The sequence below is a fragment of the Argentina silus genome, assembly GCF_951799395.1.
Source record: "Argentina silus genome assembly, chromosome: 16".
NCBI classification, from domain to species: domain Eukaryota; kingdom Metazoa; phylum Chordata; class Actinopteri; order Argentiniformes; family Argentinidae; genus Argentina; species Argentina silus.
Genome location: NC_139670.1, coordinates 14,766,327 through 14,838,415, shown reverse-complemented (window position 1 = coordinate 14,838,415; position 72,089 = coordinate 14,766,327). Strand labels below are relative to the sequence as shown.

The window sequence follows — 72,089 nt, the reverse complement described above, 5'->3', positions numbered from 1 at the left end:
CCTTGGTAGTCCAACTATTAAAAGACACTACTTCAGATCAGACAAGGAAAATATAGATGGTACAAAGTCCCAAGAGAATGTCCATGTTGGCACAGATATGGAAGCAGAAAAAGATCAGGAATTCTCAAAGACAGAGGAATATTCCATTGTCCACCAGGAAACTGATAAAAGGACAGAACTGGAAAATTCTTGCAGCAGTGATTTAATCCCGCCTTCAAAATCACCCAACCATATTTTACAAGATACAACACAGAGGAATCATAGAAGGCTCAGGAGGTCTATTGTTACTAGACCAACTCAAGAAGTGGTGGAATCTTCAAACCCTGATGGCAGTGGAGAGACTCAGGAAAGGGTTCTTGGCAGGCTCTCAGGCATCAGTGTCAGTAGTGCTCTCAGTCCCAACAAAGTGGCCAAAAGCCAGATGGAAAGTCTCCATTCTTCTGTTAACCTCCAAGCTGTAGATTCTGGACTGCTTTTTCCAGCTTTCGGCATCTCTCAGGAAGATTTAGCTTGCTCGCTCCCTATAGCTCCAAATCAACTTCGATGCCCTGATAATCAGCTGCCATATGAACTGGCCAGCACCATGAGGAAAACCCCAAAGGAGCTGACGAGTAGTCACAGTGTTAGAACAGAGGCTGCAGTGGACCCAGATAAAGGTTGCACTGAGAACTGCATTGGAAATGTGGCCAATTCAGAGTCATCCTTGACTCCAGATGGCCTTCTACCACCAATAGTCCAAATGGTGGCCAGCCATGAGGTAGAGAGTGGTAAAGGAAGTGGTGAGGTCAGCGCCCACTCCATGAGCAGCCTCAAGCAGAGGAAGAAGAGGAGAGCCCAGAGGCTGCAATCTTCCTCTGAGTCTGACTGCAGTGATGAGGAAGATGAGTTGCCTCCCCTTGCACACATTTTCAGACCCCCTGCTTGTCCACCTGCAGTGGAGGAGGAATCAGCCTGTCTGCTAGAAGACCATGATCAGGACCAGGGAAGTTCCAGGGAGGCTGGTGGTTGTGAGGGTGCCTTTACTGCAGCCAGAGAGGCAGGACAAGAAGGAAGTCCTCCTGTTTCTCCCAGCCCTGAATGGGCTAATACTAGCCAGGCATCTGTGGATCTGTTCAGCACACCAGAAGAATGTGAGTCAATGTTCATTGAACTGAGCTCATTGTTTATTTTTGATCTGAGACGAAAATATTATGTCAAACATATTTTGAATACTTTAATTTGTTTCAGGTGCAGTAGGTGACACAGGTCTTTCTATGGAATCATCACAATTTTCAAATGACATTATTACCACTCAGGTAAGAATATTTATTCCCAGCTCCTTTGCTTAATGGGACAACTATACATTTACATCTAGTGATGCTTACTTTGAATGAGTGCAAGCTTCAGTGCATACATCTTACACCCAGTAGATTGATGAAGATGTATGTCATTTAGCTAAACAAATCTCTTTTCACTATATTTTCCTGTGCTGTGATTTGATCTCCAGCAGTATTTATCTGCACTTTTTATTGCATTGGCATGTCATGTCCAATAGATGGCAGACATTGCATCCTTTCTTTCTCCAAGCTGTCACTGCCAGTAAGACAGAAAATTGCATTTCATTTATGTTGGAGGAAATAGGGCCAGGGAGATGATTGTTGTTTTATGCCCCATCTTTGTGCACTCCTACATTTACAGTATCTGTCTGCTGTATTTGACTGGGAGGTGGGTTCATGGCGTAGGGTAGATGGGAGTCAGGCGCAGGTTTATTCACAACTGCATACACAGTTGACACGTCTTCTCCGAAAAAGGGTTATTTTGTGTGTGTGTGTGTGAGAGAGATAGTATAGTCTCACTAAGTCAGACTATATTTAAATGGAGAGTCTGACAGCGCACCCATCGGAAAGTGCTGATGGAAGGTGGTGCATCCTGTGAATTTCTCCAGTGACACACAGATTCTACTGACGAATAGAGAGGAGTGCTTCAAATGGAAATACGGATTTCAACCGGATGTTTAAAAAATACTGCAGATAATTGAGTGCACCTTGCTCACCTGTGAAACTGCTGGCATCAAAAACTTATTCAGCTAACTCCATGTTGTTTGTAAACAATAGCATGGCCGGATGAGGAAGGTCATCGCATGCAATTCAGGTGAAGCCTACAGCAAACATTTTGAGGGTTGTGGACTTGCTTCCAACTTCCAACAGCACTTTTTATGTCTTGCGCCCCCAGAATCTCAATCAAGAGATGAGATTCTGGGATCCGATGTTATTGATGGTATGGATGCTGGGTCTGTGAAAGAAATCAGACAAACAGCAAATTCTCTACCCTTGGTAAGAGCACACAAACACACACACACACACACACACACACAAAAACACACACACACCCATGGAGAGTTTACTCACCAGTCGTCACTTGCTCTGTCTGGTTCTGGCCCAATGCTCAGTCATGCCGAGTGAATAATGAGCTTAGCCAAAGCCCTGACACATCTGGCGGGCTCTGGCTGCAGGCTGGCTGTTCGGGGTTGGTGGTCTACCAAGTCTGCCCCGAAAGAGATAACCCTCGGTCCACTCTGAGACAGACGACTGCATCCCAGCTAACTCTTTCTTTCTCTCTCTCTCTCTCTCTTTCTCTCTCTGTTTGGGGATTTGCTTGGAACAAGCAGGTTCATTGCAATTTTTACCAAGAAATGCTGTCTGACATAAAATGCATCCTTAATGTTTCTCTCTCTCTCTCATCTCAAGTAGCTGAGCACTATACTCTCCCTGATGATAGATGTCTGCTACTGTTTTCTCATATCATGGGGTTGGCACTCACTGTTTCTCAGCAGGCACTCAGTGAAAATTCTCAGTCCGTCTCTTTCAAATAACTGATCTATAATTACTTCATGTGTTTTTCCTCATCTTCCACCCTCTGTCTCTTCTCACTCTGCTCCATACAACTCGTCTATAATTATGTATCTCTCCCTTCTTCAGCAAAAGGTTGCGATGCATGAGGAGTTGCGTAGGCTGGAGAGGATGATGGCTCTCGTGTCCGAGGCCCTCCACGAGAAGGAGGGCGGCCATGGGGCCAACAGTGACTCAGGGGCCCAAGATGCCCCACTCTTGCCTCAGCCAGGAGGACCCTCTGGTACAGACCTGAAAACAGCCATTTACAACACCCAGTGCTCCTTTTTATTTGTGTCTGAATGAAGTCTGTTTTTTTAGTGTGACCTGACTTGAATTTGATAGTTGTTTTGTCTTCTCAGGTCACAACCTCCATAGGACCTCACCATGTGGACAGGGCACAAGCGTGAGCTCTGCCAAGTAAGCAAAGTCTAGCAGCTGAAGTTTTACAGGGAACCTCTTAAAAATGTACTTTAGGGTTCTATCTAAGATTTTTTTAACAGTGTGGCGCTGGATTGCATTCTCAAAACCTGACTTGCGTTTATTCATGTCAAAAGGCACAACAAATACAGCTAAAACACTGAATTCACTGAGGAGCATCATAACGCTTTCGCTTTCATTTTTAACAACAATGTTGTTGGCGATCAAAGATAGTTACTCTATCATTACTAAATATATAGTTTAATTTGCCTTGAAATGTTTACATAGTGTACACAACGTGGCGTAACACCACTCTTACATTCTTTGGGGAGAACTCTGCACTTCATGTTATGATAGATGATTAAATGCTTCACAATATTTATTATCCTCAGTAGGCAAGATACACTATTAATACAACATTAATTGAGCTATATTTCAGCTACGCAACCATTTTCATTTACTGTGTGGGTTTCAACAGACCAATAACTTGAGTGTTTGCCATGTGATTGACCTCCCAGTCTGCGGAAAGTTAGCTGGTGTTAGCTAGCATCTGTGTTAGCTAGCATCTGTGGTATTTGTATAGGGTGATGCATCTCAGAGGACAGGCGGATAATCTCCCTAATGAAGCTGGAATCTGCCTATGCTGCAGAGAATAAAAAAGTCATTAGTGACTGCATCTTATTTGTCATTTAGAGCACTTAGAGGGAAACTTATGTTGCTACGGTAATTTATCTCTCCCGCTTGACTGCATTCCCCCCCAACTCCTCTTGATTCGCAGGGTTCTAAGTGCTGTCCTCTGGGGGAGAAAGGGAGGGAATGAGAGATGATGGAAAAGAGGAGAGACTGGGATTATACAAGACACAAGTTTGCTCTCCACTCTGTCTCTGCAGAGCCGGGAGAAATTATAAAGAATGGGTTGCATTGTCATTTTTTGACTTCTCACTGTGCTATTAACATCTGGGTGCAGGTAATTTGAATGTAGACTGGAGAGATCAGTTTCTATTTCAGACCACAGAGAATTTGATGTGCCCCAGGGAGAACACAGGAAGGAATGTATCCTCACTCCATAATCCCTTTTCAATCAGAGGAGAACATTTTATACAGTCCTGTCGACCATTCACCTACTCATCAAATGTTTTCATTCTACCTTCATGCTCTGCAATATTTCACCTCCAGTTTTCACACAGGCTGATTCTCTCCCTTCTCCTCCCCAGGGAAGGAGCCCCAGACAGGGGGAGAGACGTTGCTTCACTGGCCCCTGGTCTTGGAGACTGTGGCAGCCTTGGGCCCACCCAGCCCCACCTCAACAAGCATGAGGAGACTCCAGGGATGGGTAAGACCACTGCACCAATGGGTCTAGAAATGAGTGTTACTAACCCATTGAAATAGAGTAGCTACATGCATAAAACGTTTTAAGTATGAAATTATAACTTATTCTTTGGCTCTGCTTTAGTCTGAGGCTCACCTGTCCCATGCTCATCACTTCACAGATCCTTCAGTGTTCCTTCACAGTTCTTGATTCTCATCTTTATGTGTGACTTATTGTGTGTTACTAAGCTTCTGCAATGCTGTTATTTGTTAATTCATTGTTTGTATTGTTTGGTTTTGATTTGTCTGGTACTTCATGTCTGAATTTTGGTGCATTTTCTTAGTATTCTCTGCAGGTCAGTGCTGCAGACAGTCAGGGCGGAGCCTAAGGGGCAGTGGTGCGACTGAGATACCCACCAAGGTGGGGTCAGGGGTCAAAGCAGGCGACAAAAGTCAAAAGAGAACAAGCTCTCCATTATCAGCAAGGCAGGAGGCCAAGGAGACCGGGAGGGATATCCATCCTGCTAACACACACCTGATACACACTCCTCAAAGGGATAGCGCTGGGATGAAGTTGGTGCTGGTATCCTCAGGACTTAGCTCAGCTGAACAGGTTGGTGCATATTTTATTTATTTTTGTATATTTTTAAAATGTACAGAAGTCTGCAGAATTTTGCTCACTGATGTTACCTTCTTTCTTCTCTCTGGCTAGTCAATGGTGAAGAAGTTTGCCAAGAGGGCTGGAGGTAGTGTGTGTTCACAGGTGACATCTGAGACCACCCACATCATCATGAGCACAGGTAAATCTGACCCCTGTTACATTCAGTCTAAAGTGAACTCAGTGTAAAGTGGCTCAGATGACACATTGGAACTATCCTGTTGACAGCCAGGCTGAAGTACGACCAGATGAATATATACATACATAGTATACCTGATATAATAATTTTACCTGATAAGTGCAGTTTTTAAGTTCAGCGTCGTGCGGTTATTAGCTCTCCTCAATGAAAGCAGTTTTAACTTATGCAATAGCATAGGAAGGTCACAGTCTGTTTCAGGTTCTTCAAACAGAGAACTGTTAAAGTTCTCATCAAACAGAGACATTCACATACACACACTCCTCCGCTTACACACACACACACACACACACACACACATTCCTCCATTCTCGTCCTTAATTACGCTCTCTGATGGATTCTTTTTTATTCTAAACCTCTCTGCCTCCAAAGCACCACATTAACCGGCACCGTGAAGGAAGCCTCTTTAATGACGACCGTTTCCCTGGCAACCACCAAATGTACATTTTTAGGTTCTTGATCTTTCGAGGGCGGTGAAAGGTTTGAGAGGAGGAGGAGAGTTTGTTGGCGAAAGGAGATGTGACAATCACCATTATCATTAGAGTAACATTCTTTCAGTTCCACACCTGCGATTGCCATATGAGGGTAATCACGAGATAAAAGTAGGAAAAATATGCATATCCAATTAATTAGAAGCAAGACAGAATAACTCAAAGAAAAAAACAATATCCACAACACTGGTATGCTCCCATGGTGATTTAATTCAGACGCACAAAAACAGACTTTTCGATCCAAGTCGGATCTTCATCAGGTACCACACTTCCTTTCTACACACGGTTCTTTCTAGAATGGTAAAACAGGGAGGCTGCATGTCAACCACTACTCTTGACATTTAACGGTTTTGCATTAGATCTATCCAGCCATTTAGTCAATGACTCTCCTGCTGAAGTGTGCATTGACCAGCACATTGGTGATTAGCATTGTTGCTAACTGTTTCTTAATGTCATTTGATTCTGCATTGGTTCAGGGTGCAGTCTCCGAGTGCTCTTCACAAATTCATTGTCGATAATGGACTATGGAGTAGCTAAAGAACTACAAACATCAGGATATGTTTGTTACGTTGAGTAGAACGCTTCCAAGGAAATTCAAGTCTAACCGTGGTTGCTCAGATGTGGTTGGTGTTAATGTGTGGCGAGCTTGGATATTGGTTGTATGGGAAGGGGTCATTTCTCAATGGTAATGAAATGAAAGAACCACATCCATGTTTTGTGTGGACATAATTTCAGTTTGGACACGAGTGTGTGTGTCGCCTTCACGTTGCACCAGACAAAGGAAGCTCAAGGCAGTGGCCCGAAGATCACAGCAGGGTACCCGCCCACCCACACAGCCTCTGTGTGTGCGTGTGCGCACAAACCCCACTGGGTTTTCTGTCATTCTGTCTCATACCTCCCGGGTCTGCTCTGCGCCAAGCACCGCTCTGCTTAGTACACTATCAAATGCAACTTAACAAACCCCTCGTGAGAAGCACACTATGACAACTTGAGCAAGACAACACACAGATTTATGAAGTATTTAACAACCGATTACCAGACTTCATGAGAGTCTCTCTTACCTTGTCATGTTTCATGTGCTGTGGTGCGTCTATTTCAGAATGTTAAAGTAACTGATAGTGTAGTGGCTTACTCCTCTGTATCGAGACACAATTATTACGCTTTATCTGGTGTCGATGCAGATTGTACATGTCATGATGAAGATGATGGTAGATCACTGCAATGCAACTTTGATGCTTTGACATAATGTTTGAAGTAGCAGGGTTGTGATCTTCGCCGGTGCCTGTCTTGATGTGTTTGTCTTGTTTTTTCTCCCGTAAGTCCTGTCTCTCTTTCTGCCACAGATGGACAACTGGTGTGTGAGCGGACGCTAAAGTACTTCCTGGGCATCGCAGGGAGGAAGTGGGTGGTGAGCTTCCAGTGTGAGTCCCGTATTCATGTAATTAGTCCTTATTATAGACAGATTGGGGACAAAAACCACAGGGGGGAAGGTTTATTACGTAACACAACAACAAGGATTGTGTGTGAATATAATCATTGTTTTTGTTCCCGTATCCTCTGCAGGGATTTCTGAGTGCTTCAGACAAGGCAAAGTCTTAAATGAGGTTGGTTTGCTTTCATGTGCTGCCTAAATTCCAAGAAAGAGCAAATGTATGCATGTATTTGAAGAGCATGGATTGCCATTGGCAATTTGAATTCCTTGGTCTTTTTTTAATTTTTTTATTTTTTATTTTGAAATGATAGCATGATTTCTCTGCTTAGAGACTATTAACCCTTCACGCCCCATGCGACCTCCCACAGATGGCGTTCGAGGTGCAAGGTGACGTGGTGAACGGGCACAGTCACCAGGGCCCCCTGAGAGCACGCACCACAAAGGACAGCAGCGTGAGTCATGGCTATTACACTTGCACTATTTACAGACCACATTATGCATTCACTGGGTTTTTTTTTTGGGGGGGGGGATTATATATTTTTAGTGCATTTCTGCTTTATTGGGATAGAGATAGTAGAGATTGACAGGAAGGATGGGTGAGAGAGAGGAGGGATGACATGCAGGATATGTCGATGGCCGGAATCGAACCAGGGACCTTGCGATGATATGGTATGCGCCTTGGTGTGCTACGCCACTGAGCGTCCCCACTGGGTTTTTTTTAAGATTATTTGTATTTGGGGTTTTTTGACAATTGTTAAGACAGTGGAAAAGGACAGACAGGGAGACAGATGAGAGGGAGCCGGAGCAGGGCTGAACCAGGGCTGCGAACCCGGGACCTTGGGGTATCCCACACCCCCCTTATTGTCTGCCGCGTTACCGCTAAGCCACGAACTCGGCATCAATGTTTATTTGAAGTTTGTCTCATTGTGATGAGGCCTCTTTTACAGAGACACCTGAGGCCATGCTACACCTACACTAGTGTCGGGCATATTGCATCTGTATACCAACCCCTGACATCGTCATTTTATGTAGACCCACTATTGTCAAAGTAGGGTACGCGTACCCCCGGGGGTACGTGGATCGATCTAGGGGGTACGCAAAATAAATCTTCCCAAACAGTCCTGTTGAATAGCCGACTGCAGTCTCAGTACCAAAAATAAATGCATGCACCCTATCCTACAGAATAATATTATCACATTGTCTAATATGTAAGGGATAATGTTCATAGAATATCAATTAGGCTACAAAATAACCGACAGGGGGTACATGACTGTTAAAAGTTTGGGAACCACTACATTGGTACATTGTAGACATTAGAATTCCAAGGAAATGGTTACCTTACTGCGAAACTACACCAGCGCCGTTGTGACACTGTAACGTCTCTGAACCGTGAGCCACAGTTGAACAACTCACTGATAAATAAGGCATGCTACACCGCACGCAAAGCAGCATTTCTGCGAAGCGAGGCTCGCTGGATGCAGCATGTTTTTACACTTCAGGTCTATTTTCCTGGCCAGTGACAGTGTTGCAGAGGTGTACTGTGTAGATGCATAGAAGCCAGCACATAATGTCAAGTATAAATTCACAAATAATCTCAGTCATCCTTAAACTAATTGGGAAAATAGCAAAAAATCACCCAGCACACATAAAAAGGTTCCGCATTGCATTTTAAGCAATCTTTAAGAAGAAAAAAAAACTCTTGACGTAATTGTTGATGGCATGCAGGTGTAGGCTCCTCTAAATAATTGAATATCAATTTTATAGCAGATTTGTTGAGTTTGCAAGAATATAGCTTCCCGTTATGGGGTGTAGGCAACATTATTTTCAGATAGCCTCCTGTTATGAAATATAGCAGTTTTGTTTAAAAAAAATCAACTTTTGTGGCAGCACGTCTCGGTGCAGAACCCTGATAACTGTGTTAATGGAACTAGGATGGTACACTGTCGTTGCAGTATTGGTGTAGTTTTAGCTTTAGGCTTGTCAAACGAAGACAAAGCCGATTGAGCCAATACATAGAACTCTCTACCGTGTTCTCTACCTATGGCTGTGCCCCCTCTTAATACTGTGTTTAAAAAGGGTGAACAGCGCTTTCCTGTTGCCATTTGGCCAGAGCAAAACTTGACGCAGATCCTTTGTAACTGAAGTGGAAAATTAGAAATGGCTATATGTCATGTTTGTGTTATTGCCTCCTTTGAAAAGGGCCGTAATTGAAATACTCAGTAATTTCAGGCCTATTTGGAGGGCTCGATTATGGTCTTTCCACCTTCATGGATTCAGACAGACTGTCATGTTCATATTCAGTTTCTGTGGCAAGGCCTGTGTGTGTGTGTGTGTGTGTGTGTGTGTGTGTGTGTGTGTGTGTGTGTGTGTGTGTGTGTGTGTGTGTGTGTGTGTGTGTGTGTGTGTGTGTGTGTGTGTGTGTGTGTGCGCGCGTGCGCGTGCGCGCTTCTGTGTTATCAAGTCCTTGTTTTAATACCACCTGAAGGGCATTAGGTGTTGTCTAAATTAGAAATCTGTAAATGAGAAGTTTTTCATCTGACTGCCACCCCGGGCTCATGATCATTATGGATGGACACAGAGGTGTGAAGAATTAGCATTTCTCACTGAGATGGGTTGGACATTTTTCTTCCAAACACTAACATCCCAGTGTGAATATTAGGCTTTGATGTGCAGTTCTAGAATTGTTGTGATTTAGTTGCCTCGACTGGCTTTAAATGGCTTCTTTTGAGACCCATTTAGAATACAATTACTATTATAGATGCAGTATGTGTCTGACGCTGCACATTATATATCTTGACAAAACAAAAAACCTGTTCTTTTTAAGCTTTTTACATTTCTAATGTTTCTTTCTATGTTTCTTCAACCAAAGGCAGTAGTCTCTACTGTACCTTCTCAGAAACTACTTTCACTGCGGAGAACTTAACAAGGTTAAGGTTTATGAACGTTGAGGCACTGAGCTATGTTAAATTCTGTTTTCTATATAATATAAAGGAACAAGATGGCTGAATGAGAAACCTATGGTGGCACACAGGCCAGTGTTTTCCTCCTTGATTGGATTTAAATGGACTTTTTTTGTTTCTTTCTCCCCAGCTGCTCATGAAGGGCTATGAGATCTGCTTCCAAGGGCCTTTCACTGACATGACCACAGGTAAGTAACAGCAAGCTGAGCAAAACGCAACCTACTAGAATCCCCAGGCTCAAGAAGAACTCCCTAGTACTGCCCAGCGTTCCCAACCAAATTAACACCCTGTAATACCCAACATTTTGCTTCTATAATAGCTTTACTACTATAGACTATTAAGTTTAAAAAGGAATGGTTTTAAAAGCTAGTTTTAAAATGTACGCTTTCTCTGTTGAAAGCACAGATCTTCTATTCCAAATCATCAGGACATTTAAGGTCCTGAAGATACCCAAAACCAATCTGTGTTTTTATGTCACTTCTCGTCTGCTTTGTCCTCACCTGCCCTCACAGATATTGAATGTGTTGTGGGTTTATAAATCACAGCTACTGAAAACATTAGGATATCAACCAAGTCCCCAAGAGAACTGCTGAGTCCATGGTCTCGTCGTGGGACACAGCCTCTGTTCCGTAGCTCCATGGCTGTGTACTGGAGCTGACAGAGCACGGCTGCCAGGCAGGGAAACAGCCAAGCAGGATGCCCACCATGATGAAGTGAAGTGGAAAGAGGAGGAGAGGGCCCACAGATGGATCTCACTGGGTGGTCTCACACTGAATGCTCACACTGAATGTTCTTAACGAAGGGAAGGGGGTGTGAGGTATTATTCGTTGGTATCATTTGTTGCTATATGAGGCGCCTGCTGAGTGGTTCAATGGGCTGTTGGTCTGCAGTGCAGTATGGGTTGTTTGGTGGGTTGGGGCATCAGGGTTGAAACATGCGGGGCATCAGGCTTGTTTTCTCAAATGTGGCCTGATGTTACTGCATGTATTTCTTGCAGAGAGCCATCTCTCAGCGTGGCACAGGTGGCTCGAGTTTAGTTTTCTAGAGTTTAGTTTTGAGTAAGTTTGAATATTTGAAAGTATGCCTCAATCATACCTAGACATTGAGAATGTCATGAATGTATTTGTCAATTCACATTGGTGGCTTCTCTGTGAAACATTTTCGAAACAAAAATGGTACTTTCACATTCTTTTGAACTACAGTTTCAATCAGTAATCAGCAGTTCTCCCCCAAAGCCTCAGAGGCGACAGCCAGGCTGATTGAACACCACTCTACCTCCACGTCTACCTCAAGTCATCCTGTGCTCTGCCATTCTTTCACAATTCCTTTGATCTGCCTGCCCTCCCTCCGGTCCTATCTCCCCAATGTGCGCTGATTAGCCTCTGCTGGTTAGCATGCTACGCGTGTCGCCTCGGTGCTAGCACCGGAGGGATCCTGAACACCTGGATTGAACTTTCTGAACGGCCGGCAGTGAAACGAGAGATTGTGTGCTCCCTATTTGCATACATTTATAAAAAAAAGCTATTAAACGATGGCGGGGGGGGGGGGGCCTCCAGGCCTGCTGTTGGCAACATCGTCTCTTAAGAGCCTTTCTACCCACTCTCCATTGTGTCCTGCAGGACTTTGATTCACACCACTCTGGAGTTGATGGAGAGAACGAAAGAAAAGAAAAGAGATAACATAATTCATGCAAGTGTTGACGTACAATGAACTTGGAAGCCCGTGCTGTTTTGAAACACCTGTCATTTGTGAATGGCTGACAATAACGAGTTATGATCGTGTGGGAGGACTGGACTTTTAATTGTGGATGAGTCATCGATGAGTGACGTCATTCAATTATTCAGCAACACCCTGAAACCTTTGGGAAATGGCGGAAGTAAACTCTGTGGCACCTGCTTTTGGTTCTCGCCTGACAATCTCCTGCCTCTTCATCACAAAAAGGGAGCCTGACATCTTTTCCACCTGTATCTTGCTTTCACTGTCTGCCCTGTATTGTAAGAGCCTCAACATTGTTTCGAAGAGGTGGAGGAGAGTTCAATACCCTCCATGCAGAAAGCCCCTGTTGCTCTGCATTCCGCTTTCCTCAGCAGCATACATGGATAGGAGGTCAAGTGAAGGTCTTGAGGGATGTGTCTTTAAAACCCACCAGGACAAAGTGCTCCAACTGTATGTTCCTGAAGGCCAGATCAATGCAGGTTACCTAATGGACCTGTGTTTGCTAGCATGAGGCATTCCAAGGCTCCCTTCCACATGGAGTATGGGTAGTTTTCCTCAGCATCACGTCTCAACAGGATGTTCATCTATTATTTATAAGCCTGCTCCGAGTATGTGGAAGATATACAATTAGTGCCATCCATATCATATACCGTTCCTTGGCTTGGCAGTTTCCCAAATTCGTATGTCAAATGTGTAGAACAGGGAAGAATCAGTTGGCCATTTTGTTACATTAAGGTGATAAAAAAAGGAGATTGTTGGTACATTCGCACCTGTTAAGGGCAGACGCAGGCTTTAGTGCAATTACAGCAGTGCCAACCAACCAAAACATAGTAAATAATCCTCAATGATGTGGATTCATTACATTTCCTCTGCAGCTTGTAGATTTACACTATGATATATCTGGGGTTTTTTGCTATTTACTTTTTCAACCGCTCATTAGCCCATTTTCTGCTCCCGCTCTCATTCCTATGTGGCAGCATTCACACGGTTGGTCGGTTGGACCATGTGACTATGTTGATTAGATAGTACGGAGGGGTAATTGTGGGCAGGAGGTAAATTGTGTCCAAGCCAGGTGTCACCACCTGTAGACAAGATACATAAACAATGTGATATGCTTCAAAAACAATGCTGCAGAGAACTCGTCACGAAACGGCCAACCTGACCTCAAGGTGACCCCTTTGGTACTCTCTCTTGTATAAAAAAAAAAAAAAGATTTGAATTTAGGAGGAGGTGCAGTTACTTGGTGTGTCCACCAGAGGAGGCCGCATTTTTATGATGGCTAGTGCCCTCAGTGAGGTGTAGGACTGTCATGATTGAAGCCCCAGTTATGTCGTTTGGCATACGCAATTGTTTTGGCACTTTTCTGTTCCAATCATCTTTTGTCAATGTACTTCATCTTTGATATGAGACTTGATGTGGTCCTCTGTGGCTCAGTTGGTAGAGCATGGCGTTAACAACGCTACGGTTGTGGGTTTGATTCCCGCTGGGACCATATATACTGAAAAATGTATGCACTCACTGCAATGACGCTTTGGATAAAAGCGTCAGCTAAATAGCATATATTAATTTGATATGAGCGTTTGAATGGAAAACTGGGAATTTCCAATTGTAGATTCCAGAGGATGTGATGACCAGGGATTCCAGCGGCAGAAATATGTGCATTTACCCTCCACTACATTACTGGAGTCCAACAGTGGCGTATTTCTTTTAAAGGATAGGTAACGTTTGCTTTATGTCCCTTTCCCCCTCCTCTCCTTGTGCGCCAGAGGTCATGGTGATTGAGAAGAGTGTCTTAACACTCCACTTTATATTGACCTCGCTTGACAAGCTCACTGCCAGCCCTCAACCACCCTCTCTCCACCCACTTCTTCCTCTCATCTCTTGATCAGATAATCACTGTCATCAATCCATGCTTAAAACCCACCCCTAGGGAGGAAAGGGCAGGATAGGGGGGAGGAAAGGGCAGGATAGGCGGGAGAAAAAGGAAGTCTGATCATTCGGTGAAGAGTGGAGGAGAAAGGGGATTAATGAGCGATAGACACACTGTATCAGTTTGTGTGCGTGTGTGTTTGTTTTCCAGGTCAGATGGAGTGGATGGTGGAGCTGTGTGGGGCCACCGTGGTGAAGGACCCTCTCCTCTTCACTGGTAAACAGGTAAGAGTGTGTCCTCCTCCCTCTTACGTTACATTACAAGTCTGGAGCCTCACACACCATCTCGCTCCGGGCTTTAGAATCCCTGTCACGAAGGAGAAAACATAAGCTGACAAAGCTGACTGTCTTTTACATTTAATGGTAAACCACAGGAGTCCTTCTACCGCTGAATCTGCTTGAAGTTACTTTGGACTTCAGTGGGTTCCTATGCTAAATAGGGGGATTATTCGTGATTTTAGTTTCTTCCCACAGAAGTCCCATCAGCTAGTGGTGACACAGCCTGGTTCTGACCAATCACAAACCGACTACCAAGGTGAGTCATTGAGTAGCCTAAAGCATGTGTGTAGTGGATACAAACACACAAGTCACACACTCACGCTCCCCCCCCCCCCCCCCCCCCCCCTAAATGCTGTGATTACTCTGCTTACCCTGACAACGGAGTGGGGGTTACATAATTCATGCACGCATTGCCCAGAGGCTGGAGCACAGCACAAGGATGTGTGTGTGTGTGTGTGTGTGTGTGTGTGTGTGTGTGTGTGTATGCGTGCCAGAGGAAAAGGGGATGAAAGCAGAGACTAAGGGGGGGAAATGATAGAGGCAGAGGAAGTCAGAGAGACAAGGCATTATACGTTCTCTGGTATAAACAGCAGTGAGTGAATGAGGAGAGTGACTTACGCAAGGATGGAATGTGGGAGAAACTGTTGAGAATTGTCAGTGAGAAGTACGGACAGAGAAGGGAATACGAGGGGAGAAAGGGACTATCGTGGAGAGAGAAAGTGTCAGAGAGAGAGAGAGGGTGAATCTCCTTTCCTGGCATCTTCATTTGTGCTGTTGCATATTTAATGTGGCCTTTCCTCCCACAACCGCAGGCTCTCACACAGCTCAGGTAATGATGTAGGTCTACACCCTCCCCCCCCCCCCCCCTTTCTCTGCACGATCGATTTGAATCAAACACACACACACTAAGCCTGCCTCCAAGTCATGTTTCTCTCTCACACCCTCCACCCTCATCTCACACACAAACACACACACACACACACACACACGCACCAACATATACACAACAGGTGCACACTTCCAAACTGGCATCACAAAACACACACATTCAAGGTATCCCACTCGCTCTTACACGCACATACACTCACACACACACAAACACACACACACGCGCAGAGGCACATGCAAAAGTACCTGCAACACAACACCTACTGCCCACAACCTTATAAAAGTCTCATTGCCTAGGATGACTTCATCCTCACTTCCTGTGTCCTCTCCACAGCCCTCCAGAGGAGAGCGACCTTGGTGACCCGTGGTTGGCTGCTAGATACCGTGGCAACCTACACCCTCCAGAGCCCTGACAACTACATAACGTAACCTTCCGATGTGGTGTCACACCTAATTCACTCATCTGGATCCCCCACCCCCCCACACACGTCTTTAAATGTCCCTAGAGACAGTCCTGGTGTCACAGTTAAATCGTTCCCCCTGCCACCATCTTGTCTCCTACACCTGTGAGACATTCTATGATCAACCCATTAAAAAGACTGAACGCAAAAAAAATACAAAAAAAAGACTGCACTTTATCCTGCTCACTCTATCCCCTTGAGATTAACATTATTTTTTTTTATGCCATGATTATTACATGACTTCTTTTGAAATACGTTTTATGCTGTCTCTTCTTATAACTAAAACCTGTGTGCTGTACATAAAGTTACTCACTGAAAGTGGTTTGCATTGAAACGAGTGTTCTTATTATATCCTGTGAGGAACCAACAACCTGAAGGGAGCCATTACGCACGCTTGCACACGCACATGCTGCACACACGCGCACGCACAAACACATACATACATAGTATACTGTATATAACATTCACACTTTTCCGCACATATATGCCCCGGAATACGCAGGCAGAGAAAACGGGCCTCGCAATCAGTCGGGTGAACATTATCCACTCTTTCTTTCTCTCTCTCTCTCTCATCGTTTTCTTCCTCTGACATAGATTTATTATTCGAGAAAGCCAATTTGCGGGCTTGCGTCAGAGGAACCAAAAATCGAACGATTGTGTCCTCTTTCCAGCACGTCTAGGGCACGCACTATAGCAAGTCTGTATCCCGGCCGCTAAAGAAAATGATCATTTATTGAGTCTCTGAGCTTAACATTTCTCTGGTACGAGCACACACAGATCTCAGATTTCCTGTAGTGTTCACGCAGCTCATGATGGGGAGCTTGTTATTTCTTCACACCCTGGAGAGATTAGAAAGCAGTATCACTTATTCACCACACATGCTGTTATCCGTCTCATCCTCACTATTTGATACGCGACGTCTCTTACGTCTCTTTCTACACGTCACTCATTCTTCCACTGGACTTTTAACTTTACTGGGGCCTTCGGGAGCTGTTACCACATTATTTACCTTGTCTGCAGGCTTTGATCATTCAGTTCCTCAAAGCCTTTTTTTTTTTTAACATATCTGATTTGAAGAGAGAATAGAAAGAAGCATTTTTTGGGGGGAAAAACTTTTCATGTCGGTTATAGTCTTTGGATGAATCTTAAGCAGTTTTACAGGCCAGTGTATCAGCTTTGCTTTGGGGTTGAGTGTTCGGAAAGGGAGCTCCATTCGGACTGGGTTAAAAGCTTTTCATCTGAAACACTTGTTCTTAGCCTTGATCTGGGTGTTTTCAGGGAAAAGCTATTTGTATTTACCTTGACTTCCCTAGCGCCACATTCACTCAAGGTCTCATACATTTTTAATGTTGAGGTACTGTAAAGCCCTTGCCATGTGCTTGCCGGTTTGGTCCTGCTGTCCTCTTGCTCTCCTTGGCTCATTGTTTTTGCCTCTGGTTCGCAAAACCTGCAGTACAAGTGTATACGAGGCTCTCCGGGCTTGTTTGGTACATATCCTGAACAAGACTAGCAAGGCGCAAGGATAAGCTTCGCCAAGTGTTCAGTTGAATCAATAACAGTATTGTGGGAATAGAGGGAGAGGGTAGAGGTGGAAGTTATGTAGCATGTCACAAGGTGCTGTGCCTACCTCAATCCAAACTCATTTGTAGTTTCAGGCTGAGACAAAACTGCATTCCTCTTGTGCTTTGATTCATTTAATCAATATGACATTCACTAATGTATCTGCTGTTATTTCAATACCACATGGGTAACGGAACGGAACAACGGAACGGAACGGAACAACACCTCAAAAGGTTGTAGGAAGGAACTAATTAATGTCTGATTTTAGCTGTAGGGGGGGTATACACTCAATAGCCACTTTATTCGGTACACCTTGCTAGTACCGGGTTGGACCCCCTTATGCCTTCAGAACTGCCTTAATTCTTTGTAGCATATTCAACAAGGTGCTGGAAACATTCCTCAGAGATTTTCGTCCATATTGACATGATAGCATCATTGCTGCAGATTTGTCGGCTGCACATCCGTGATGCGTATCTCCCGTTCCACCACATCCCAAAGGTGCTCTATTGGATTGAGATCTGGTGACTGTGGAGGCCATTGGAGTACAGTGAACTCATTGTCATGTTCAAGAAACCAGTTTGAGATGATGTGAGCTTTGTGACATGGTGCGTTATCCTGCTGGAAGTAGCCATCAGAAGATGGGTACACTGTGGTCATAAAGGGATGGACATGGTCAGCAACAATACTCAGGTAGGCTGTGGCGTTTAAACGATGCTCAATTGGTATTAAGGGGCCCAAAGTGTGCCAAGAAAATATCCCCCATACCATTAGATATTTGCGTTAATGAGCAGTTGAACAGGTGTACCTAATGAAGTGGCCGGTGAGTGTATGCATCAGGTCCTTGAAAAACCTTGAGCAACAGTGAGACATATGAACAAAAGACAGCTGTTGAGGCAGACGTTCTCAAATCTGGCATGAGTGTAATTGGACCCCAAAGGGGCCAATATTTCCAATGCTCACAAAGGGAAAAAGCACCGCCTTAATAATGTATGGGGAAAAAAAAGAGTTTAAAACTAGCAAACTGTACAAGAGACTCGCCCATAACATAATATAATCACCAACATTGTGAGCTACTGGATTATACAAAAATGAATATCCATTGAAGTGAACTGTATGGTCATGCATACTGTAGCCTATGTATGTAGTCTGCTGCTACAAGAACCAGTGAAATGAAGTGAGCGATGATGACAGGGACCCTGGGAGTGAAGGACTACTGAAGGACAGTTAGTCCTGGTTGCCACAGAGTGGAACCATTATACTTGTGTACTATCCATAATGGCTTCTAGCTTTATGGTAGAACGCACTTATGATGGTATGAGCAAATCCTCAAGGACACCACTCTCCCCTTCACGTCGCCCTGCCATGGGCGAAGTTGGGTTGTAAAAATCGATGGTGCCTTTGCTCGTCTGCCGCTGGAAAAGTTTTGCTGGGGGGTACATTGATTGGTTCGTCCCCACAGGGCCTGTTATATATTAACGTGTGCTGTGGGAGTCTGGAGAAGTCGTAACGAGTATCAAGAAGTCGTAAACGAGTCTCATGCACATATATTTGTCTTGCTACATTTACATGAAATATAGATGTGCAATGCTACATGTTGATTTCGTTTATGATTTTCCTACATGGAAGTTTCCATCAGCAGATCCAGCTACTGACGGTTTGTTATGACCTGGTCTTGAACCGATTAATCCCCCAATTGAATGACTAAAGTGAAAGACTTTGATATGTCATTGGAGACGGAGAGGAGTGATGGGTAGTTTGCTGACAGCAGGAGTCCGTACCCTAACCCTAAGGAGTCCTAACCCTAACCCTCTGTTTTTCACAGCATACCATGTGCCAGAGATCCTTCATTGCCATGACAACACCACATCTCTGACTTAAAACCAGGCTGCTGACTCAATAATAGGCAGAAAAGGGAAGAAAATACAACATGGAAAGATAATGTCGTAACTTTGGCTCAGAGGCCTTTCAAATGCCAGGGACTTTGGAGACCCTTGGCTGTGTTCAGCAGATTTTTCAAATGGCAAGGTTCCCCCCCCCCCCAACCGCCACAAAGAAACAGTAGAGTGGGTTCAGCTTAATCTCTCTGTCAATACCATACATATTATGGGAAACTGAGGAGGCACTGTTCACTCTCTGTGTATGACTACAGCTCATAGTCCATCAGCTGAGTAATTGCACTGTTTTATGAGTAATTTTGAAGGCCAGTCAACAATGGTGATATTGAAATGGGTCAATAGACAATTGGGCAGCCCCTCTACACATCCTCTGTAATAGGAAGTTGGAATCTGTCTTTAGAATAAAGCCAACAGTCGGCTATTTGACAGAAGGCACTGACTTGGGAAATCCCTTTGCATATTCAGGAGAATAGCAATAAAAGAGTGACTCGTTATTGGATTTTAATAAAGGAGCTCTGTGAAACTGTTAGTCATAAGGTACCAAACACTTAAAATGGCTAGGCCATAGTATGAAACCACCGCTGTGGTATGGATGTGCTCACATCGGGCCGTGAATTGTTGAAATATGGATGTGGAGGGGGTGGGGAGATTGATGTTTTGAAGACAAAGGGCATCCCGTGGTGCTTCTGTTTTGAAAATGTTTCACAGGGGAAATTAGCACAGAACAATCTGTGAGGCCATCTGGAATGTTTTGATGTGTGTGAGAATTGTATACTGTATGTGTAGCAATATCCATATATTAAGGCAGTAGTTTGCCTCCTAGGGAGAAGACAGCTTGGCAGTTGGCGTCGTGGATGGGATCTCTGCCTTAGTTTGGTGATTGCATGTTTGGTGTATCAACTGACAGGTTTGAATTCGGGCCTATTACAAATGACTGTGTAGTCTTCCCAATGCACTTAGGCACTGGATTAGACCTTCCTAATATTCTGTAACAACAAACAAAAGATGTTAGTGGGTCATTGTCGTACGACAGTCGGCGTCATTCCTGCCACACAAATTTCCAAATGAAGGAATAAAGCATTAATTAATTCACTCTACTATGCACTATCTTTGCAGCAGAGTGACTACTTATCTGGTTTGTTGAGTTTAGTGGCGCGGCGCGCGGGGGGGGGGGGGGGCGGGGCGGTACTCTCTATGCTTCACTGAGCGCACTATCAGTGTAGAGTATCAACTTTCTGAATAAGAGCTGTTTCAAACTCACTCCTGTATGGCTGGTTGATGCGTGGTTCAGTTGCTATTTAAGACGGAAGCGTCCGCTTGGCAGGCCCAAATAATATGTTCATAAAATGTTCTCCTTAGCTGAATATTTCTAGCAAGGTGTCTTAAGTGCTGTGTGTGTCTGAGATGTTCACAAGAGGACAGGTGTGCGTGCTTGCAAATGCTTCTGTATTTGTGTGTGTGTGTGTGTGTGTGTATGTTTCTGAGATGTTCACAAGAGGACAGGTGCTTGCGTGCTTCTGTATTTGTGTGTGTGTGTGTGTGTGTGTGTGTGTGTGTGTGTGTGTATTTCATAGTCTCACCACAGTGAATAATGAGTGCAGTTGTCTGTGATGACCCTGATTTGCTCTCTCACGCTTCCCTTGCGGAAGTGCCAGGCTCCAAGCATTTTAATAACGTCTCTGATACGCTCACACTATCGTAGGCTACCATGAATGCTGATTGTTAGTGAGGCAGCAAAATGTGGCTTTTTTCTGTTCAAAAGATGGAAATAACCTTGGAAACAGCCAAAGAAATAACCATGTTGAGACCACGCTTTCCTTGTTTGGAAAGCCTAGGGAAATCCTTTGCGGAAAGTAGCTACAAAGGGGTGGAAACCTGTTTAAAATGAGGGATGTGTCATGACACAGAGGTGTGAGAACAACGTGATTTGGAGGTATGGCAACACTACCATGGAAATAACCATTGGATTTGGTCTAAACCCTGCCACTGGTCAGGCTTTTGGTTTGGATACACACACACACACACATATCCCAACTTATCCATATACACACACACACACACACTGTACTGTACACACCCACACATTTTCTACAGGGTCACACCAGCTCTGTGTGTGTTACCCAGGAGACTGTGTGAGAGAGAGAGGAAAAGATTTTGCAAGTGTGTGTGTGTGTGTATGTGAGAGAGAGAGAGAGAGATTCACATTGCTTCTCATTGTTGTGAGAGAAGCCGGTCCCTTGTGGACACAAGCATCATATAATTTTTATCTGCTCAAATCATGGTACATGCGGTTTAAATGGGTCATGCATTTTTAATGCCTCGTTCTCTCCCGAAGACACGGCAACTGTAACCATGGCATTGTCACCCTGGCCGGGCCAAGCCTGGGAGGAGGATGAAGTTGACCCTCAAAACTGATCTAGGGGCCAGTATAGCATTTTTCCCACCAATGGTTTAGATTGGGATTTGGAGAGGATGATCTGATCCTAGAACAGTGCCTAAGGGCAACATCTACCCTGAGTACGTAAGGATGTAATTTTATGGTAGCTGACACAGTGAGAGCGGGAGAGGCCATTAAAGATGCAGGAGGGTCGAGCTTGGGTGGCCACTGATCAGGCTGCTTTACGGTGGGAGTGAAATGAAAGATGGACACTGTTTGGTGTTTGTGGACCGAATGATAGCAAAAGGCTAGAGGGCTGCAGTAGTCTGTGTACTCAAGGAAACAATATTGCACTACCTCTCTGTATACACACACACTATTGCGAAGGCTAGTCTCATTATGAAACCTGTATTTCAAGAAAGACCTTGGGTTCAAAAGTGTGTGTGTGTCTGACTTCATTCATTGAATTCTAATTCAATCCCTTTGTCTTTGGGCTAACACTACCTACTGTACATTTGATGACATCACAATCAAACAAATCTACTGAGGTAAAATGGGTGAATTTAGAATGTTTGGTTGCTTAGCACAAAATTTGATTTGAAACTGTTTCTACACATTCGACTCATTGCCATGGAAACTATGAATTATAAAGATGCAATTACTTTTGAATGTGTTGATATCACAATCAATCCTAGCAACTTCAGCAGAATGTTTGAGATTAGAATGTTTGGTTGATAGGCAGCAATGTTGAATGGAATTCAGTTTTGGTGGCAACAACCCCAAGACTAGACCTGTTATTTCTGCAAGCTAAAAGCTTTTTCAAAAATGAGCGTCCATATTCAACAAGTTGACCATTCTGCCACACTCCAGGTGGTCTCTGCTGCAGGGGAAGGAGGCAGGTGGGCAACCAAGCCTAGGCTCACATCTGCAGTGAGTACCTCTCTCTCCACCAAATGATTACACTAGTTGTATTATAAAACACTATTTATTTATCTACACTATTTGTATTATAAGTATTTGTAAAACTGCATAATTTGTGAAGGAATTACATTGTAACAAGAATTATTCAGAAATTGATCATGACTTATTCTACAGCCTCCCTCTCCTCAGCCTCACACACCTGTGCAGGCAGCCGCCCCTGGTCTCCCACCCTGGCACACCTGGAAGTACCGGGAGCAGCGGTTCAGACACAACATGACCATGCTCCAGTACCACTGCTACGAGATCATGTACGACCACAACCTGTCTAAGCAGGATAAGGGTCGTCTGATCCAAGTCTACAAGAGAATGATGTCCAGGGCTTTGAGTGACCACCAGAGAGATAGAGAGGACCTCATTCGTTCAATAGCATTGCTGAAGAAGAGGAAGGCCAGACTTATGGAGGAGGAAGAGGAGGAGGAGGAGGAGGAGGAGGAGGAGGTGGTGGTGGAGCCTCCAAGGAGCAGGCAGAAACAGGAAGCCAATTCAGGGGTTCCAGATTTGGCTGAGGAGATAGACTTCCTGTGTCTGAGACTTGGGTCCCTCACCCTCTGATTGACAGCTTGACCCCTCCTCCACTTTGAATGGCCTGAACTCATGTGTTGAATTATTATTGATATATTTTGAAAAAGTAGTGTAGTAGAAGTAGCACTAAGATAAGCAACGATGGTAGGTAAGCTAAGATACAGTATGATTTAAAGACATGATGAATATATTATATATTTAAAAATAATGTAAATTAATTACAACTGTAGCACCTCCACACATACAAGCATATAGGACACATAAACATACACACACACACACAGTACATACACACACATACAGTACACACACACATACATTACACACATACAGTACACACACATACAGTACACACACTCTCACTCTCTCTCTCTCTCTCTCTCCCTCTCTCTCTCTCTCACACAGACACACACACACTCTCTCTCTCTCTCTCCCTCCCTCTCTCTGTCTCGCACACACACAGACAGACACACACACACACACACTCTCTCTCTCTCTCTCTTGCACACATACACACACACAAGAGGTGGGAAGGAGGGAGGGAGGAGAAGGTGGGAGGTAGGGGGGTGGCAAGGGGTAAAGGGGGAGGAGGTGGGAGGGGAAGGTAATGAGGCATGAGAGGGAGGGAGGGAGGGAGGGTGGAGTTGGGGAAGTAGGGAGGAAGAGGACAGGGGAGGTAGTGGGGTGGCAACGGGGGAAAGAGGGAAGGATACATACAGTACACACACATACATTACACACACACACACACATAGTGGGAGGGAGGGAGGGTGGAGTTGGAAGTAGGGAGGAAGAAGACGGGGATGTAGTGGGGTGGCAACGGGGGAAGAGGGAAGGATACATACAGTACACACACACATACACACACACAGTGGGAAGTGGGAGAGTGGAGATTTGCTCTGCTCTAGGACAGGATGAGGCGAAGTGTGTGTAGGTACTGTATGCATCTGGCTATAGGGGATCCAGATTTGGCTATCTGTATGTGGACAAGGGAAAGGGCAGGGGAAGGCAAATAAGATGAGATGAAGAAGATAGTGAACATTTGCTTGGGGGCAGTGTGTGTGTGTGTGTGTGTGTGTGTGAGCATGCAGCCCTGGCCACAAGTCCGCTCATGATCACTGATCTGTCATTTAACTGCAGAACAAACCAGCACCCTGTTGCCTTCGGCATGTTCTTGTCCCTGCACAATGAACACATACACACACACACTCACTCACTCTCTCTCTCTCTCTCTCTCTCTCTCTCTCTCTCTGTCTGTCCCCCTGTCTGTCCCCCTCCCTCTGTCAGAAGTTTACATACACTAAGTTGACTGTGCCTTTAAAAATTCCAGAAAATTATGTCATAGCTTTAGAAGCTTCTGACAGGCTAATTGGACACTAATTGGCCGTGCAGTGTGTGAGTCAATTGGAGGTGTACCTGTGGGTGTATTTTAAGACCTACCTTCAAACTCTCTTTGCTTTGTGCCTCTTTGCTTGACATCATGGGAAAATCAAAAGAAAAAAAAACCCACTCAGCAAGGAAGAAGCCACTGCCCAAAAACAGCCATGAAAAAGCCAGACTATGGTTTGCTACTGCACATGGGGACAAAGATCTTACTTTTTGGAGAAATGTCCTCTGGTCTGATGAAACAAAAATTGAACTGTTTGGCCATAATGACCATCTTTATGTTTGGAGGAAAAAGGGGGAGGATTGCAAGCCGAAGAACACCATCCCAACCGTGAAGCACAGGGGTGGCAGCATCATGTTGTGGGGGTGCTTTGCTGCAGGAGGGACTGGTTCACTTTCACAAAATAGATGACATCATGAGGAAGGAAAATTATGTGGATATATTGAAGCAATATTTCAAGAAATCAGCCAGAAAGTTAAAGCTTGGTTGCAAATGGGTCTTCCAAATGGACAATGACCCCAAGCTTATTTCCAAATTTGTAGCAAAATGGCTTCAGGACAACAAAGTCAGGGTATTGGAGTGGCCATCACAAAGCCCTGACCTCAATCCTCCAGAAAATTTGTGGGCAGAACTGAATAAGCGTGTGCGAGCAAGGAGGCCTACAAATCTGACTCAGTTACCCAAGTTCTGTCAGGAGGAATGGGCCAAAATTCCACCAACTTATTGTAGGAAGCTTGTGGAAGGTTACCCAAAATGTTTGACCCAAGTTAAACAATTTAAAGGCAATGCTACCAAATACTAACTAAGTGTATGTAAACACTGAGAATGTGATGAAAGAAATAAAAGCTGAAAGAAATAATTCTCTCTACTATTATTCTGACATTTCACATTCTTAAAATATAGTAGGGATCCTAACTGACCTAAGACAGGGAATGGTTACTAGGATTAAATGTCAGGAATTGTGAGTTTAAATGTATTTGGCTAAGGTGTATGTTAACTTCCGACTTCAACTGTATGTGCTGATATGGTGAAAAAGAGGATGTCATAATGCAGGAAATTCTATTTGTTATCCGTCAAAAAAGCAAAAAGGAAAGAGCAGTCCTCTTTCTTTCACCACTTCAACGGATTACACTAAGACTCAGAACAAAAGCAGTACTTTGCAACTGCTGAGAAGTCAGATTAGACTGCGATGCAGGAACAAGGGCCATGCAGTGTGTTGCGTTTGGTATATCTCCCATTTAGCTGACGCTTTTATCCAAAGCGACTTACATTGCAGTGAGTGCATACACTTCTCAGTATAGATGGTCCCAGCGGGAATCAAACCCACAACCTAAGCGTTGTTAACGCCATGCTCTACCCACTGAGCCACAGAGGACCGGGTTTGGTACGGTGAGCCCTCTGTCTGAACATATTCCCCCTCCTCGCGGTGTCAGGGAACTTCTCGGAGTAACTCCCTGTGACTGGGGGCCAGCGCTGGCCGTGCCCCGGGCGTGTGGTGCCAGCTCACACTCTCAGCCAGACGGAGGCATCGCAGTGACGCTGTGAAATGTCACTCTGCTGCTGTTCACAGAGGCGGTAACTTGCTGGAGGGCCTGGTATAGGGCTGTGAGGGAGGGAGGGAGGGAGGGAGGGAGGGAGGAGGAGAAAGAGGGGGGAGGGTGGGGAGGGAGGAGGAGAAGGGGGGGGGGGAGGAAGAGAAGGGGGGGAATGGGGAGTGAGGGAGGGAGGAGGAGAAAGAGGGGGGGTGGGGAGGGAGGAAGAGAAGGGGGGAATGGGGAGTAAGGGAGGGAGGAGGAGAAGGGGGGAATGGGGAGTGAGGGAAGAGGAGAAGGGGGGGTGGGGAGGGAGGAGGGGGAGGAGATGGGGGGGAGATGGGGAGGGATTCAGGAGAAACTGTGTCCACTTGAAAAGTTCAGTCAGGGTTCCACCGACTCATCTATATGAGACACCCAGCTATATGTAACACGAGAACAGACAGCAGATGTGATTATATTGAAGCAGTTGGCCTATCTTGGATGTACTGTAGAGTACAGCTGTTTCTTTTATGTATCACCATGCTGACAGCTGTCTATCAACAGAGAAAAGACTTTGAATTGTAGAGTAACTATATGTTCAATGTAGTGTCACTGTCGGAATTCCAACCCGCATCTTCTGCATGGGTTAGCCATAGCTCACTAAGCTAAAGCCTAGACACGTGTTTAGGTCTCAGGAAATGTACTCATCACACAAGAATTGTTTCAAATCATCTATTCAATTTTAGCCCCTTCTGACCTCCCCCCTCTGCGCAGAGAACACTCCCATGTTAGGCGCCATAGTCATTGAGGAGATATGCTGCTTATGTAGAGTATGTGGTTCAAAGATGGCCTCCCAAATACTAGTTGTTCCTCTCACTCATTTTAAATAATAAATGTCTCTGGTCTCAGTGTTCTTCTGTGCTGAGGGGCCTACATACTGTAGATGTACAGTCAAATTAACATATACGTGAGATTAATTCTCTCCACCATGTAGCAGAGCAAGTTACTTTATTTCAGCGTCACACATACAGCAAGACATATCGTAAAACAGTCATATCCCTTCTCCCAAACATAATCGTTCAAATTAGAACAATATTAATTTCCACGACTCAATATTATGTGGTGTGAGTGATTTTCTAATTCTCCTCAAAAGCACTTGTGGTTTTAGAAAATTAGTTTCACGTCAGCCCATTGTTGACTGTTTCTCAGGGCTAGAAACCTTGACTTCTTTTGTTTAATCTCATTAGATAGTACGGAATAATAATATCACTGCCTGACATTTGAGTATGAACACTTTTTGTGCATTTTGTGCTTCATTTAGTTAACCACTTATGAAGAAAATGTCATCTCAGGACAGGGAAATACATGATAGAATCTCTCCCTTTTCCCTCTCCTCATACCCCCCCCCCATTTACTCTAACATGTTCTCTCTCTCTTTTTATTGTTTTATCTCTTCTTCCACTGGCCGCAAATCCATGTTTGTGTTGATGTTTCTCTGTTCTTTTCCTTCCTGAGTTCATGGTAGTACAAAAATCATAATGGCTGATGCAATGACCTGCCCCTATAGGAACAGGGCTACAAGAAAAACATAAAGAAAGCAATGCTGATGATCAACAAAATCCCCAAAACTCCATAGCATAGCATTCCTCGCTGTTTTCACATTGTCCTTTTGCAGTGCAAAGAATTACGAGGAAACAAAATAAATTAAGTTCATGTGTGATATACATGTCCATTTGTGTCAGTTGGTACAGTCTGGCCCTACATGATCACACAGCTCTTGGCACGATCCTTTCTCATGGCGGGGGGGTGCTCCAGAATCTCAGTCCGGGGCGCTTGCTGGGAGATCCGCTTGAGGCCGCGGCGAGAGCCGGTGCGTTTGAGCTGGGGCCGGTGGATGCGGGTCACTGACGCCAGGGTGGTCACGTGGAAAACGTCGCGGACGCTGTTCTCCGAGTACTTGGAGGTGCACTCTGCGTACGCCACCGCTCCGATCTGCCGGGCCAAGGTAGTTCCCTAGAGGTCGAGAGAGAAAGACAGTCAAGACGTGTGTATTCCAACACATTTGAGTTATCCTCACACAGAGAGAGAGGTTATCACAAGAGTGGGAGAGGTGTTTCTGAAACATGTGGGAGGAAGGCTTTTAACCAAAGTAGACGGGTTAACAATGCTTTTAACAGCAATGGCTCACACATCTCTTTCAATCGTAGTCTTCAACATCTACATCAAAACACACCAACCGTTGTATCTCCTCCTCTATGGCTTTCTCTTTGTCTAACTCACTCTGGTTCTGTTGCACTGCTCACTCATGATTAAGCGTATCTTATCCCATAGTCACTGCCCACAGACGGTTGCATCAGACGATACACCGTCTGTTCTGGTTCTGTGAGCCAACGGCTATTGACGCCCCTACAGTTCATGCAATGCGATTGGAGGCCCTGGAGACCGGCAATCCACGGCAGAGGTATAACAGCTTTTCCCACCCTTCAACCCCCCCCCCCCCCCCCCCCGCCCCATTCTCTTGTTATCTGACTGGTGCTGTGACCAGTACTTTTGATTTTCTATTTAACATCAACAGCACATCCATATTTTGACTTCTCTTTAGCCAGATTGAACACGCCGGCTTCGCCTGACTCAACGGTGCAGCAGAGCGGATCCTAGGAGTCTGGCGAGATAGACTGCTTATTACCTCATGATGCTGTGTGGGTCCTGACCCTGGTGTGTTAGCAATGGATAGCAATGGATGGGGAGAGAAAGCTGCACCCTCACACATTCTCTTATGAAATATTCAGGAGCCTTTATCTGGAGCTGTAAAACTGGAGCGGAATAACCAAACCTAACGTATTCTATAAGACCGGTGCACACCACCTTTGATCTGAGTTAGCAGAACTTTACTCTCTCTCTCTCTCTCTCTCTCTCACACACACACACACACACACACACATTACTCTGATGATATGGTTTTAGCATTTCATCATTTGATACTGTATGAAAGGAAATAGTGCACACATTATGATCACTAGGCCATGAATTGAATAAGCATTTCATGATGTCAATCATTGACATTCAGTGAGGATATACGGTTTAATAATGTCTATCAGCCAGATACGCAGCAATATTATTCTATCTAATTTGAACTTTGTGGTCAGGCTACATTTGCAAAAACGAGCAACACTTAAGTCTACAATTTGAGCAAATTACGATTTGCGGTTCAATCTTGTGACTACCGGATCACCCAGGGATGGAGTTGGCTGGCAGGCAGTTGTAAATCATAAATTGCTGCCATTTGATTTGCATTAGAGGCAGCGATGACCTTTGGATGAGGCCCTTTCAGGACGACATGCCTCCTCTCACTAGTTTTAGACATGGAGGCCATTTTGATTGTTCCTAAGTCAAAAAGAGGAAATCGAGTAAAGTAGCTGCATTAATATAATGTCATTACTGCTGATTGGAAACTCAATCAAGTTCACGTCGTTAATCTATTTCAAGATAAATGCTGTTAATGTCCTCCATTTCTCCTCTTCTGCTCTTTCTGACAAATGTGCCAAGGTTGTTTTGTTCTTTGTGGAGGAAAAAGGGGATATGACTTTGTGTTCAAAGAAGAGTCTGATGGGAAATAACATTAACTTGAAAATAGGCCATTAAAATTCACAGGATTTCGAGTCTGCAGCTGTTTATTGCTCCAGGATATTGAAAACAAAACAATTAAATTGTTCCACTGCACATCTTCGTGTTCGTCTCAGTCCCTTGTCACGCCTCTTTAACACTCGCTATATTCTTTCATATTTGGGAAAGTTAAAGTACTATCAGGAACTAAATGTGATTTTAAAACATTTTGTTTATGCACAGTGGGTCCCCATGGCGCAAAATACGTTGTTTGAATAATTCACTTTCACTTTCATCCAATGTTGCTAGTAACAGAACATTCATGCAAAGTGGCAGATACTAGTAGTAGTGGGCTGGCTGGGGTAAAGCAGTACTTTACAGTTCCATACTGTTCTCTGTCTAGGCAGATGTTAAATATTGAGTGTCTTCATTCCAGCTACTGTAGGTGCCCTGTCATTTCTAATGGAGTGTCTGCAAGAAACACAATGCAGGCCATTAGAATGGCATCAGAGATAGTCTGAGCAGTGCTACAGTGTAGTTGAATTGTAGTGGTTCAGTTGGGGGATTGATCTCAGTTGATCCAGGTAGGTTAGTTTATAAGCTGACAGTGCAAAGACCTGTCTGTATGTTTGAATTAGTATTGTGTGTGTGTGTGTGTGTGTGTGTGTGTGTGTGTGTGTGTGTGTGTGTGTGTGTGTGTGTACACATACAGTATGGGTTGGTACACATTGCCAGTGTGTGGAAAGCGTTTCTGTTTGTTTGTTTGTTTGTGCTTTCAACTGTCTGATCCTGATGCTTTCACCTGTCTGATCCTGATGCTTTCACCTGTCTGATCCTAATGCTTTCACCTGTCTGATCCTGATGTTTTCACCTGTCTGATCCTGATGCTTTCACCCAGGTGTCTCTATCTGGCAACAACTCTGAGCACACACCTGGGACCAGTGCTGCAACTCTACTGACAATAACCAATGCTCTACAGGATCTACATCAGTGGCATCAACTCTCCAACCCTGCTCAAACCATTCCCCACAGGACAGTGCACGGTTAAATGACAGGTATACTACAGAGCAATTTCTGTTGCTACTACTTCCCGGGTTGCAGATTAAGCTTGAGTTTTGGTAAGGAATATTGTTTTACAGACCTGTTTTCACAGGTGTTGTGATGCTTATAACAACGTTATAGAGGTTTGTGTCATAACTATTACATGTAAGTGGCTACTGGTATTGTCATACATACAGTATCTTTCAAAACAAAAACACCTAGTTTTTTATGCTGCATTAAAGTGTTTGCAGGACACAAGGAGAGAGGGAAGGCATATTTTATAGCATTGTAAATAGCTGTAACTTCTGATATCACAAATTACATTTGGAATCGGATAGATTCCACCTGATGGCCTTCAGGTGGACTCCATCAACTCTATTCCATTATATTGGAAAATATAGAAGTGCTAAATAACTGGAATAAGGACTCAAAAAGCATCTTGGATCACAGAAATTTGACTTAACAGTGAACTATGCCTTTAAAGGTATGGTTTAGGCTTAATGAAGCTTTCATAAACCTTTTATCAGGCTATATGAATACTTTGGAAATAATTCCTAATCAAATAAACATAAAGAGTGGCAAACTCCACATTTGGCAACACAGCTTGGGTGTGTGTGAGTGAAATGGTCACCTGTTCGTGTGTGACAGGGATGAGTCGAAGTTTGGACAGCTCTCGCAGGACATTGAGGTCCGTCCGCATGTCCAACTTACAGCCCACGAGCACCACTTTGGCGTTGGGACAGAACTCCTGGGTCTCCCCCTGCCACTGTGGAGGAACAGAGAGGGCAACAAACAGAACATATCAGAACCAGACAGAACACAGAAGAAGAGGTGAGTACTCGTACGCCTATTCAGACCTATACGGTAGGCTACGTATCTACAGTAAGACCATGCAAACTTGATTCATTGTTTAACGGATGCCCGCTTTATTTTTCTCACATAAAAAAAAAAGAAGAGGTTTTAGGTCAAACATGTTGGCAGATGTTTAAATAGCAGCATTTTCATTCGCTACAGTCTGTCATTTTCCCATTATTTCAAATAATGTATAGGGATAGGCATCCCCCTGGATTTTGATGAATTACACCTGTCTCACCTTTCCATAACCAAAACACCAATGACTTAAGCTAGGATCTCACTTCAGGCCCCCAAATTCATTCATGTTAATGTATTTAATAAATGTAGCATAATATTTCTCATAGTTTTCATGTTTATTCATCTACAGTAGGCTAGACTCTCCAGTAGGCTGGATATTCGTACACTCTATATACTTTGATACTTTTATTAAACATTTTACGCTTACTCGCCTCACTTTTCTGAAAATGAAATCTAGTAAACAATGCATGCCTAAGTAATAATTTGTACGTTTTTATGTTATTAGAAAATAATACAGTAGTTAAACAGTACAGTATGTCCTCTAAGGACATCAATAATGCCCATATAGTGACATGACAATAAGATTATCTCAGAATATTGGTGAAACTACAATAGACTTGAATCCTCTTTTTCCTGGGAGTCGGGCAGCATTATTTTGAAAACGTTGGCAATAATCTTTGTCAAATGTGGCAGTTGTCACGTGACAGTCTCGTGAGGTGTTTTGGTGTTCTTGAACAGAAGAACCGAATACTTGTTCCATCAGCTACACTATGAGCTCACAGCAGCAGTAACCACATCTGCAGAACAAACCCCTCTGTCAGACAATACTTACTCGGACAATAGAGAGGGACCTGTTAGTTGTTCTCCACACAGTCTATGTCTATCTGTAGCTCTCTCTCTCTTTTTATCTCTCTCTATCTCTCTCTCTTCTCTATGACTGTTTTCATTATCTCTTCGCACCACGGCACAGGCTGCCACTCTGAACGATACGTCTTTGTTTATATTCAGTACAAAGTGTGCCAATCTCACAAACGCCTCTGCCATTGTTATTGTCATTATGGGCTCAACTATTTGTGTTAGTTACTGTGAGCTGTTGTATTCGATGAGGTTTTCTGTTAGACAGAGGACGACTGGTGAATGAAAGTGATTTAGAGGAGTCACAAGGGGCTGGAGGGAAGCGAAGGTATTGTTCATGTAAGAATTGGTGACAGGTTCTTTGCAATAGACAGAGGGCAGAAACAGAAGTACCAGAATGTATCGAATGACTCATCGAAGGATGGAAATTAATGAGGCAAGGTGACATACAGTACAGCCAAAAGACCCATTGTAGGTTAGTATGAATATACTGTATTTATTATATTATTCTACTATTGTGAGTATTTCTTTCCGGTTTTTTATTTTATTTCTCCAATGCCTACATATACTCAAATAAAACACTTATCAGAACAATATCAGGTTCCTAAGCCAGAAAACGTCTGACCAGTGTCTATCTCATACCTCGTATTACATGACTCCTACATGTCTACTGTAGCTTGCTTCAATAACATTCTCCAGTGGAATATGTTCCCGAGGCTACAGCTGAGCTACTCGTTGATAAGGCCTGAGATTACAACACAGGTCTGTTATTGCATAACCTGCCCATATACAGCCGTACATGCCAGTGGTGCAGTCCTTGTCTCTGGCCCGGTGCGATATTAATAACATTGACTGGGAGATAACAGGATGATCTCTACTGTAAGAGAGGCTGGAGGGCAGAGGGCAATGGCTGCCACATCTCACTCTCAAGAGTCTCACTTTCACCCAGGGGAGGGAGGGAGAGAGAGAGAGAGAGAGGGGAGGGAGGGAGGGAGGGACAGAGAGAGAGAGAGAGAGAGAGAGAGAGAGAGAGAGAGAGAGAGAGAGAGACTTGATGGGAGCAAAGGATGTAAGCAGTGAGAGAGAAAGGCTTGAGGACGGAAGGAGAGACAGTAAGACGGAAGAAGGTTACGTACGTTGATGTGGACAGAGTAGGGCTTGAATAAAAGAGAGGGAGAGAACAAGAGAGTTGAGGTGAGGTGACAAATACAGAGTATCAAAGGCTTGAAGAGAAGGAAAGAACTGACAGATGAAAGAGAAGACAGCTTTATGAGAGGGGGAGGGAGAGAAAAGGTTCAGGGGGAGGGAAGGATGCTGTCAGGTACAGGGGAAGGCTTGAGGTCACAAAGTGAATAACCCAAAAGAGGGGAAGCGAAACAGTGACAACACGCAATACAAAGACACAGATATCATGACATGTATCATAAACACTTGTGTTTAAATACTTGAGCGGAATTGCTTGTAGCCTGCCTTTGTTAGGCATCAAAGGTATGAGAAGAATGACCCCATGTCAAATAGTGGCATGCTTGGCACTCCAGAGGTCACAGCGGGTCAAGAGCCCAATTCAGGACCCTTATTGTGAGAGGCGTGTATTCAATGCCCTTGGCCCGTTGGCAAGAGATTAGCGAGGCTTCTCTATGGGGTTCAGAGGTCAAGTGGGCCTTCAACTAGACCCCCAGCAGAACTGGGGGTTTTGTCTAGTGACAAAAAAAAGAGTGAGATGTTTTGTCTTAGAATGATGATGTCATGAGTGAGCGATGGGGTTGACACGAGGAATGCTCTCTCCACACAGTCAAAGGCTTTCTTCACTGGTGTTCCCACACAACTGACATTCGCTACATACTCAATGGGACTTTTGCTCTTGCTTTGAACTCAAAGGTGAAGAGCAGTGGTTCCCAAACGTATTGGCATTGTGACCCTTTGAAAGCCTTCGGAATGTTCTTGTACTCTAGAATGTTCTGGCACTTAACAGACAAAAACTACGATTCTAACCACAACCAAGGCTTTAGCTGGCTCTACGAATGAGAGGAGATGACATTTGGGAGGGGATATTTGGCAAACACTGGCCAACTTTATGGCCATACTCCCTTTAAGTTGGTCTCAATGGTGTGTGCAATATTGTGACAACGTTCTTAGAAAATTGTGATCACAGCTTTCTTTGTGTGGAAATGTCCTCAAATGTCTTTGGAACACTCATGCCACAGTGTTAGGTTTTAAACGTTGCCAAAGTCTCTTTGAGAAGCCTCTGTTTGCTGGACACACAACACAATATTATCTCTCTTGTGGTTAGGTTGCCCTCAGGAGAACTGCTACTTGTGTGCATTTATTTCATTTAGTGTTATAAAAGGCAGCCTGGGATAATATTAGATGAAGATAAATTGAATAGAATCGTAAGTCACACATTTGCTTGCTACAGTAGCCCACTGACCTTCTTCAGCACGCTGTCCAGAGTCTCAGGGCGACTGATGTCGAAACAGATGAGTATGGCGTCCGAATCGGGATAGGCCAGCGGCCGCACGTTGTCATAGTAAGATGAACCTGGTAGACAAAAACACAGAAGATATGATGAACAAGTCAGTCCTCCGTGGATTTCGGAGGTCAAATGCTACGAAGATCAAACGCTGCAATTCAGCTTGGCGGGCAAGCCATGTGTCCGCAATGCCACATGAAATGTGACAATGTCGTGTCATTTGCCAAGTACAGATAAACTGTCATGACTACTTAATACATTTAAGTCATTGTTAAGACAGTGAGTGTAGTGGAGGTGATTTGAAGAAATACCCTTGCTCGATGAATAACCTTGCCAGACACCTGAAGACTCATGTTACCAACAAGAGTCTTCACTAACGCCTGAGGCTCTAACACAGGCTTGGGGCGTGCAGACAACCCACGGTTCAAAACATGATTGGTTACAGTGTACAGAATAGACATTGTTATGATGGAGTGTGTTTCAGTTTGGTGTTTTTCAGGGGGGCCCTCTCTGAACCGGCCCCTGTGACCTGGTCAGGGGACACTAGGGGGCACATTCCTGGGCAGGATTGAATGTGTAGGGCACAATACCCCCACCACTGGTCCTATTGTCACCCATACCATGTCCCTTTGTCACAGAGCACAAGAATTTGGGCACTACACAAAAACAGGACTGGAGAGAATGTGCAGAGACATGACTGATTTTGGCCAGAGTGTGCACATAATGGGCCTTGCGACACCACTAGTCTACTGACCTGACACCACTAGTCTACTGACTGACCTGACACCACTAATCTACTGACCTGACACTACTAGTCTACTGACCTGACACCACTAGTCTACTGACCTGACACCACTAGTCTACTAACCTGACACCACCAGCCTACCGACCTGACACCACCAGCCTACCGACCTGACACCACTAGTCTACTGACCTGACACCACTAGTCTACTGACTGACCTGACACCACTAGTCTACTGACCTGACACCACTAGTCTACTGACTGACCTGACACCACTAGTCTACTGACCTGACACACCTAGTCTACTGACTGACCTGACACCACTAGTCTACTGACCTGACACCACTAGTCTACTGACTGACACTACTTAGGACATATTGACACGACATGACCCACAAACCCACACTAAAACATATTAACATCCAGTACATACTGTTCTATGCTTGAACACATTTAAATAATACACACACACACACACACACACACAGGCACACACACACACACACACAGGCACACATACACCCTGATTTCAATATTGTACTCACTCACACCCAAAAACATGCTGACCTTATCTCACAAACATCCATAAAGTTGTATTTGCATATGCTCATCACATACTGACATACTGACATGCCAACCCAGCTTTAACAAAACATCGCAAAGCAATGCAAATCGCACATAGAGTAGACACAAAACGTCAGATGTGTGTGTGTGTGTGTGTGTGTGTGTGTGTGTGTGTGTGTGTGTGTGTGTGTGTGTGTGTGTGTGTGTGTGTGTGTGTGTGTGTGTGTGTTTTGTATGCATGGGTGAGATGAATATGACAGTGTGTGTGTGTACACATCCAGAAAGGTCAAACTAAAGGCCATACCCTTTCTCCCCTCTGTCTCTGTTACGGTCAGATCTAATGAACCCAGCCGCAGAACACAGAGTCAGGACACGAATATAAAATAATAGGGTATTTAATGAGGGAATAGCAGGGAACGGGAATGCAGGGTGGAATGGCAAAAGGGGTAGGGCAGGCAGGCAGGTAGACAGACAGACAGGGCAGGCGGGGCACGTAGGGCAGGTTGGACAGGCAGGGCAAATAGACTAGGCAGGGGCAGGCGTTTAGTGCGGGCAGGCAGGCTGACAGGCAGGCAGGTGGATAACCGGGTCGAGGTCCTGGAGTATAAAGAGATAATGATCAGACTGAGTCCAAAAACTTAAGGACTTAAGAATCAATATGAGACTAAGCGGCCGAGAACGAGACTAACTTGGAAACAACAAACAACGATCTGGTGAAGAGTGGATGGGAAGCCGGGGTTTAAATACAGCGAGGTGATGAGCAGATGACCAACAGGTGAGCAGAACGAGCAGGTGGAGATGATGAGTGACAGGGAACCAGAGCCTGGCCACGCCCACACACAACACAAACAGACAGACAAGACAGGAGAGAGGGAGGCACTGGCACAGACTAGGTGGAAGTGGAGGGCGTGACAATCTCTCTCAGACTAATTCCTGCTCCTGGGTTTCACTCACACACAACAAACGACGATGATTCATACTCTGAGAGAGAGAATGAGGAGGAGTGAAGGAGAAGGTGGGGCAGTGGGGCAGTGGGGGAGAGGGGGAGAGAGAGCGGATTTGTAGAAAGGGAACAGAAGCTGGGGGTGAGAGGAAAAGGAGAGAATTGATAGATTTACCAATCCAATGCCTTTAAATGCATGAGCGCACACTTCTGGGTGAAGGGTAGAAAAATGGAATGCACCCTGGTTTAACAAGTTTGGCAGCAAGGTTGGAAGCAATTGGCCCAGGTGCCTAGTCTTTCAGTTTTTAGCTATTCTCATTCATATCTTTATTTCTTCACCTATTCTATTTCATTTTTAGCATTTTTCTTACCTTGCATTAAGGTTAATTGATGCTTTTTAACATGTGTTGATCGTCACCAGACAAAGACAAAGTGCCGTTCGCCTTGTCGTAGGCAATCTAGGACGACGTCAGCGACATAAGAAAGTTCAAAAGAGGTGCTTGACACCCCTCAGCAACACTCAAAAGTGTTGACTGCACGTCACTTCTGTCGATCCGACAGTTGCCGGCAGTGTCGATCGACAAAGCATGAATTAACCTTTAGTGTCTACAGCCCTTTATAGTCCTTGTTGGTCTTTGTTGTTACTGTTTGAACTTTTATGGCTATAATACTTTAATTATCCTCCTTTATCTTGTTATGTTTTTTTATGATCTCTCTCTGGTTTTATTCATTCTTCTGTAAAGTGCATTGTATTGCATTTGTGTATGAAATTTGCGACGCGAATAAAGTCTGACTTGATTGATTGAAAATGGCAGAAGAGAGGAGGTGGGAGACGGGGGGGAACAAGGGATAGGGGTCCCACACACTGCCAAGAACTACACAGCCATAACTCTCCTCCTCTGCATTCCCTCCATCCTTCCTCTTTTTTCAACTATCTCTAAATCAGCTCTTCAGAACTAGCAGGACCCCTCTCACACTAGGGCTCTCCCATACGGCTCTCATTAGACACACTGTAGGGGCCTGGGCCCCTTATGGTCCCCTAATACCCCCCTACCAAACCCCTTACGGTCCCCACATCCCCCCCCCCTACAGACCCCCTCACCGTCCCCATAAACCACCCATAAACCCCCCCCCTGGCACCCTGGCACCAGCCTTGCCAGCTGCAGCACAGCTTCTCACTATTCCAGCACGCCCGCATAAGATAATGACGCCACAGGAAAGCTAAAACATACTGGCATGTTTTAGAACTTCTCTCAAGTTTTGTTTGTGTTATCTCTATAGATTGAGACTCGTGTACAAGGTCTCTTGATGCTTAATGGCCTTTTTATGTGACTAGACTAGCAAACCTAGACTGAACTGTTTTTTTGCTGTGGATATACTGTATGGATGCCAAGACAATAAATATTGAGATTTGCTGCTTGAGAATGACAGGGTTAGACTTCGGGCTTATCTGCAGAGACAATGCGCCATGTCCATTTCATTTAACATTATTTGAGGAGGAAGGAATCAGCAGAATGAATTCTTTCTTAAGTGTCATCGTAAAAAACGATTTTGCTAGCGCCAGACAAATTGTTGAAACGTAAATAAAAAATGCATGATCTGAAGTCAACTACAATCACAGTCAACTAGCCGCACGCCTTAAACCTCATCATTTCTGTGCAAGAGAAAAAATAGATCCTATGGCAACCTCTCTCTACTTACCTGTTGCTATGCAAACCGAGTTCTGAAACTCGACTGAGCCAATTGGAGCAATAGCGAGAGACATTAATAGTACAAGTCTTTTGCAGTGCTGCTTGGCAAGCAGTTTTACAAGTAAGCCAACCCCTATATAGACTATAGCTAAGCAGAGTAATGTCTTTGGTGGTGGGATCATAATTTGTGCTTATACTGAATAATGCAATATACCAACAAAGCAGATTTACACACCAAAAATAGCTATACACCAATCCAGGGACACAAACAAATCCAGGTTTGACTGCTGCACTATTTCAGATGCCAAAAACGGCCATTCTCTCTCTGCCCGCTGACTTAAAAAGTGCCTGACTCCCTGGCACCCAGATGCCATTACGGTTTTCCACAAGAATGTATCTAATTGGCCACACATGATGGCAGTGTCAGCCAATTGGGCTCTGTGACAGTCCCCAGTCAGTTGATAGCGAAAAAGGGAGGCATGGGGAGGGAGGTGTTCTCTCTGTGCAAACTCACTGCCATATGTAGAAGGGTAGGGGTGGCATATAGAGGGAAAATACACTAAGCAATACCTGTGCAAATGATTTCATAGAAAACAGTATGAGTGGGCAAAATGTATTATCATTACTAGCTACTACCAAAAACACTAAACATATTGTAAACATTTAAAAGACAAACCAATGAGGAAAACTGAAGCAGTTTTGACACATTTTGCTAAAATGTGGGCGTAGCCTGGGATCTGCCAGGTTTGCCATAAGTTGCACTTTTCTGGGTCCTCTGAGAAACAATGTTTAATATGGAGCCAGCTAAAACATTTTCCACTCTTGACTTTTCCCAGAGCAGACTGCAGAATCAAGACTAGCAGAATGCTGAATTATAGCTTGATGAAATTCCATTATGCCATTATGTAATAAAAAGTAATTGATGTCTTCTCTCCTTTCTGTTTGTTTTCAAGCAGAAATAATGGCGAGGGAAGCGTCCTTCCCATAAAAGTCAGAGAACATTTACAAGAAGTAGACAGCAAAATGGCTTCCATATTAGCCTGTGAACAGTTAGCGCTAACGCATAACAATGGCATAGAATCAGCCTAGAGTACAGCCTCATTAAATCTAACAGTGCCTCTTATTCACAACTGCGGCTCCCTGTGAAAGGGATGTTTATCTCTCTCCGTTTATGTGCTTTTGATTCGTTTTATTACACACACAAATGTTTTTATTGCTGGGGAGGGCGGCAAACATTTCAGGTTGCGGTAGGGGTATCGTAGCGACCTGGAGATGAGAAAAGCGTGTCTTTGTATAATAATGAACAGAAGGATGTAAAAACACATGCTTAGACGTTAGACATGCTGGGCAGAGTGGTCTTCCTGATGCTTAACACTTTATGTTGAAGCTCAGCGGACATTTCAAGTGTGGGCATGTTTTCATTATAAATCATGTCCTCATGACCGATAGTGTACAGGTTGACCTGACACTACTTTGTACAATGCTGCAGTGGTTCCATCAGGTTTCTTCCAGTTCCATGAAGACTCCACTGAAGAGACATGGCAGAAAAGTGCCATTCTGTCTATGTTCTCCCTCCTGTAGACCATGCAGGGAAAGGTCATGACATCACTTCCTATGGGTTTATCAACTGTGGGAAGTGGAAAGATATCAGGATATTCTCCAGGATCCAGGATATTCTCATGAAGGAAGACACTGCACACTAAAACAGAAATGCCGCAAGAAAAACAGTCATATTGATTTTGTCCGGTGAGGAAATCCAGCAATCTACTGTAGTGCAACATCTGCTGTAGTTCATTGAGTTGACTGTTGTGTGTCAGGGATCAGCAGTGTCTATGTTTGCAGCGACGGCTCTCTTTCTGTGGGACTTTGGAGCCTATAGTGTTCCGTTTATGTGGCTCGGACAAGAGTTTAACCCACAACCTTGGTGTCACGACTGTAGCACCATGTTCTAACCCACCAAGCCTCACCTCTGCACTCTCCCCCTCAGTCTTGATATTGACTCCTCCTGGGTTGAGGAACAGCACTGATATGGGCCCCTGGTACTGCCTCAGGTATCTGTGGCACCGGGATCTGCCTCCTCGTGATTTGGCGGAACTGGGGAGAGGCTGGTTGAGGAACGGAGCCCACATGCTGTTTCCTCTCCTCTGCTGGCCGGTCATTCAGCGCAGCAGGAAAAGTTGCATTTCATACAGCAGATCATGTAGAATAAACTTGGACCAGAAATGTCAAAAAGTAACTACATTACAAGTGCTCTGCCACACACGCACGCACGCACGCAGGCATGCACGCACGCACGCACGCACACACGCACGCACATACTCAATCTCTCTCTTTCTCTCTCTTATACACACACACACACACACACACACACACACACACACACACACACACACATTCCTGTCTGAAAACCAATATCTAGTCTCGGTGGTATGACGTGATCTGATCCATGTTTCTTGACACAGCAGGAGCTAATGTTTATTGATCTCAGAGCTTTTTGACCCCCTCTGGGACCTGTAGTATGATCCCCATTGGGGAAAAGCCTGGAATTGAAGTTCATAATGACTAAACTGCAGTCCATCTGTCTATCTCTACTTCCTCTACTCTAACGCTCTCCTTCAAGCTCAAATGCTGCTATTCACAAAGGAAGGTATTGTGTATGAAAACATTTCCTTTACATTACATAACCATTGTTCTAAGGTAACATAAGGGGTCAAACTATGTAAATACCTTGCATCAGGTGTGTAAGTACAGGCAATGACATATTTTCAATGGTTTTGTATTTTCCTAGATAACTGAATTAAAAGTACTCCATAACTGCTACTTAAATAGCTAACCTGTTATACAATACACAACCGATTTGAAGTCGAGCAGCTCCGTATACGTCTAGATACTGTATGTAGTTTGACGCAGTGGCGCATGGTAGAATGCAATGTTCTGGAAACTGCAAAGCCATGCTGTGACACCACATGGGGTTGTCATGTGAGATGCGTTTGATGTCCGATGTTAACAAGGGCATTTCTTTTTTCTGTCCGCTTACTTTTTTTCCCCCTACGATTGTTGGCAGTATTCTCTGCTTTGGCAGCATGTGTTGTTCCTTAGTGTTCTTATGTAACCTGTATTTTAATGCTGCGTTTGACAGGCATCAGGTGTTTTGTCTTCCCAGTGAGGATCATGTCATCGCAGAGTGATAGGTTTGAATGTTTTAGGATGCCGTGGTGTATTGCCCTGACATGCAACGTGCAACACACTGTTGGTAGAAACATTAGTAGGCCCACACAGAGGCCAAGTTCAGAATGAGTCACCTTGATTAACATGGATACCATGGGGCTGTTTGGCTACGAGGCAGTGAGCGAACTGTTATTTCCTGTTCCTGTTTTTAACTGCTGATTACTTCTGTGATAACCGCAAAAATGTTGTTTACATCAAGCTTTGAAGTATGAAAACCTCTGATGAACTCTGATGAGCGTTGTTAAAATGACATGCCAAAATCTCCTCAGAGAAACTTCAAAACAAAGTTTAGTAGCGGCTATTTACTAGACAAACCTGTACAATATTTTATTGTAGCATGTTATCGTAGTTTTGCAATAGTATGCAATGTTCTGTTGTCACATATACGTTTTGTTCACAGCTAGTAACCACTCTGTGGTAGAGTGCCTGCAATTTCAACAAAGCTAACTAAAGTACCCTTGGAATCCTGTCTATTGGATCCTGTCTGTTAGCCTTTGCTGCAGTAGCAAAGTGGAGGACAGACACCCAGAGGCATTTTCACTATTGGCCGACCGAGGACAAATCAAATCAAGGAAAGATGATATTTCACCTAAACATGAAAATATGCTGAACCATCCTGTTTCCGTCCTGAGGTACTGTGCTGAGAGGCACAGTCAGCATTATATCATTAAGGACTTAAGGAAGGTAAAAAGTAAAGGAAGGTGAAGATGCTGTGTCCCAAAGACACATACGCAGAAAGGAGTCGTTATTACTTCATCCCGTCTAGACTTCAGCCTCAGTCATCAGTATGGAGATCACGTCCATTGTTTTCGTTTTTACTGTAGTCTAGACTGCAGCCCTTTGGGTAAATGCCTGTAAGCAATAATTAGGCTATATTTCATACATACTGCAGAAATGTTCAACGCAAAGGAGAGACTCTCCAGCAGATAATTATCTAACAGGATTTAAAAGAAGACAATTTCCCCCACACTGTCTGCTTGCACGAGTGCTTTTTTTCACTTTTCTGCCAACCTGTATTACAGCAATATAACACATACAGTGCTGCTTGAAAGTTTGTGAACCCTACAGGGATGGTCATTATTTTTGTATAAAATATTAAAATGAACTTATACAATCTTTATCCAAACCCCAATTCATAAAAAAAATATGATATATTTTCATTGTTTATTTAACGAAAACTCAAGATTTCATGTGTGCAAAAATATGTGAACCTCTTCAGTCAATAGCTTGTGGCACCTACATTTGCAGCGATAACTTGGAGTAAACATTTCGTATAGCCACTAATCAGTCTCTGACATCTGTTTTGAGGGATTTTTGACCACTCCTCCTTACAGAACTCTTGAGTGAGGTTTGAGGGGTGTCTGGCATGAACTGCCCACTTCAGGTCCTGCCACAGCATCTCAATTGGATTTAGGTCAGAACTTTGACTTGGCCAATCCAAAACACAAATCTTCTTTCTCCTGAGCCATTCTTTGGTAGATTTGCTTGAATGCTTTTGGTCGTTGTCATTTTCAGCCCAGCGTTAGCTCCTTGGCTGATGGCTTGACGTTCTGTTCAAGAATCTCCTGGTATACCTCAGAATTCACGGTTCCCTTAATGATGTGGAGTCGTCCAGGTCCAGAGGAAGAAAAGCAGCCCCAGATCTTGACATTCCCACCACCATGCTTGACTGTTGGGATAAGGTTCTTTTGGTGGTAGGTAGTGTGGGGTTTTCGCCAAACGTAGTGGTTTTGATTGTGACCAAAAAGGGAAAAAGGGAACAGACTTCCAGAAATCTTCAGGCAGGTAGTCTCTGGCAAAGTTAAGATGGGCAGTTTGGTTCTTTTTTGACAGCAGAAGCTTCTTTCTAGCAACCCTCCCATGAATGCCATTTCGATTCAGTGTTCTTCTTATTGTTGAAGCATGCAGTTACCTGAGATGCAGCAAGGGAGGTCTGTAAATCTCTTTTTACCTGATTTTTAATTTTTCTTGTGGCTCTTGGGATATGTTGGAAGGGTGTCCACTTTTAGGCCAAGTTGCTGTCATGTTAAATGCTCCCCATTTGTAAATTATTTGCCTCACAGTGGACTGATGGAGCTCAAATCTTGTTGAGATGATTTTATAGCCTTCCCTAGACTGATGTGCTCTCACTACCCTCTTCCTGATGTCCTCTGAGATCTCCTTTCCTCTGTGCATGGTGTGTTTTGCATTCATCTGTAAGGGTAAAACAAAACTGACCAGGTTTTGTATCTCTTATTTATCAGAATCCCACCCAAACTCTTTCCTAAAGATCTCTCATTTGATTGGTTCATTTGGTACCCAATTATTTACCCATCTGATTCTACTTACCTACTTGATTTAACCAATGTAACCAATGTTCACTTATTTTTGCACCTGCACTAATTTCTTTATAATTTAGTTTTTCTACTACACGCTTGATTTCCTCTAAACCAACATATGGAATTGGTAAATATAAACCTGTTATGTCAGATTAAAAAAGACTGATTCTGATTAAATAAAGATTTCATGGTAAAAACTAAAAAAATCTATAATTGCACCAGGGGTTCACATGCTTTCAAGCAGCACTGTACATATTAAAAACCAAGGTCGTCAGTGATCCCTCTCCTCCTATACCCTTCCTGCTACATTTGCCTGAAGTAACATATTCCAAGGAGGGGAATTACAGAATAACAATATGCCATTCATCTATTGATTCCCTTTTTACCTGGAGGTGATTACAGATTGAGAAAAAAAAAAAAAAAGCTCCAGGTATGAAAGTATATGCAGAAGGCAATATAGGCACAAGCACATGAACCAACAAAGAGGAAACTGGTTATAAGATATGGATGCTAATTCTCAGATCACACAGATGTGATTAACATACTGTAATAGGTTCTGCTCACTGGATACATACTTATAAGACACACACACATACACACACACACACACACACACACACACACACACACACTGTCTCTCACAGTTGTCTACACATGCTCACAAATGGCACTGTCACAGGAGGACACACAGACACACACTCATACAGTACACACACCCTGGTCTGGAGAGTCAATTCTAATTTCAGTCCTCTTTTTCCCTTTAATATGTAAAGTTTCATGTCTGATATATCTTTTCTTCCCCCTTTTTCATATTTTCCATTTGGTCACCACATGATTAAAATGTGCAAATTCCATTGAGGTGTTAAGATCAGTAATATAAATGCCTTTGAGGTTCCGTTTTAACTGTTGATTCATATGCCAGGCACAGTGATGTAGGGATGACATGGTGGGATGAAGACATGAAACTTTCATTATGAGGTGCTTTTTTCCTAATGTGCATGGAAGGTAGTTGGGAATGTAGACTATTTGATTGTTAATCAGTTTGGGTTTTGGCTGTATATTCCACGAGTTCCAATTACTTACTGTGCTCACAATGTTTGCCAACAAATACTATATACACGCTCTCCTCCTCAAACGATCCCTCAAAACCCATCTTTTTAAACTTGCTTTTAATCTTTAACTATTTTTATTATTGTTTTTACTGACTGTGCTTTTGTTTTACTTTTTTTTTTATCTATCTATTATTGTTCTCTCCATGGAATGTAGTGTCTTTGAGTACTGAGAAAAGCGCTATACAAAATAAATGCATAATTATTATTATTATTATCATTATTGTTATTATTATTATTATTATTATTATTATTATTATTATTACATACAGTATTCCAATGGGGAAATCACAGAGATCATAATAAAATCTTTGTTCTTATAATTCTGTGGACATCATATAAACGGTAGAACAAAATCCCAAATAAAAGTTCTAGCTCAAATCGCAAATACTGTTTCCTGGTTTTACTTTTATTTTGAAAGTCCTATTCATCACCTATTCAGCACTCATCATGATGTCATAAGAGAGTTGGTCATGTCATGGGTTCCCTTGGAAACTAATGTTTACAGTGCAACATTAGCAGAATTCACTCAACATGAAGTCATAGATAACTTCATTATGATGTCACAAGTTCCCTGGGCAACAGAATGTTGACAGTGAACCCTCAAAAACTTCGAGTTCATTCTATCACAACCGACTTTCACAGTTGTTGAAACGTTCACATTTCTCAGTGCTAAATATGGATACTTTTGGGACAGTGTTTGACGCGCAGTCGTTGGCCCTAAACTGGGGCGGACGTGTCCGTCATGCTTTCTCTGAGGACATGTCTAAACGTCGGCGGGACCTCCAGCTTCTGGTCTACTACCATGTGTTTGTCTCCACCCTGCTGCTCGTGTTTGCAGTGACCCATCTGATGGTGAGCCTGCTGGCCCAGAGAGTGAGCCAGTCTTGGGCCTTCCTGATGGCCCGTATTGCCCCTCTCAGGAGGAGGTTCTCCAGGCTACTGCGCCGATTCACCGGCCAGCGGAGGCGAAGAAACAGCATGTGGGCTCCGTTCCTCAACCAGCCTCTCCCCAGTTCCGCCAAATCACGAGGAGGCAGATCCCGGTGCCACAGATACCTGAGGCAGTACCAGGGGCCCATATCAGTGCTGTTCCTCAACCCAGGAGGAGTCAATATCAAGACTGAGGCGGCGAGTGCAGAGGTGAGGCTTGGTGGATTAGAACATGGTGCTACAGTCGTGACACCAAGGTTGTGGGTTCAAATCCTATATATTCTGCTGAATAACTGTTCCGACCTTTTGGTCTCCCAATTTCTTTTATATCCCAATAACCATATGTATCTATTCATATCTAGGTGAGCCAGGAGACGGCACCAATGCTTGACCAGGCCAGAGAACAGTCTAGAAACAGACATGGCCAGTCTACCACCCAGAAGGGAGATGTTAGGGGTGACTCTGCTGCTGCTATGAAGACCCCTCAGACCAGAGGGAAAGGCTCCAACCTCCCACAGAAAGAGAGCCGTCGCTGCAAATACCGACACCGCTGATCCCTGACACACAACAGTCAGGAGCTTATCCTGACGTATAATTAACGACAAAGATATTGAGCTACTGTGGATTATTCAATGTTTCCACCTCTTGAAGTCACGGTGGTGATTTTGCACTTCAGCAATGAAAAGAAAATACAGCCTTTCCATTTCAGTGTGCTCCATCTTTCTATGTATAACTACTATAGGAGAAGAATATCCTGTAGGGATTTGTTTCCACAGCTGATAAGCCCATAGCTACAGTAACTGGTGTCACATACTGTCCTACTGTCATTCCTGTTCAGGAGAGGAAATGAACATAGAAACAGAGAAACATGATTGGTGTTCCTAGTATGACAGTCAGTCTCCGCCCCCACGGCTGGCTATTGTGTGAATAGAATGGTGTGGTCATAGCTCTAGTCTTGCATTATGAATGAGGGACAGAATGGATTTGGGGTGTGGAGTAGGTGGATGGAGCCTCTTTGGCGTGGATGTCTCTCTTTGGTGCTTGTGTGTGTGTGTGTGTGTGTGTGTGTGTGTGTGTGTGTGTGTGTGTGTGTGTGTGTGTGTGTGTGTGTGTGTGTGTGTGTGTGTGTGTGTGTGTGTGTGTGTGTGCATGTGTGCATGTGTGCATGTGTGTGTGTGCATGTGTGTGTGTGTTGCAGGAATGGTTTACACAGCAGTCTGAGGTCTAGTGAGTGGGTTTGGGAGTGGGTTTGGATAGTGCCTCCCGTGGGGATCTGTGGAGAAGCTTCTCGAACATTGATTTTCAATGTTCCCTGTGTTTCTAATGGGCTCCATGACCAGAACTGAATCAGACAGGACAGCTGTCCACCAAATAGGCCTTCTAACATTCATTTAGCACTCTATTGCTTCTAACTCTACGTACATTCACTCAGTCACAGCATTGACAGCACTCCCCAATAAGTTACACTTGCACAAACACACAAACACACACATTTCTAACTCCCCAAGCACTTACTCACACACCTACACTACATAACATACAACTCTCAAGCACTTACAAGCACACCCACTTAATACACAACCCCGCAGCACTTCTACTTGGGAACACACAGCCAAAGGCACTTCTACATGTACACCCACTTATATACACACATACACACACACACACACACACACACACACACACACACACACACACATAGACACATACACACACACACCCACACAAACACACACTTGTGCATAACCCCAGGCTCTTCTCTTCAGTCCTTTGGTAATGGAGCCAGGTGCCACTCACTGTCTCTCCCTGAGAGCATCTGGGCTTTCAAGGAGCCAACATCTGATAGGGGTCATAAAATCTTCTCATGAATTAATGATGGCCTGTGTTGTGCCAATACCAGACTGCATGGACTCCTCCATGTGAAATGCAACAGGGAATATAGAGAGGGAGTGGGAGTCAGTGGATGCGCTGGAGTAAGAGTGGTAATCTATACTTTGTGGTTGTGTGCGTGTGCGTGTGTGCGTGTGTGTGTGTGTGTGCGTGTGTGTGTTTTGCGACCTGACATGCGAGCGAGTCCCAGTCACTGGAGAGGTTTCACTGAAAATGAAGATCAGATCTGCGCCAAAGTCGTTCTGAGCAGGAAGTTGCCTGGGGGACAGACATCAGGAGCGCACACATCCCAATGTTCCTTTCTGGTGTGCGCTGTTATGGCACCACAGGTTTAGCAGGTTTTTTTAAGTGTTTCAAAAGGTTGACTTTGATGTAGGCAAGTTATGTGCACATAGTTTTGGCCTATAGGTAGTAAGGCTGGGCAACAAAAGAATGTAAATAATTATACTTTCTTCGTATTTCTTTATAACTGCGATAAGTAACGATGGTGGTGTTATGAGGGCTATTGTGGTAAAAACCCATTATGCTGTCTTTGTATGCAGAAGGGGAAAAAACAGCAATGTGCGTCAACCTCACGCTCAAAATTATAACATTTCATTATAGTTGGGTTTTATGAATAAATAAACTTGCTCATGGCTGTTGGCTGTAACTGGAGTGCCTACTCATGTGGCTAAATATAGCAACGTTCTTAATGATAACTTTCGGACAAACTTAAAGGATGTTGACTGAACAACAATTTTTAGGCATAACTAGTCACACATCCAGAGATATTGCTAGCTTTGAGGCATCTAGCAACAGAGAAAATTAATCGAATTGAACGTCCTGCTCAAATAAAACAAAACACTAAAATAATCAAATAAAACACTGGTATGTAACATACCAAAAATCCCCGATAATCCCATCAAAACACACACACACACACACGCACTTTTGCTCAAATCCCCTCTCTTATCGCTGGTGCTATTTTAATTCACGGCATTGTCAGATAATGGATCAATGGTTCCATGCTAGGTGCCAGCTTGTGTGTTTCCTGGTGGATGTGTTGGTCTTTGTCATGTTGCATAACCAGATTAGGTTGAGCCCTCTGCAGCGATGTGGAGAGATAAGACTGCAACCCTATCTCTGATATCTAGACTGCTGTGAGGATAGAGGGGTTAGTGGCGATACTAGGCTAATCAAGCGCAATGATCACAAGAGGCATTAGCGCAGCAGAGTCCTGAGAGAGTCCTGACCTTGTTTTGGCGGATGGAGGGAGGGAGGGAGGGAGGGAGAGAGAGAGGGAGAGGGAGGGAGGGAGGGAGGGAGAGGGAGGGAGGGAGAGAGAGGGAGGGAGGGACGGGGGGGAGCAAAGGGAGTAGGAGGAGAAAGAGGAGGGGGAGAGAGAGAGAGGAGTACAATCAAGAAGTAGGAGAAGATGAGGGAGGGAAGGAGGTACTCGAAGGCCAATAAATAGTGGGTGGTATGAAGAGATGGAGAGAAGGCAGGTGGAAGAGACAGAGGGCAAGTGTTTGGTTACTGAGCAAGCGAGGGGATGAGTGTATGGTTAATTACCGCCACTCTGTTCCTGTCAGCAGGCGAGTAGCTCTGGCTCCAGTGTAGCGCCTGGCCCCTCTGGCCTACCCCACGTCTGCCCACTCCTCTTAGTCTGTCTGTCTGTCTGTCTGTCTGTCTGCCTGCCCACTCCACTCAGCCTGTCTGTCTGTCTGTCTGTCTGTCTCTACTCCACTCTGTTTGTCTGTCTGTCTGTCTGTCTGTCTGTCTCTACTCCACTCTGTTTGTCTGTCTGTCTGTCTGTCTGTCTGTCTGTCTGTCTCTACTCCACTCTGTTTGTCTGTTTGTCTGTCTGTCTGTCTGTCTGTCTGTCTGTCTGTCTGTCTGTCTGTACTCCACTCTGTTTGTCTGTTTGTCTGTTTGTCTGTCTGTCTGTCTGTCTGTCTACTCCCCTCTGCTTGCCTTCTTTGGAGCTACTCTCCATTCACCAGCTCTCTCTACCCCTCCAGGCTACAGCTCCACCAAGCCTGCAGCTGCCTCACCGATTAATGAGCTGGGAGATAAAGAGAGAGGGGTGGGGGGGGGCGGGGGGGGGGGGGGGCGGGGGGGCGGGGGGGGGTGAAGGAGAGGAAAAGGAGAGGGAGACAGTGAAAAGGGAAGGCAAGGACAGCAAAGACAGCAAGAGAGGAAGAGAGAGAGAGAGAGATGGAAGGAGAACAGAGGAGAGGGACAGAATCAGGGGAGGGGATATAAATAAACGGATAGAAAAAACAAAATGGTTGAAGTTGTGAATGAAATGTTGTCAATAGAGTGTAACCCACCACACCGACACTCAAATTCAGTCGTGAAAAATATCTTGCTATACTTGTTCACAATGAAACGCTGCCACAGAGTCACTCACTGACCTGGTACATCTGCTCACCTGCTGCTAGGCAAGGTTAAGACATTAGCGTGCTATGCCTGCACATTTACGCTCACATAGACATTTGCCTGGCTGTCTCTCACACATGCCTGCACATGCCTGTATTATGAGCACAGGCACACACACGCAAGACACTGGCACACACACACAATCACATACTCATACTCTCTCTCACACACAAGCACACACATACACACACACACACAAACACACAAACAAAACAAATCAAGTTTTTGCATGAGAAATGACATTCAGCCATGAGCAGGGATAGGTTCCTGGGTATTGCAGGTAGCGTGCCGCCTTAACTACCACACACACACACACACACACACACACACACACACACACACACTGCTGTTATAGTTGGTGTGGGTGCCAATGCACCTGTCTACTGGGATATCCCCAGATTCTCCCTCTAGTAAGCTTGGCCAGCACCTGCCTCTTCAGACCAATGGAGAGGGATGCGTAGAGGCTACAGTAGGTAGTGTCAGGCTTGGGTCATATTCCATACACTTACTAATACACCCTGAACACCATGGACGCATCAATGGAATGGTGGCATACATCCAGTAGAACATTTCTACTCCAGGGATTAGTCAGGCCCGTACTAACAATCAGAAACATGCAATACAGTATGTGGACATTTTTTATTATTTGAGGCAAGGGACAACATAGTAGTAGGACCATAGGGGGAACGATCCTGACATACTATCTTGAGAGGTTGAAATATTCCTTATTGAACAAGTCAATCGATGCAGGTTGTTATCCACCATGACAGCTTTCTCAATGGGAGTGTGGGAATGTGACTAGCTCATGAAATGGGTGTTGTGTTGAAATGCAGTTTGATTGCTCATAGCAGTCTCCATAACAAGCAACTGCGGCTTCTAGCTCTTAATCTCAGGCGTGTTTAGCTGGTCTGTCTGTCTCCATTGTTGCTAATGCTGAGGTAAATAGAACACTGCACATTCACCAAGTTCCACTCTCATGTGTGTAAACAGGTTTAGGGGCGTTGTTACATACTGTAAGATTTAAAAAGGTGGGGCAAGCCCCATGGCTAGTCCTCCTTTGAAGGGAGAAGGTCAGCCCGTTTATATCAGCTGTACAGAAAACCAGATATTCAATCCTTCCTCAACTGCTAAGAAGCAAAAGGTTTATTTCGAAACAATTAAGTATAATCAAGTTTAGAAATCTCTTGAAATAGGCGATAGTATGAAATATGAAATGAGTGTACATAATTGTGTTGAGAAAACAAAAACACAAGTAAACAGTGAAATCTGTTCACTTGAATAGGCTTAGCTCGGATGCAGTTAATTATGAAATCTTTAGCTGTCATTCATTTGGGGGGGATTTAAGCCTGGATATCGCTGATTGCTCCAAAAGCATCACATCACTGCCAATCTGTGCGCCTTGAGCGGATAGATCCCAGGGTATATTATTATTATTATTATTAACTATATTAAAGCCTGGTCTTACCTGACGTATCCCACATGTTCAGCTCAATCCTCTGTTTGTCGATCTCAAAACTGGCCGTGTAGTTCTCAAAGACCGTAGGGACATAGTTCTGTAAAATCCAGATGGCACGATGAATATCTATACAACACTGACTTGTAACATCTGGTTACACTTTACAATAAGGATATACAGTATTCATACCCATAAATTCATGTAATTGTGAACAATACTTAATGCATTTACAGAGTTCACAGTTGTTCATGATCATTAAAGGCACTAGCAAATGGTTTATTACAGTAGCTATTCATGTTAATGAAGGGATAAATCTCGTAATCATTAATAGCCACCAGTATGTGGAAACAATGCAAATACAGCCGCAGCGCATTCTGGGGATTGCTAACCCAAATTTGAAGTTTTACGACTGAGGCAATAATATTTGATGGTTTTACAATAAAGTTACACAAGAGGTGTTCGAGATTCATGCTACTTGTTTAAGAAAGTAACCCTACTATTACTTTCTTACTTACTTACGTACTTAATCTACGAGTTACCTTAACAGATAAGCATGAATAATTATATGTTATGTAAAGGTACATATCCATAATTAATGTTTATTAAACACTAGTTAACACACACATAAACCCACATCTAGGACTGATTACTCCAGGTCCATACACTGACTGCGTTCTAAAAGATTAGGTTTATACATTGATGTGAATATTTTACACACACACACACACACACACACACACACACACACACACACACACACACACACATATATATATATAACGCCATTAAAAACATGAACAATAATTAACCATTTTAAGTACTTCAACAGGTTAAATCTGTAGTATGTCACCCCTTTATTCATATGAACAAAGTATCATTAATAGTTTATAAGTGTCTTTATTAATAGTGTGGTAAACATATATAAGAATGTATACTTTGTAAATGCATTACCAAATAGTTCATACATGTTAACGACTGTTTTTTTTTATGTAGGCTCAGGTCCAAGCCCGTGGGAGAATAGCCGACAGGTGAAGCCAAGTGTTTGTATTGGTAGCCTACAATATACACACCATTTAAGTCATCAGCAGGTGTGCCATAATAAGCTTAAAGATTTCAGTAGAAGACACCAAAGTAGCCTAGTGTCAAAAAACATTAACATGTTCGAAATAAACATATTCGAAAATAGTTATTCAGACAAGTAGAAAGTCATCCTGTATGGGAAAAGTATAACCTGTGCGCGCATCAATCCAATTGTAACCTCGCCACCAATTCTTAGAATTGTCTAGCCTATAGCTCTACTGACATTCTGTTATGTTTAATCTATTTTATCCTCGTTAAAATAACATAACTTACCTCTGGGTATGAGTCTTTAGCAAAGACATGAAGTAATGCGGTTTTGCCACACTGCGTATCGCCGACTACAACGATCTTACAGCGGCAGCCCTTGCTTTCCATAGTGCCTTCAATGTGAGGTTTTGACGCGGCGCGTCCTTGTCATTTAGCAATAGACTCCGAAAAAGTCCTAAATCAAAGTTGATGAGGTGCTTTCACTCTGTTTTGGAGTTTTAATCCAGTGTCTCTCCCTGGCACTTCACCTGTCAAGCAGCAACTATGACTTCGGTGGCATACTACAGCAGTGTGAAGCACCGCTGGATGCTGCCGCTCAGTTGGAGAGAGTTTGTGTTTTCATTTTCGGACCCGCCCATCAGTCTTTAAACACCAATGAGGGGTCTGCGGAATCGTGTTTATTTGCATGTCAAATGTCTGGATTATATCATAATCGTTAAACCGTATAACACATGTGATCAAAGGAATTATTTTATCCTCTTTGTAAATTAAACCCCAATGACACACACACACACACACACACACACACACACACACACACACACATATAGAGGTATCTAACACGTGTCCTGCCTAACTCTCTCTCTCTCTCTCACACACACACACACACACACACACACATACACACACACACACACACACACACACACACACACACACACACACACACACACACACACACACACACACACATACACATTGCCCATCAGTCTCTAAACACCAATGAGGGGTCTGTGGAATCGTGTGTATTTGCATGTCAAATGTCTGGATTATATCATAATCGTTAAAACAATATAATGTAATCAAAGGAATTATTTTCTCCTCTTTGTAAATTAAACCCAAATGACACACACACACACACACACACACACACACACACACACACACACACACACACACACACACACATAGAGGTATCTAACATGTGTCCTGCCTAACTCTCTCTCTCTCTCCATCTGTCTCTCTCTCTCTTTCTCTCTCTCTCTCACGCACACATACCCATACTGAAGAGGTATCTATCTTTCTCCCTCCCTCCCTCTCTTTCTTACACACACACACACACACACACACACACACACACACACACACACACACACACACACACACACACACACACACATACACACTGAACTCATACAAGCACATGCAATTGGTCCCTTTCAAAGGTTTTCTTCTTAGTAAGAGGTCTGTAATGCTTTTTTTTCAACATCAATAACTTTGAACATTGCTAGCACAGAATCACACCCCAGGGGTATAGCTTCAAGGTAGAATTATGCCCCCACCCCAAATCATACGGCACTTAACTTCTCTGGGGGTTATTTAACATCAATAAATACGTTTTTACTGCCATCTTCTGGTTCGAGAGGGTACAACAGAATGTTGAGTACCTCCTGCCTATACAGAATATTGCAGAGCCAGAGAGTGTGCCTCTGAATATTGCAGTCTAGGATACAATACAGATACATGTCAGCGACTTATGACAGTCAATTAAAGTCTGGTTTCACAATAAAATTCCATTCCAGTCAGACCGGCAGACTTTAGATACTGTACCACCTTGTGGCTAGGGTATCATCAATCACCTTTCCAAAAACAGATTGAAACCCTTTTAATTGGGGAACCAGGACGAATATGAGTTAAAATGTGATTTAAAATAAAATTTTAAAAAGCCTAATTCACTATAACCTCACTCCAAACACATGTTTCTGGCTGTTGTGCATCTTGCCCGAAGATAAATTCCTATATTCACCTGCAGGAGGCAGCACAAGACTGATGTCAAACCCTGTGTTCAGACGATGCGTTGGAATGACATCTATACTACATGTGTGACGATAACTAAGTTTACTTCACCAAGCACTTGGATAACCTGAACAAGGTGCGCAAGCATTTGTCTTATCAAATCTTAGAATTGTGAGGTGTTGAGTATATAGGCTATCAGAGTTTTTATTTACAGTAAGCCTCTACATTTTGGCTAAATGATGTTTAAACCCAATCAGGCTACCCTCTTATTACTTGACCACAATGATCCGTTTTCTAACTGTAAAAACATGTTTCTCTCACCAGCACACCCAACAGTGTGGCTCACTGACCCTTATGTCTATTGATACAGTGTAAAACCCATTCAATTTGAATAGGGTCCATAGAGGCCATTCTATTGTGTATGTAAGGTTATTGGGACGTATTGACGTACATATGCAGTATAAACAATTATTTAGTAATAAATGGGAGCAATAAGGAACTGTTAACATTTTCTATCACAGGGACTATGAATGGTTTGCGAAGTGTTAGACATGACACGTGTTAGATACCTCTATGTGTGTGTGTGTGTGTGTGTGTGTGTGTGTGTGTGTGTGTGTGTGTGTGTGTGTGTGTGTGTGTGTGTGTGTGTGTGTGTGCACGCGCGCATTTGTGCATGCGTGCATATGTGCATGCATGTGTGTGTGTGTGTGTGTGTGTGTGTGTGTGTGTGTGTTTGTTCAAAAGTGTGAACACCGCTTTACTGTAACATCGACTATAAAAGCTACATGTGGTTGCTTTGAAGTGCCTTGCCAACTCTCCTTGACTGAGAAGAACTTCCTTTTCACTATGGCGACCATCTCCCCACCAAGGAGTCTTTCCTTTGGGCTCATGTCCCTCTATCCGACCCCTTCAAACCAGAGGAGAAGGAAGTCAAAAGTGGCAACCCATGTCCTGCTGCCAGGTTGTCTAACTGAGGCATTTCCTGAGGCATCTTTATTATCCCCAGTGACTTCCTGTTTGAACGACCAAAACTCTCATGACATGGCCTCTGGAGGTTTCAGAACATCTCAGTCACGAGTTTCAAGACATCTCAACCAAGAGTTCTCAGGGGTGGTTTGAGAGTGTGTCAGAATGTCCCTATGTCTGTGTTTTTTGTAGTCACAGAGTATTGCACAGCTTCCCTGGCCTGTGTATGAGTGCATTAGCCACCAGATCCTTCTCTCCACCCTCTCAGAGTGCATCTCAGGCTCTGCACTCTCTTGGTTTGTATCCTACCTGGCCGATCGCTCATACCAGGTAACGTGGAGAGGGTCGCTGTCCATATCACACACCCTCACCACTGGTGTCCCCCAGGGCTCTGTCCTAGGACCCTTATTGTTCTCTGTGTATACCAAATCTCTTGGCTCTGTCATTTCCCTTACACGGTTTCTCTTACCACTGCTATGCTGTTGACACTCGACTGTGTCCCCATCCCAGATAGCAAAGAATGTTAGGGTGATCCTGAACAACCAACTGTCCTGTGCAGCTGCACTGTAGATTCTTCCACTACAGCATTTGAAGGATACACCCATTCCTCACGAGAGAAGCAGCGCAATTCCTGGTCCTGGCACTTGTCATCTCCCGCCTAGACTACTGCAACTTACTTTTGGTCGTGACTCTGACATCTTAGCGCCCCAGTGGTGGAATGACCTTCCCACCACTGTCAGGTCGGCAGAGTCACTACCTATCTTCCACTGTAGACTAAAGACCCATCTCTTTAGGGTACACCTGGGCTCTTTCTCCTCAGACCTCTCCACCCCCTAACACCCTACATTACAAAATTCTTCCTTTCTCTAGCACTGTGACTGCCGATGGCATTTGTTCTTGTTGAAGGTTTTACTTATGATGACTGTTGTATAGTTGATTCACTTATTTAGACAAATGTACTTATTGTAAGTCCCTTTGGATAAAAGCTTCTGCTAAATGACTTAAATGTTAAATGTAAATGTACAATTTCATGAGATAAGCCTAGTTGAAATTATAACATTGTTTTTATCCGCATCGTTTTTTAGCCTACCTCTTATTTCGTGTACATCCTATCCATATTGTATTCCCAAAATTGAAAATAACACAACCTGTTGCTTAGTGAGCTCCGACAGGCTTTATTTTTCGTTGCTCCTGAAATCCACTTTCCATGATTTGACAATAGCCACATCCCGTCTAGCTCGCTTCTCACTGCTGCTCTCTGTTGCCACCGAGAGTATCTGTCACTTTTTTTTAGCCGGACTGCATGCACGAACATTTCACCTCCTGGAATAACCTGTTGTAGTCAACATATCTATAATAAAAAAATATCTAGCCTATAAGGTTACCGTGTACATTGTGTTATACGACAAATACAGTGTTTTCCTTCAACTTCTTTTGTTAGGCGTTTTTGCAAAGAAAACCTTTTTTGGTGGAAGTTGTAAAATACGCCTACGCCTAAAATAAAAAGCGCATCGGAAAATACTGTACTGTAAATCCGACAATGTCTGGCGAAGAGGCACCAGCTCAACAGCAGCAATCCGAGGAGGAGAAGACAGAAGATACGCCCAGATGTGAGGAACCACCATCGGAGGCAACCCAGGATGCTGAACCATCAAGCCCCGCGGTGGGGCCAGCAGCAGAGGCGCCGGCGGCGACACCGGATAAAGCGCCTGAGCCCGAGGAGGACATTTTCACCTACCGGGCTTTGGTGCTAACGGGTTACGGGGGTTATGACAAAGTCAAGCTTCAGGTGAAGAAGGGCAAGCCGAGCCTGAAGAGCGGCGAGGTCTTGGTGCGGATCAAGGCGTGCGGTCTGAACTTCGCGGAGTTGTTGGGAAGGCAGGGGCTGTATGAGCTGCTGCCTTCCCCTCCCGTCACGCCCGGGATGGAGTGCTCCGGTGTGATTGAAGCTGTCGGGGATGAGGTGACAGATAGAAAAGTGAGTGTAAAATGAACACCACCATAACATCTCCGAAATTCACGAGCCCTTAATTTATTATGTCATTAATCTAGTGGTCATCTATTTCTGGAAAAAAAACTAAATAATAACAAGTATTCTGCAATTTCAGGAGGATGAGAGATATGCTATACTGGCCAGTTCATCTCATATGTTCCTAGTGGGGACAATGATTAGTTAATAAGAATAAGTTACTGTTGAGAATACACATTCATGGGCGACGCCCGTCCAATCAATAGGCCTCCATCTAACGTGGCCCCTTTGTCACAGTCTGAGCCCAGACTTCATATCCATTGAAGAGGAGTGTAATCCCGGCTCTCTGTAGGCTACAGTACACCAGCCTCACAGCACTGGTTAGGAGGACCTCTTAGTCTATATATAATATTTGATTTATCTCAAATGTGCTTTTGGAGTTTTTCATCCAGCATAAGGGTAAAGTGATAAATCATTGAGGCCTGCTCCATTTGCGACAGTGTAATAGTAGTCTTATACACACATGCATCGTTTTTTTTAATTTTTTTTTTTATCTTTGGCTACCTCTGATTAATTTCAGTTATTGCTAAATAGTGCATTTCGAATGACATCAGATTACTAATAAACGCCCAAGATTGCTCAATTAAGTGAATTCATGCAAGAGATGAACGCAGGCAGAGATCACAGAGATAATACAATCCAAATGTCTTACATAAGCCCACTATAATAACAGCAATAGGATTATTTTCCTCTCATAGTGGTGTGTGCTGTCCTCCTCCCCCTTCATGATTAAGTTTGATCCCTCCATAGACCTCTTGAGAGGAGATCATTAGAGGTTGGGCTTAAGAGGCGGGGTGCTCCTCTGTCTCAATGATTTACCTCTCTGATACATGCTGTGGATAGAAGTGGATGAGTGAAATGTGAAATGTGAAATGTGAAATGACATATGACAAGCCACAGTGTGCCTAGAAAATTCCCTAAAGTGCAGCTTCCACATTATGGTAACGTGAAGATGTTCACATTATAATAGCCTTCTGCTGTTGTTTCTGATGCACGTTTCGCTAGGGGTCTGTGTTTGCACTGACATGACACAATCTATTTGATCCAGGGCTATGATACTTAGCTATGACATCAGCAATATTTCTGTCAGCAATATTTCCCTCACGTTCGAATGTGTGTGTGTGTGTGTTTGTGTGTGTGTGTGTGTGTGTGTGTGTGCGTGCCGATGAGGACCAATGTGACCCGTGAGTCATGAGGAGTTTAATGTAAAACATTGCAAAATGTGTGTGTGTGTGTGTGTGTGTGTGTGTGTGTGTGTGTGTGTGTGTGTGTGTGTGTGTGTGTGTGTGTGTGCGTGTGTGTGCGTGCGTGCGTGCATGCGTGTGTGCTTGCTTGCTTGCATGGGTGTGTGTGTGTGTGTGTGTGTGTGTGTGTGTGTGTGTGTGTGTGTGTGTGTGTGTGTGTGTGTGTGTGTGTGTTTTCATATGGATACCGATCTATCTATATGCACATACCAACCCCTCACTGTCTCACATTGTTAGTTTGGGAGAGGGAGGGTGGGAGAGGGGTGTGGCAGGGGGAAGGAGGAGAAGTAAATACCAAAACAAATGGATAGAAGAATCCCATAGGAGGAGTGGAGCATTCCTGCTGCTAATTACAGATTCACAACTGGCCACAAGACACACCAAACCACCGCCAACAACAACAACAACAGCATAGATCCCTGCTGCAGACAGTAACAATGTAGAGGCTAGCCGCCCTGACTGTGTTTGGGAAGAAGGGTTGGACGTGTTTTTGTTGGGCTGGGCTGAGTTGTGTCTCTTGGCCGAATCGGTGAAGCAGTCCAGAGGTGGATGGAGGGCGGGGTGGTCCCTGTTGAGCTGAAACAGAGCAGATTCAGTTTGAAAGTGTCATTCCAATCCGAGGCTGTAACTTGTTCATGTCCTTTAGCCCTTGATGACTTGTTCTTGCTCAAGGACTGGATAGGCGTAAGGCCTATGAATGTAGTAAAAGGTCAGGCCAGGGGTATTCCAGGTCTCTTAGTCAGAAAAAAACTCCCGAAAACAAGCTTAAGAGAGGAGCTACATTAGCAGTGATGTATTCCTGATTGGCATTAGCGATACGAACAATATATTGTGATCATATGGTGTCGACACATGCTGTATTTGCTTTAAGAGCATATTGCTCCACCGACCGTTCTTGTATGGTGGCGTTTCCTTGATTTTGCCTGCATGCCATCAGGAGTCAAGTGTAGTAGTGTAGGGTCAAGGGAGTGAATTATCAGATTGGAATTGGGCCCAGCTGCTCAGGTCATAGGGTTAGGGTTAGGGTTAGGGTTCAATGCAACCCTTCATATCAAGGATCATATCTCAAAGCTCCTCTCTCTGAGTTTTAGAGAAATGGCCTAGGTGCTTAGCTGTTGCTGCTCTAGCCAGCTCCTGAGTCCCTGTATTGACCAAGAAAACCACGAGTAATAAACCTTCACGGATCATGTTCTGTGAAACACTCAACCACTACTTCCACAGGATCTTCTTGAGCAAATGGCTGAATTGTCCTTTTCTGTAATGGATGGATAATGGACGGTACGCATCCGTTGTTTTTATGGGTCTCACTCGGATGTGCCCTTTGTAGAAGCTCTGTGGTGGATGACCACATGCTGCTTTGCTGATTGCCGATGAGGACCAATGTGACCTGTGAGGCATGAGGAGTTTAATGTAAAACATTTTCACAATGAGTGTAAGTGGGTGGGTGGGTGTCTGTTTGCATGCGAGCGTGTGTGTGTGTGTGTGTGTGTGTGTGTGTGTGTGTGTGTGTGTGTGTGTGTGTGTGTGTGTGTGTGTGTGTGTGTGTGTACTCTGGTCATGTGTCTGTGACTGGCAGGAAGAGAAACCACTGAAAGGTCATGAAGAATTACAAACAGGAAGTGTTAGAGTATTCAGAGACAGATTCAACCTCTTTCCTGCGGCCTTCACTTGTTGACGTGTTTCAAAACACGGGTTATACGTTTATAGCTTTGCTTCTCTGTGAGACAGAGCAGAGAAGGACTTCAATTCCAACAAGTCTATAGTGCTCTCCTGGACATGATCGATCTCAATAGTCCAAAGAGGTTTCTTCTCCTCATATATATACTTTCCTTCATCTGTTCTGATGTGAAACAGCTGGACGGATAAAATCCCACTCCCTAGCAGGGTAGGCTGGTGGAGTTGAAATTGGAGGACAGGCTCATTGAAATGCATGGAATGGAATGAGGAATGGTACCCCTCCTCATTCCATTCCATGCATTACAATAAGTCCATTCTCTGATTTTCGGCCTCCACCAGCTTCCCCTGCTCTCTAGTAGGGGTGGACCATTTCCTTCACTTGTCCTACAGTACACAATCTGTCTCATCAGTGCAGATGAAGAGGAGGCGAGGAGAGGAAGACTATTGAGATGCACCCCTAGGACTGCAGGAATCTCTCTGATGTGAACGTTTTCCAACTGCTAGGGTTAGGGTAATTAGGGCTCAGGAGGCTTGGGCTGCTTTCAAAAACATTTAAGTCAGGACATTGAGGAAGTCCTTTTCCATAAGTCCTAAAGAATTTTGGCGAGTTGCATCTGTTAATGAATACCAGACACCATGTCTACATAAGGTACACTCTGAAAGCTGATTCATCACTTCGGCTCCAGAACCCGATTCATCATTCCACAACCCCTTTCGCACCCTTCAATTCTGCCCTCAAAAGAGGGGTGCCAGCCTTTTATCCGAGATGCTCGTAGTCTTCATGAGCTTTTGTGATACCCTCATGTTCTATTTTATTTTATTTTATTCTATTTTAAAACTTATTGTTGCACTACTCTGTGGCACTGTCACTTTTGCATTTCACTGTATACTTGTATGCACGTGACAAATAAAGAATTTTGAATCTTGAATCTTTCTGCATGGAAAAATGGAACAGTGGTGACATTTCTCTCGTCTGGACAATGCATAGGCATGTATTCGATGTTTTACTTGATCTGATAGTTGGTCATTGGGGACAAATTTATACCTAAGCGTAAAAAAGTGGGGCGTAAAAAACGACAGGATCGGCTGCCGAAGAAGAATTACAAAGGACTACAAAGCAGTCCCCTGATAGAGAGCAGATTGCCAGATTTTCTCAAATAATTTCACTTTCCCAGTGTATTAGTCATACGCTGAAGAGCACATGATCTTGTGCACATGGGCACATGATGTTCCTCTTTTTTATCGTCTCTTCCATCTCCTTACTTCCTTCTTTTCTTACTCTCTCCGGTCCTCCTCCTCTTCTTCATGCTCTCCCTTTTGTCATCTCTCCCCTCCCTCTCTCCACCCCCCTCCCCCGACCTCCCCCCACATACTTTCTCATCTCTCCACTGCCTCCCTCTTTCCCCCTTTCTTCTTTCCCTTCATTCCTCTTTCATGTCTTCCCTACCCCCACCCCCACCCCCACCCCCACCTCCTCCTCTCCCCTCCTGCTCTAATCTAACGCCTTCTCTTCCCTCCTCTCTCCTCCCCCTTCCACCTCCTCCTCCTCCTCCCCTCCCCCCTCTCTCTCTCTCAGGTGGGGGACCGTGTGTTGGTGCTGAGTGGCAGCGGCTTGTGGCAGGAAGTGGCGGCCGTGCCCGCTGACCACACCTTCCCCATGCCCGAGGGCATGAGCTTTGAGGAGGGCGCTGCCATCCCTGTCAACTACCTCACAGCCTACATGATGCTGTTTGAGATGGCCAACGTGAGGCCCGGCCAGAGCATTCTCATCCATATGGCCGCAGGTAACACACACACACACACACACAAATATGCATGCACACACATGTACACACACACATGTACACACCCACACACACACACACACACACACACACACACATACACACACACACACTATGTTAGAATAGCCTAATTTTGCATGAGTTCTGGTAAGGGACTCTCATCTAGGTCAGAATGCATCACTCCGCATGCAGCCACAGGTCTCTGCAGGAAATGAAATGTCAGGTGTCTTTGATGTGTGTATATGTGTGAGTTTGGCTGTGTGTGCGTGTGCGTGTGCGTGTGCGTGTGCGTGTGCGTGTGTGTGTGTGATATGGGAGGGGTGTTTTTTGACATCTAATCAAGATCTTTGGTTGACATGTTTATCTTAAGTACTGCAGTTTCATCTCAGCAGACCCGTTAATGTAATTTACTGTACATGGGATGAAAAGACACTGTGTTAGCAAAGCCTGGTGCTGTTGCTTGCTATTCGTGTTGTTTTTGCCTTAAAATCTCCCCACACACACACACACACACACACACACTTTAACAGCACTACTGCCCCTACCCTGCACTTTACAGCAGCACTGTATACTACAGCATAGCATATAGCATTAGACTCTGATCTGCAACCCCGATTATGGAATGCAATGTGAACCTGCCCTGGCTCATCATGCACACACACACACACACACACACACACACACACACACACACACACACACACACACACACACACACACACGCACGTATGTAGGGGGACAGAGGAGTCGCTAATGACTCCTATTGCCCTCAAGCAAAGCAAGAAGTTCTATTTCCATGGCAACGCTACCTCTATAACATCTGAGGATAACTCCATTGGACGTGCTGCACATTAGCAAACTGACAACACTGATCACTGTCACTGAGGTAACACAAGCAATTTTAGAGAGCTGTTAAATGTTTTGGAACTCCATGGCTCTGAGAAAAACAGTGTTAGGGAGGGGGTTCAGATCAATGTTGGTTGCTGTACTGTATAATGCACTGTACTTGCATCACAGGGCCAAAAGGTACATTTTGCTGACAGAAAAGCGATTCAAGGCTAATATGATAAGGATTGCAATATAATTATCGTCACCTGGGATAGACATCTGTGTTCCCAGATCTTTAGCTTTGCATTCAATCCATTCACTGTCAGAGAGGGACACTGGAATAGGAGGCTATTTACTTATGTACTGCACTGTACTATTCAGTAGCTACAGTTTTCTGCCCTCACATGAAGTGAGTTAGTTTTAAAACTGGCCCACACACACACACACACACACACACCAGGTGCACACGCAGACACACACACACACACACACACACACACACACACACACACACACACACACACATACACACACAGAAGTTTGTTTGAGTCAAGGTCATGTGATCCATTAGCTTTGTTGACCAAGTGTAAGTGTTGAGTGTGTCTGATAAACAGAATCTCTGGGTTCCGTAAAAGCTTTCAGGGCTTTAAGTGTGCAACTCACACAACAGTAACGTGTCGCCTCTATCCTGCTACAGTATCTCTAATATCCACCGTCCTATTTTCTCCCTCCTTCACTCCTCTAAGCAGGACAGGGAGCCCTGTGAAAATCAACAGTTTTATTGATAAGGGCCAAAAGACTATATTATTTAAAACCTGTCAAAAACAATGTAATTCCTGTATATACTGTAAGGAGGAATGAATGAATGAACAGCAGTATTTCCAGAATACTCCAGCTGAGACTTGGTTTGGTGTTATGCTGTTTGACCCTCAAGTCGCAGTATTTCACTCTGATAGCTTTGAGATGAGGTGAAAATCAATACACATCGGTCCCATCTGATTGAGACAAGGCTCACTTTATGATGTGTCACTTGGCCTACTGTCAACAACAACAACAACAGCAGTCCCGCTGAACTGTAGGTAACACCTGGGTATACACTGTAGTACTACATTTCCAGCACATAGTCTCCTGTGTGATGCATCACCTGTACCTCTATCTCCTCCGTCATCCTGTCCATCACATCACCTCCATCACATCACCTCTGTCCTATCACCTTCATCACATCACCTTCATCACATCACCTCCATCACATCACCTCTGTCCTATCACCTTCATCACATCACCTTCATCACATCACCTCCATCACATCACCTCCGTCACATCACCTCCATCACATCACCTCCATCACATCTATCACCTCCATCACATCACCTCTGTCCTATCACCTTCATCACATCACCTTCATCACATCACCTCCATCACATCACCTCCGTCACATCACCTCCGTCACATCACCTCCATCACATCACCTCCATCACATCACCTCCGTCACATCACCTCCATCACATCTATCACCTCCATCACATCTATCACCTCCATCACATCTATCACCTCCATCACATCACCTCTGTCCTATCACATCACCTCCATTACATCACCTCCATTACATCACCTCTGTCCTATCACCTTCGTCACATCACCTCCATCACATCTATCACCTCCATCACATCGCCTCTGTCCTATCACATCACCTCCATTACATCACCTATCACGTTCGTCACATCACATCACCTCTGTCCTATCACCTCCATCACATCACCTCCATTACATCACCTCTGTCCTATCACCTTCGTCACATCACCTCCATCACATCACCTCCGTCACATCTATCACCTCCACCACATCTCCTATCACCTCCATCACATCCCCTCCGTCACATCTCCTATCACTTCCATCACATCACCTCCATCACATCACCTCCATCACATCTCCTATCACCTCCATCACATCTCCTATCACTTCACATCACAAATAAATCACGTTATTTACAGTATCTCTCATATCACACATGATGTCATGCGTCCTTCTATCTATCTGTGTCCCTTCCTTCTGTCTCTAGGTGGTGTGGGTATCGCTACCACCCAGCTTTGCCAGACAGTGAAGGACGTGACCATTTTTGGCACAGCGTCGGCCAGCAAGCATGAGACCATCAGCCAGGGAGGGGTCACCCACCCCATCGACTACCGCACGCGGGATTACGTGGAGGAGATCCGGAAAATTTGTCCCAAGGGTAAGTATGTCATCATCTGCATCATCAGTGAGCTAATGTCAATATCATTGCATACAAGCTATCTCTCTCTCTCTCTCTCTCTCTCTCTCTCTCTCTCTCTCTCTCTCTCTCATACATCATCGCATACATTTGAACTGTTTGTTAAGCTCTCTCTCTCTCTCTCTCTCTCTCTCTCTCCCTCTCTCTAAGGATTGGATCTAGTCCTGGACCCTCTCGGAGGCTCGGACACCCACAAGGCCTTCAGTTTGTTGAAGACCATGGGTACTCTCGTAGTGTTTGGTAAGAAACCTAACCATTCATCCTACTGTAGGTGTCCTCACTGGGTCTCCTCACTGAGGGCTATGTCCCTCAGATTAGTTGGCTTTGCGTTTCTTCAATTGCAGCTAATGTAACACATATTACAGCAGCGATAAATCCGTATTGCAGCCATATGGGCATTGTAGCCATCCCTTGTATAACTGGTTGGGTTTGAACAGGGGACTTCTAGCATGGGTGACCCAGACGTAAACCGCTATACCAAGAGTATACAAGAGTGTGATTCCAAATCACCTCCACTACACTTGTTGGTATCGAACATGCAACCCTTAGTTCCCAAGGTTGGCACAACATGAACCGTACCCTCTCAGATCTTGACAATTGTCAATAACGGGTCACATAATAACTCCTAATATCTCGCCACGTCCCCCTACCCCAGGTGCAGCCAACTGTGTGACGGGTCAGAAGAAGAACCTGCTGGCCATGGCTAAGACCTGGTACAACCAGTTCACCATCAACACCCTGCGGCTGATGCACGCCAACAAGGCAGTGTGTGGCTTCCACCTGGGCTACCTGAGCGACCACGAGCTCATCGTCCAGACCATGGGAAAGCTGCTGGAACTGTACAGCCAGGGCAAAATCAAACCCCGCATAGACTCCACTTACCACTTTGAGCAGGTGATTGTCGGGGGATGAGTGTGTGTGTGTGTGTGTGTGTGTGTGTGTGTGTGTGTGTGTGTGTGTGTGTGTGTGTGTGTGTGTGTGTGTGTGAGAACGCCTGCAGCTATCATAGCTACTGCTTTCCCTTTGGAGAAATGCCTTACTGTATCATTCAGTTGTTTACTGAACGCCATCTCTACATGACTCTGGCTTACATAGGTTCTCTGCTTACACCTGTGTGAGGGTTGTGTCTGTGTGTGTGTGTGTGTGTGTGTGTGTGTGTGTGTGTGTGTGTGTGTCAGGGTTGTGTGAAGGGATCAGAGTCTGTTCCACAGCTCTGTGAGTGTGTGTATGTTTGTATCTGTGTAAATACACAGGCACACAGGCACACATGCTTGGCTAACTCAGTTGATGTATCGGAGGTTGCTCCAGGTAGCTCTAGGGCTCTAGCAGAATCTCTTCATAGATTCTTGCAGTCTTGAAGAAGTGATGGATTGCCATCATATACTCGCGGGGCAAGTGCTCCTCCTCGCGCTCCTCCTCGCACTCCTCCTCGCCTTCCTCCTCATATTGCCTTAAAAGGCTATGTTTACACCTCTCACGCCTTTGTAGTTGCGTTTGATGTCATGTTCACTCATAGACTTGGATATCTGCAGGCTGTTGGTGAAACAGGGAGTGTTCTCTACTCTGTTTACAAAGAGGGTGCTATAATACATTCATTAAACCAAACTGACTTGTCTACCTGGCAAATCGGGGGTTTCCATGGCAACTGGTCCTCGGTGACACCAGCCTCGATCTCCTCTCTCCCCGTTGCTCTCCACTTCACCGTGATTGGGCAGAACGCCTAGGGTCAAAGGTCAGATTGATCGGAGGGTGCTTCAGCGTGGCAGGACGTACGACTAGCGCAGAGCAGATTTCTGTTGCTATGCTACAGAACTGTAGGGAAGCTAGCGTCAGATGTGATAGGACCTTGAGGGGTAAATAGTCAATTTAATCAAGTGGATGGGTTCTCTAGAATTCATTGTCATGAACAAACCTCGCTTTTGAAAATTCTGGTTTTCAGTTGGAACAATATCATTCTGTATCTGTCGCATCTGAATGTGGCAAATGCCTACGATCACATTAGCAGACACCTGCACAGATATGTACATGAGGTTATGGCTGAAGTAGCTGCAGCTACAGCACAGCCTTTTGTGTGTGACCATTCAACTCAATACCTTGCATAGTAATTGTAAATCAGGGAGGCTAATCTATTGAACGCTTCTGACAGCAGTCTCCCCACAGACATTAGCTCTCTCTCCCCTCCCTCCCCCTATCCATTCCTCCCCCCCCTCCCCTGTCTCTCTCCATCCCTCCCTCCTATGTGTGTACAGTGTCTGACGTGTCAGACTGCAATCCTCAGTCGCCCCCATCGAATGATATGGGTCTGATGGCAGTTGCTAGGTGACGACCGTTGTTGCCGTGGCGTCGTCGATAGGGGGGATATTTGTTGGAGGTGCTGTGGGGTGGGGTGACTAGAGAGCAGGGCTAGGCAGACAGTGGAGTCAGAGAGACACTTGTGTTGAGGAGGCCCATTAGGGAGAGTCCCTCTCATTGTGTATACGCTGGAGAGGATGCCATATCTGAGTTTGGTAAATATTAGGACGACTGGGTGAAGAGATACATACAGTGGAATTTGTAACATGTAAACATCATAAAATGTTCTTTGAAATCTTTTCTGGCCTCCTATCTATCTGTCTGTCTGTCTGTCTATACAGTACCTATCTGTCTGTCTGTTTATCTCTCTGTACGTCTATTTACCAATCCATACATCAATCTATCCATCTACTGTACCTAATGTACAGTGCCAGTCAAATGTTTGGACACAAACTTGCCAAGAGTGTGCAAAGCCGTCATCAAAGCAAAAGGTGGCTACTTTGAAGAATCTGAAATAACACTTTTTGTTTGTTTACTACATAATTCCATATGTGTTCCTTCATAGTTTTGATGTCTTCAATATGAATCTACAATGTAGAAAATTCTACAATGTAGAAATGAAAATGAAGAAAAACCATTGAATGAGAAGGTGTGTCCAGACTTTTGACTGGTACTGTATGTCTCATATCTATCCATCTCTCCCCTCCCTCCCTGTCCTTCTCCATCAGGTGGGTGATGCAATGAGGCGTATGCATGAGCGCCAGAACATAGGCAAAGTGATCCTGCTCCCTGAGCCCAAAAAAGAGGAGGAGAAGCCTGAGGCTGACCCTGAGCCAGCTGAGACAGAGGACAAGAAAGAGGAGGAAGAAAAAGAAGAGAAGATAGAGGAGACCAACACAGAAGAGGTCAAGACTGAGGAAAATTGAGAATGAGAGGTTCAAAAATATGCGAGCGTTTAGACTCAAGCATTTCGGTATTGGCCTTCTCTATGTCATAGACCAGGTCTTCGAAATCTACAGTACCATCGCCTCTTAATGTTTATATCTGTTTATATCTTATGTAGGATGATGTTGGCCCTAAATGCTGATGTAATACCAGTTTTGTGTTTACCCTATAATTTGGATTGGGATTGGGGGTGGGGGTGGGGTAAAAGCTGATCGCAGATCTGCTCTTAGGGCCAACTTCTACGTGGAGCATATAGTGGCAGTAGTGGCCTTGTCCTATTGACACTAGTGACTTAACTCTACTTGTAGTCCCTCTTGTCTGTGAGAAAGCTCCTCAGACAAGTTGCTGTGTCTTAAGTTTCATGGCCTCCTCAACAGCAGCCCTCAATGGTTAACTACCCCCATTAGCTGGTCTTTATGAGTCAGCATACCGACACACTTAAATTGTCTCTCTACAAGTTGTATTGCATGCTCTTCTTAATCCAGGCTGAAGATATGGTGTCTTTATATGAGTTGTAGTGTCTAAAAGAAAATGTCAAATGTTAGCAGCATTAGTGAATTATTGAAAGTCTGTGTGAGTGTTTTTTTGATGGTTGTATGTGTACAGTATGTGTGTGTGTGTGTGTGTGTGTGTGTGTGTGTGTGTGTGTGTGTGTGTGTGTGTGTGTGTGTGTGTGTGTGTTTGCCTGAGTATGATATGGTTCGTAAGTTGTTGTTTGGATTCTGTTTTGCTAAAATTCTACTCTCTCTTTCGATATCATGTCTCATGTTTCAGTGGATGCAAATGTGTTTTGGTGATTTGGCCCCTTTGAGAGTACTGGGAGACCAATAGACCAGTATTTAAACATAGTTTGATTGATGATTGCTTTTTCCTGACTGTGTGTGCCAAATTGAACGCCAACTTTCCTATTTGCCTTGCCTTCAACTATGAATCACAAAGAGTGCAAAATAGGACTTCCCTTGCCTTGTTTTGAATGGTTCATTACAAAACAATGTATTGCTGACCTTGTGCTAAGAACGTTTGGCACAACATGTAGATAGGGTTTCAAAATAACACCCTCAGTCTGCGTTCTCTTAGCGATTACCGTTGTCTGCTTCTCAGTACTTCTCAGTGCCTCCTCTCTATTTGAAACAAATTCCAGGTTGTAACTGTGTATTGTCTCAAGAATCGCCCCAGCCTTCTTCCAGATCAGTCTAACCTCTCTGACTTGGGAACAGGAGAACCGGGATCGTACTTGACTTTTATACCAAACTACAGTGCTCTCTAGAAACTTCCCAGTTGGTCCCATGATATTCCCTAACTCTTTTTGTATTATTCTTTTACAGTATATGTGGCTAATTGAACATTCTTCTAATATCTGTGTGGCAAATATATGAAATGTAAAAAATATTGTAGTAACTCCTGCCGAGGTAGGACTGTTACGATCTTTGTCAAATGGAATAACCCTATTTGGCGCAGTGGATAGCGAGCTTGCCCATAGATTGGAAGGTCTGGGGTACGAGTTCTGCAAGGAGCATTCCACTGTCACCATTTGCTACAATATACATTTCATTTCATAGTATTTGTGGCAGGGAATCTCCTAGTGTTTTCATGGTGACCTCACAATGTTCCATTGCACATTCTTGGACTTCTATTTTGCGGCTTTTAATAAATGACTCCAAATGGTTAATAACAAAAGTCAGTGTGGAGGAAGCAGATGTTTTTTCCAGCTGTGGTAGTAACTGAACGCTGTGGCGCAGCAGAGAGAGAGAGGAAGCCTGTCTCCCCATCCAGACCACGCCAGCTCAACACATTCCACTCCTACTGCTCACTGTACTATCACTCTCTGGAGAGCACTCCCATCTCTTTGTTGTCATTTAAATATGATAAAAACAAAGAATGTCATTTTGTAAAGACAAATGGTTTGCGTTTGTTTTCATTTGATTATCTCTGTAAGAACTGAAACTGTAGGTTTGGGTTTGTGTAGTTTTCCTTCTCTTTCCTGGCATCAAGAGTGACTGCGGTGTGAGCTAAGATCCGGCAGGGATTTCCTAAGTGGAATAGGACTGGGAATAAGAGTAGCTTTCTTCCTGGGAACTGCATGCTACTGGCCTTGACAGGTGTTTCCACCTATTCAGAAACCTCAGTCATACAGTACCAACCCATTGTTGATTTGCATTGATTACACCCAGTAGTCTAGTAACCCCAAGTCTATTGTTTGGCCGTAGAGATACCCAGATGCAGTGTGATTTTTTCTTTGATTGTGTTAAGTGACCATCTCTCTCTTTGAGGCTTATTCAAAGTCCATTAAGTGATGGTTTAGGACTTACGGTCCTTAAATCACTACATTATTTGTGTTTTGTTTACCTGAGCTCATATGGCACTATTAACTTATTCCTTGTAAGTTTGTCCTTGCAACAAAACACTTGCATATCTCTGCCCCTATTCTTTGTAGGAATTTCTCTGCAGTGCTCCACTTACATGATGCTGTTCACATGAACTTGTGACGCTTTTCTGCAGTGTTGCCGTATGCCTTACCTGTATTGTACATGTTTACTGAAATGAATAAATTGCAACTGTCTGATGGTATTTCATGTGTGCCTATATCTTTAATTTGTCACGCCCTTATCCTGGGCTGTGGAACCTATGCTGCCTTGGGCTCAGCTTGAATGTAAAGTCTATATGTAGACCAATAGCCCCCTCTGTGGTCGGTTACAGAGCTGCACACACTGTCATTGTGAAGGTGAGAATGCAATATCAGAACTGTAGTGAGCAACACAATGTAAGCATAATTTGGGATCTGTTTAGGATGCTCTGTGACTCCCCACTACAGTATATGGCCATGCTGCAACGTGAAAATGGTCTATCTTATCTAAATTGATGAGCAAGTAAATAACTGTATTCTCTTAATAGTAGTATGTAACCAGTGTGTAACATTCAAGCTTTCTTAAAGCTTCCTAATGGTTGTAATGACTATGTTTAATCGGTAGCGATCACGGAATGATATGCCTTGA

At 44.2% G+C, this 72,089-nt stretch overlaps 3 protein-coding genes across 3 annotated transcripts in view; 2 read left to right on the top strand and 1 right to left on the bottom strand.

Annotated features, from left to right (window-relative positions):
* The window catches only part of LOC310816837 (uncharacterized protein), a 20,358-nt gene extending 4,464 nt beyond the window's left edge, over nt 1–15,894 (top strand). Inside the window, exons 8-21 of the mRNA XM_083687150.1 lie at nt 1–1,130; nt 1,228–1,295; nt 2,958–3,111; nt 3,230–3,287; nt 4,502–4,620; nt 4,940–5,208; nt 5,308–5,395; nt 7,284–7,361; nt 7,504–7,544; nt 7,741–7,824; nt 10,463–10,520; nt 14,129–14,202; nt 14,452–14,512; nt 15,479–15,894. The exon at nt 1–1,130 is cut by the window's left edge and continues 1,873 nt beyond it. Coding sequence (XP_083543276.1) covers nt 1–1,130; nt 1,228–1,295; nt 2,958–3,111; nt 3,230–3,287; nt 4,502–4,620; nt 4,940–5,208; nt 5,308–5,395; nt 7,284–7,361; nt 7,504–7,544; nt 7,741–7,824; nt 10,463–10,520; nt 14,129–14,202; nt 14,452–14,512; nt 15,479–15,573 — 2,377 coding nt within the window. The 3' untranslated portion in view covers nt 15,574–15,894. The remainder of the gene's footprint in view (nt 1,131–1,227; nt 1,296–2,957; nt 3,112–3,229; nt 3,288–4,501; nt 4,621–4,939; nt 5,209–5,307; nt 5,396–7,283; nt 7,362–7,503; nt 7,545–7,740; nt 7,825–10,462; nt 10,521–14,128; nt 14,203–14,451; nt 14,513–15,478) is intronic.
* Nucleotides 15,895–26,839: 10,945 nt separating this feature from the next.
* LOC310816845 (rho-related GTP-binding protein RhoN-like) lies at nt 26,840–53,614 on the bottom strand. The gene is made up of 5 exons (XM_083687161.1): nt 53,332–53,614; nt 51,988–52,075; nt 34,642–34,751; nt 31,117–31,251; nt 26,840–27,854 (listed from the first exon to the last, which is right to left on the bottom strand). Exons 1-5 carry the CDS (start codon nt 53,431–53,433, stop codon nt 27,600–27,602), a joined length of 690 nt encoding a protein of 229 aa, XP_083543287.1. The 5' UTR covers nt 53,434–53,614; the 3' UTR covers nt 26,840–27,599.
* A 3,734-nt stretch (nt 53,615–57,348) lies between these two features.
* LOC310816847 (synaptic vesicle membrane protein VAT-1 homolog) lies at nt 57,349–70,741 on the top strand. Its single transcript, XM_083687163.1, has 6 exons — nt 57,349–58,006; nt 62,555–62,762; nt 65,650–65,820; nt 66,010–66,099; nt 66,515–66,753; nt 68,880–70,741. Exons 1-6 carry the CDS (start codon nt 57,569–57,571, stop codon nt 69,075–69,077), a joined length of 1,344 nt encoding a protein of 447 aa, XP_083543289.1. The 5' UTR covers nt 57,349–57,568; the 3' UTR covers nt 69,078–70,741.
* The last annotated feature ends 1,348 nt before the right edge of the window (nt 70,742–72,089 follow it).

Excerpts from the sequence above, each read along its gene's own strand:
- LOC310816845 (XM_083687161.1), bottom strand. The coding sequence starts at position 53,433 with ATGGAAAGCAAGGGCTGCCGCTGTAAGATCGTTGTAGTCGGCGATACG. Across the intron at positions 31,252-34,641 it reads TGGACAGCGTGCTGAAGAAG|TGGCAGGGGGAGACCCAGGA; the intron begins GTCAGTGGGCTA and ends GTTCCTCCACAG. Across the intron at positions 27,855-31,116 it reads TCCCTGTCACACACGAACAG|GGAACTACCTTGGCCCGGCA; the intron begins GTGACCATTTCA and ends CTCGACCTCTAG.
- LOC310816847 (XM_083687163.1), top strand. The coding sequence starts at position 57,569 with ATGTCTGGCGAAGAGGCACCAGCTCAACAGCAGCAATCCGAGGAGGAG. Across the intron at positions 58,007-62,554 it reads ATGAGGTGACAGATAGAAAA|GTGGGGGACCGTGTGTTGGT; the intron begins GTGAGTGTAAAA and ends TCTCTCTCTCAG. Across the intron at positions 62,763-65,649 it reads TCTCATCCATATGGCCGCAG|GTGGTGTGGGTATCGCTACC; the intron begins GTAACACACACA and ends TTCTGTCTCTAG.